Genomic DNA, 72089 nt, shown 5'->3' with positions numbered 1-72089 from the left:
ATCCGTGATCGCTGTCGAGCTTTGCAACACCTTAAGGGGCACCCATCCGTAGCCAGACTTACTACCTTTAAACGCCTCTGCGCTAAAGCACGTTATTGAATGAAACAGAGCAAGTGGATATGTTGGGAACGATTCGTTTCTTTCCTTGGTAGTACTGTCCCTCTGTCACGAGTATGGGCTACACTTCGCTCTCTCCAAGGTTGCCATTGGCAGTCCACCCTCACAGGCCTTCACCTCCCAGATGGCCTTTGTACGGACCCATTAGCTTGTGCAGACTACCTTGCGACCCATTTTGCACTGGCATCAGCCCACTATCCAGCTGCTTTCCTTCACCAGAAACTGGTGGCTGAAGCTTTCATCTTATGTTTTACCCCTTGTGAGTCAGAATCTTAAAACAAACCTTTTACTGAATGGGAATTTCTTTCTGTTCTATCTTCTTCTCATGATACGGCCCCTGGCCCAGATTCCATTCATAACGAACTGCTTCAACATCTCAGTGCTCCACAATGACAACATCTTCTCCAGCTGTTTAACTGTATCCGCTCCAGGGCGACTTCCCTTCTCTGTGGAGGGATAGCATCGTGGTTCCTGTCCTTAAGCCTGTTAAGAACCCCCTATTTGTAGACAGCTATTGGCCAATTAGTCTGACCAATGTTGTTTGTAAGTTACTTTAATGGATGGTAGCCCGTCGGCTCAATTCGGTCCTCCAGTCTCGAGATCTATTGTCCCCTTACCAGTGTGGCTTCCAAGAGGGACGGTCTCCAATCATCCAATCATTTACTTCACTTGGAATCTGCAGTTCGGCAGGCTTTTTCCCAGCGCCACCATTTAGTTGCAGTGTTTTTTGACCTTCTAAAGGCCTATTACATGGCCTGGTGCCATCACATTTTGCTTACCCTTCATCAGAAGGGTCTTGGGGCCCACTACTGATTTTCATCCGCCAGTTCCTGTTCCATCGGTCATTCAGAGTTTGAGTTGGTACTGTTTTTAGTTCTCCACGGACCCAGGAGACAGGTATCCCACAGGGTTCTGTCTTGAGTGTCCTTCTTTTCCTCATTGCTATCGATGGACGTGTGGCCTCAGTCAGTCCTTTGGTTGCCCCTGCCCTGTATATGGATGGTTTCTGCATTTGGGTTAGTTCCTCCTCGATGGCATCTGCAGAACGGCAGCTCCAGGGAGCTACATGGAGTGCCTCTGCATGGACCCTCTCCCACGGGTTTCAATTTACTCCTCTACAATCGCAGGTGGTCCACTTCTGCCGCCGTACTATGATCCACCCCGATCCAGAGCCCTATCTTTATGCACAACGATTGCCAATGGTCCCACAGTTTCGTTTCCTTGGTTATCTTTTCCACAAAAAGCTCATTTGGCTGCCCCATATCAGACATCTGAGGGTAGGATGTTTCTGTAAACTCAATGTCCTTCACTTCCTTACCCACTCCTCTTCGGGTGCAGACCGTTCCCCCATCCTCCATTTTTATCATGCTCTAGTTCTGTCTCGCTTGGACTATTGCTGTCAAGTTTATGGTTCAGTTGCTCCTTCCACACTGCACGTGCTGGATCCAGTCCACTATTGTGGTATCCATTTGGCCACCGGTGCCTTCCCTACTACCTCTGTTGATAGTCTCCTGGTTGAATCTGGGATTCCCCTCCCCCCTTTTCTGTTCGGCGGTCCCAGCTTCTGGTGTCTTAAGCACTCGCTGTCCCTCCCTCTCATCCTTCCTATTCTGTCCTGTTACGAGACCATGGACGTCGCCCACCCCATTCCATCCCTCGGGCGGGTTTACCGGTTGGGCTCTGCCTTGCGTCTCTTTGCTGTGATTTTCAGCTTTCTTCTTTGTCCTGTCTTCCTCGCTCTCTCCCCTCCACCCCCCCCCCCCCCCCCTTGGCTAGTTCCTCAGCCTCTAATTTGGATTGATCTCCTCCAACGTCCAAAAGATTCCATCCCCCCAATGGTGATCCATTCCTTTTTCCGCCTAACTTAATGGGAGTTTCGGGATGCTGTCGTTTTTACACTGATGACTCAAAATCTGCTGATCATGTGGGGTATGCTTTCACGTCCCCTGTTGGAACGAAAAATCACCTGCTGCCACCTACATGTGGGGTTTTTACTGTGTAATTGATGGCAATTTCCCAGGCCCTTTACTTTTATTAAACAGTCCCAACACAACTGTGTTTTGTTCATGTAACGACTCAATGAGTGGCCTTCTTGCTATTGACTGATATTTTTTGCGTCGTCCCTTGGTCTCTGTCATCCATGACCATCTCGTTGATATTCACTGTGCTGCTTGTTCCATTGACTTCCTTTATGTCCCTGGCCATGTGGGTATCCTGAGTAATGAGCTCGCTTATCATTTGGCTGGAGAAGCAGTCACTTACCCCCGTTTTCTTTAACCCCTCCTGCAGCGGATTTACGGCTTCACATCAAATCCCACTTCACACAGGCACGGGCCAACTTTTGGGACGCTTCTCCGCTGTCTAATAAACCTCGTGCAATCAAGGTGATACAAGGATCATGGTGTTCTTCCTTCCACCTCTCGCGAAAGACTCGACCACACTGTGTCGTCTCCGCATTGGCCATACCAGTCTTTTGCGGGATGGGTCACCCCCACTTTGTGGTTGTGGAGCCTTCCAGTCAGTAGCCCACATTTTTCTTGAATGCCTCCTTCTTTTGGCTCTGCGTGCTAAGTACAGACTCACCCACACTTTACCTCTGATGTTGGCTGACGATTCCCACATGGTCTCTCTGGTTCTGTTTCCTCCAGGAAAGTGGTTTTTATTCTCAGTTTTAAGGTGTTGGGGCAGGGCGGTGAGTGCTTGGGTGTCTCCCACTGTAAGCCATGTTTGGAGATTCCAGACTCACCGCCCTGACAGAGATAATATTTTCTTCCCCTCTTACTCTGTTTTACCCTTTTTTAAAGGATTGGTTAGTCTCCTTTTCTCATAGGTACTTCTACATTCTAGCAGTTGCACGTCTTAAGTCATAGGTGGTATTGCCTATGCTGCTTCATCATAGTGTTGGGTTCGTTGTCTTGCTGACTTCCCTCATATTGTTTTTTACCATTTACAACATGACTGCCCTTTTACGTTTTCACCTTCTTCCCTTTTATTGTTCTGACTTTCCTGAGATGTCAAACAAGTGGAATGGACCACATTTGCAACAAGGGGCTGATGACCTTGCTGTTTGGTCCTATAAACCCCACACAACCAACCAACTAACCAAGCTTTCTTGCCTTTGACAGTGTTCAGCTGCCGTCGCGCATCAAAGTGGGCTATGAAGTTATTTCTGTTCGCCCTTACGTCCCGACACCTACTCGCTGCTACCAGTGTCGTCGTTTTAATCACACCCGCCAGTCTAGTTGTAATGCCGATAAATGCGTCACTTGTGGCAGGGACGCCCATGGGGGTGACTGTCTGTCTGTCACCTTGTTGTGTGAACTGTCAGGGTGACCATGCAGCATCCTCCCGCGAGTGTCCCATCTACAAGGATTAATGCTGTTTACAGGAAATTCGGGTCAAAGAGAAAGTGTCCACCTTGGCTGCTCGCAAGCTATTTGTTAGTAGGAAGCCCACGCTGCTCCCAACAAGGAAATACAGTACTGTCCCCTCCCCTCCTTCGCCTACTAGGTAGGTGTCGACACAGACATGCTATCTGACCTTTAGCATTACGGTCGTCCGTTCGGCCAGTGCTAAGATCGCCCGGTCAACGTCTCCTCTTCCTCCCGTCACCCCTAAGACACAAGAACCTTCATCAGCTTCTGCCTAGTCGAAGACCCAGAAGTCAGCTGCACGGGCCTTCAAGAAGGAACCGTCCCGTGAAGACTTCCTATGTACCTCGAACTCCCAGCCATCGACCAGTACTTCGACTAAACAACCTTCCAAGAAGGCTCATAGGAAGCACAGTTCTCCTTCTCGGCCACGGCGCGTTTCTTCTCCTGCGCCACCCAGCAGTTGCCCCCCCAGGCCGTCATCCGTTTCGCCTGGCCGCACCGCTGGTAGCCGAACATCTGGCCGTTCACCGCCGGAGGAAGCTCCACCTCCCGGCCGTCTTAACAAGATGGCTGACGAACCTATTGAACAAATGGACAAGAACTCTCCGCCTATTGATAGCGACCATCTCGCTTACCATCTATGTCTGTAAGGTGATGGAACGAATGGTTAACTTTAGGCGTCGAGATTCGAGCAGCCAAACCAAACTACTTACCGATGTACAATGTGGATTTCGTAGGTGCCTCTCTGCTGACGACCATTTGGTTACCTTGTCGACCTTCATTATGAATAACTTCTTGCGGAAGTGCCAGACAGTAGCTGTGTTCATTGATTTGGAGAAGTCTTAAGACACCTTTTGGAGGGCGGGCGTTACCCACACCATGCTTACATGGGGATTTCACGGTCGCCTCCCTCTTTTTTTTTCGTGAATTTTTAATCGATCGACACATAAGGGTACTTGTGGGTTCTATGCTGTCCGACGCCTTTCGCTAGGAGAATGGGGTGCCACATTGCTCATTTTTGAGCGTCACTCTCTTCGCCATAGCGATCAATCCAATAATGGATTGCCTCCCAGCTGATGTATTAGTCTCCCTTTTCTTGGACGATTTTACCATCTACTGCAGCGCACAGCGTACATGATTCCTGGAGCGCTGTCTTCAGCGTTGTTTTGACCAGCTTTACTCCTGGAGTGTCGCCAATGGCTTCCGTTTTTCTGCCGAGAAGACGGTCTGTATTATCTTCTGGCGCTACAAAGAGTTTCTCCCACCGTCCTTAAATCTGGGCTCCGTTGCTCTCCCATTCGTGGAGACAGGATAATTTTTAGGTCTTACATTTGACAGGAAACTTATCTCCACATGTCTTTTTTGGCTGCCAGTTGTACCCGTTCTCTAAATGCCCTCCATATTCTCAGCGGTACGTTGTGGGGAGCGGATCGAACCGTCCTACTTCGCTTATATCGGTCGATCGTCCGCTCGAAGCTGGATTGTGGGAGCTTTGTACACTCCTCTTTACGGCCGTACATCTTACGCCGTCTCAACTCCATACAACATCGGGGTTTACGTCTTGCGATCGGAGCGTTTTATACTAGTCCCTTCGAGAGTCTTCATGCTGAAGCCGGTGAATTGCCACTAACCTCCCAGCGCGATGTACTGCTATGTTGGTATGCCTGTCGGCTATTATCAGTGGCCAACTAGCCGTCTTATAGTTCCTTTATTGATAACTCTCTCGACTGTCAATACGGGTTCTATGTATCTGCCCTGCTACACCCTGGAGTTCGCTTTCGTTGCCTCCTTCAGCAACTTAATTATTCACTCCCTGCAACCTTTAGAGTGGGCGAGAGCCAAACGCCACCTTGACCCTACGCTCAGGTTCGCGTTCACCTTGACCTCAGCTCGTTCCCGAAGGAGGTAACCTCAGCTTCAGTATATCTCTCGCGGTTTGTCGAACTTCGTTCGAAGTTCATTAATACGAACTTCATTTATACAGATGGCTCTAAGACCAATGACAGTGTCAGGTGTTCTTTTATTGTCGGGGCACACAGTTTCAAATACCGGCGCCATGGCCATTGTTCGGTTTCAGAACTGAGCTCTTTGCCCTCTACCAGGCTGTTCTATACATCCGCCGCCACCGACATTCTGCTTATGTCATCTGCTCTGATTCCCTGAGCGCCATCCAGAGCCTCAGTGATCCGTATCCGGTTGACCCTTTCGTGCGCCGGATCCAACGCTCTCTTCAGCAGCTGGCTGACGATGGTTCTCCGGTTACCTTTATGTGGGTTCCTGGCCATGTCGGTATCCCTGGGAATGAAGTTGCAGATGCCGCCGCCAAGGCTGCGGTCCTCCAGCCTCGGACAGGTTCTTGTTGTGTGCCTTCATCTGATTTCAGCAGGGTCATTTGTCAGCGCATTTTATCGCTGTGACATGCCAATTGGTCTACACTTATTGAAAACAAGCTTCGGACCTTGAAACCTCTCCCCACGGCTTGGACAACCTCTTCACGCCCTTCTCGGCGGGAGGAGGTCGTTTTGTCCCGGTTACGTATTGGACACTGCCGGTTCAGCCGCCGCCATCTGCTGACGGCTGCGTCGGCGCCGTTCTGCCAATGTAGGCAATCGCTAACTGTACGCCACATTTTAATGTCCTGTCCAAATTTTAGTGCACTGCGCTTTGATCATAGCCCCCCATGTACTCTGGAAGAAATTTTAGCGGATGACCCAAAAGCAGCTGCTCGCGTTCATCGTTTATCCACTCGACAAACCTGTCTGACATTTGATTATGCTGTTTTTTATTATTCCTTGCCTGTTAATGTGCCTTTTATTAGTGTTGTCCTTTTTAGTTGCTGCTTTAACATTGTGCCTCACAGTGCATTCATAATTTAGTCTGGGCGCTAATGACCACTGTAGTTTGCGCCCGAAAACTACAAAAAACCACACATTGACAGAAAACCACAATTTCAAGGTGCACGCCGACAATTTCTTTATGAGTGACACTCTTTAGTACTCTCTTGAGTATTAGGAGTAAATATACTGAAAGATTGACCTCCCCAACGAAAAGACATGAAGGCTGGAGAACGAGGAGCAATAGCATGTCCAATAGAAGATACAGGAGATCCATTGTAGTAATACGTACGATAACAAACGTCTTACTCTGCATTCATCTTTCGTTGGTATTGAGACTCAGGGTGAGACACAGGTGGAACATTCCACAAAGACAATACGTGCAAGTCCCAAGGTGGGTCATTGCACCTTACAACACCTGTATTGGTGGTATTTGATTGACAAATTATCATAACTATAGAAATACTACATAGCATCGATGATTTAGTATTTATACAGCTTCCAGGACGCAATTAAAATTGCAGTGATCACCAGGTGACTCGAATGGACTGCAGATTACTTCAAGAACAACACATTCCACTGCGCAAATTAAAAGCGGAAATTGCGGGTGGACTATTAGCCGTTAAGAGAAATCAAAGCGAGGACGCCCAAGTAAAGAGAACTTGTCAAAAAAGAATAGAGCTACGAAAACAGTTCCGCCAGTTTTTGACTGCCAAAAGAAAAAGTAAGATGATTGGCTTGTAAGGGAGGAAACAAGAGGACGATGCAGATGAGTTTCAAGGTGGTAGCGTCTAAGTCTGCATCTGCATCTATACTCCGCAATCCATCATGAGGTCCATGGCAGAAGTTACGTCCCATTGTACCAGTTACTAGAGCTTCTTCCTCTTGTATTCACGTATACAGCACGGAAAGAACGATCATTCGTATGCCTCTGTGCGTGCAGTACTTACTCTAATCATATACTCACGATCCCAATGTGAGCAATTGGGATGGTAGTATATCCTAGAGTAATCATTTAAAACCGGTTCTTGAAACTTTAACACTTTCTCGGGATAGCTTCTGTATTCGAGAATTAGTTCTTTCATTCTCTCTCCCACGAATTAACCCTGTGACCATTCGTGCTGCCCATCTCTATATACGTTAAATGTCCTCATCGAAACGTCGCGGGTTTTCGACGCAGATACCCGGATGGAAGCCCGAGAAGATTTCATCAGCAGTACACGCCGGGAAAGCCTACATTCACATATTTGGCTACGGTAGTCACTGCCTGTCAACAGAGCGTGATCCCTTCAAACATTTCATTCAGCACCTATCTATAGCCCTAAGCTTTCAGACCTATTTTGCACTAATGTTCCTTTAAAAGTTCCGTTACAGCGTTTCTATACCATGGAGGTTATCTCCCATTATGAACTGTTCTGTGGGACACACATCTATCCAGCATGTGGTCAATTACCCTTTCAAATTTGAGCCATATTTCTTCTACATGCTCCTGCCTTGTGTTGCCAGTTCGTCATTCACATATGACAACATCCATTTTCATCTAGTTTACAGAACATACTTATCTTTCTGCTCTAGTTGACCTCTGTACTTCAATAATCACTGTTGCCAGAACCCCACCATGGTCACTGATCCCAGTTTCGATGTGGGTATCCTCAGAATTCAGGTATGTTCGTTGCATTAAATCCAATATATTTCCATCATAACTAGGGTTCTTAACTGTCAGTTAACAGTAATTGTTAGTGAACTTTCACAGGACGCCCTACCATACCCACCACTAGACGAAACCTCAGTTCACTTCTCAACAAGTTCCCCAATCATATTGTAATCAGTGGTGGAGACTTTAATCATCCAACAATTAACTGGGAAAATTAGTTTTGTTCAAGTGTTCGGTTACATCAGTAGAGGAGTCTGTTGGGCGATAGGATCCTTTTATACCCACTCGTGGTACTCAGTCTTGTGCAGTCACCCACATGCAGCTTCAATTTCTCTCTGTGGATTTGAGTTACTGTACTGCGACAAATACACGACCTGTATTTGTCATTTATCTATACTTTCGATGTACACCTAAATTTTCCCTAAAAATCTACCATTTCGGATTTGAACCAGCTTTCTGTACCTACCACAATGTGAGCATCACTGCTTTTGATGAGCACCTCAAACTCTGGCACTTAGTTGAAGTTTACCTTTAGGATTTTAATACTCTCACCGGTGGGACGTATTTTTCGAACTTCCACTGATATTTCTGGTTTTTCTGCAGCGAGTGTTATCTGGATGGATGAAGACCATCAGGTAATGAAACAGGTTGACAAAACCATAGTGCCTACACACACTGTTCCATGTCCGATGTAGTAGTGCTTCTGTCAGATCACGGCAAGCTAAGTAGTTCATCACGTGCCACATGACAAGCCCAGTCAGCTGTTGCTGGTGTCTACATTACAACCATACTCAAATATCTTGACGAAGCACAGCCGAATGTAGTACTTGTGGTAGGGATGCTCATGAGTGCAATTGCCCACCACCTTCTCCCTGCTGCATAAATTACAATATCAACTATGCTGCCTCATCTCGTTAATTTCCTCTGTATCTCCGTGAGCAAGCTGTCAAGGCGATCAGAGTGAAGGAAAAAGAGCCTTAACCTATCGTTAACAAGCTGTTGGATAGTGAAAGCTGTGTTTTCCACCATCTGCTACTAAAAGTATAAATCTCGATACTCCTCGCTCCTCAAAGGAAATCGCCACACGGACATGCGTTCTCAAATGCAGCATCGCAGTTGTAAAATAGCCTAGTGTCACGGTAGTATCCGCTTCTCCTTCTCCGAAGCTGCAACTCGCAACATCTTCACCTCTGGCGGCGAAATCACCTGCTACACAACCAGCAGGCTAGAAATCAGGGACTAAAGTGCCCTGTGAAGATTTTAAACATCCTTCAAGCCAACAGACATCTGAAACTTCATCTGCCGACAGCAAAGGCTCAGATATCCAAGGAAAACTGTCTTTCCTTTCGCTGACTCGCTGGTCCTCATAAGCAGCGTCGTCACATGACACCCTCACCTGCCCAAGCTCCGTTCTGCCAGTGCCAACCTTTTTCGTGCCATGGAACCTGCACACTTACTCAGTGAGGATGCCGACACTTTCGTAGGTTGCATGGAACAGGATCCTCCAGCCACTACGCCCTATAGCATTGATTCTTTGAAGGCTGACACTCAGCAGCCCATGAGGTGACAACCCACCATTATTCCTCCTCCCATATCCGTCATGACTTCCCTCCAGTGGAATGTTTGTCACTACATCCAACAATGAAGATTTAAACTGCTCTTGGAATCCCTGCCCTGAGGAAACAAAATTGCCCTTGTGATGGCTTCGACGTCTTCCGTTTCTTTCCAGTCCACTTTAATCTCCCCCCTCTCTCCCAATGATTACATTCCATCTCGTGAAGGATTCATGCTGCTCCTATTGGTTGACGTTCATATTCAATCACTCTCACTGAACACTTGGCTGCAAGCTGTTACAGTCTGAATTTCCTTTCATCACTTGTTCCCTTTCTATTATTGACATCACTCCAGCATTTGATGTTAGCAGTGGCCAACACCCTCACCTCTTTTTGCTACTTCGTGACTTTAATGTACACAATACCCTTCAGGGCCCTCCCCCCATGAACCACGGACCTTGCCGTTGGTGGGGACGCTTGCGTGCCTCAACGGTACAGATATCCGTACCGTAGGTGCTGTGGTGTCACCGCCAGACACCACACTTGCTAGGTGGTAGCCTTTAAATCGGCCGCGGTCCGGTAGTATACGTCGGACCCGCGTGTCGCCACTATCAATGATTGCAGACCGAGCGCCGCCACACGGCAGGTCTAGAGAGACTTCCTAGCACTCGCTCCAGATGTACAGCCGACTTTGCTAGCGATGGTTCACTGACTTCTACGCTCTCATTTGCCGAGACGATAGTTAGCATAGCCTTCAGCTACGTTATTTGTTACGACCCAGCAAGGCGCCATTATCCGTATTATTGATATTGTGAATCATGTACTTTAAAGAGCGACGTTCTCCATTAATGGATTAAAGTTAAGTATTCCACCAGCTACGTCCGTTTTTCTCAATTCTAATTCCCTTGTCATGTTCCAGACCTCACGCGAGCCTGCGTGAGCTAAAACGCGAGCATTTCGGCCTCCTTTACTATCACGGTTGGCTCTCCTGCCAACCACAACAGGTGCAACTACAACGGAGGGATATCTGTTGAGAGGCCAGACAAACGTGTGGTTCCTGAAGAGTAGTTGCAGGGGCAACAGTCTGGATGATTGACTGATCTGGCCTTGTAACATTAACCAAAACGGCGTTGGTGTGCTGGTACTGCGAACGGCTGAAAGCAAGGGGAAATTGCAGCCGCAATTTTTCCCGAGGGCATGCAACTTTACTGTATGGTTAAATGATGATGGCGTCCTCTTGGGAAAATATTCCGGAGGTAAAATAGTCCTCCATTCGGATCTCCGGGCGGGGACTACTCAAAAGGACGTCGTTATCAGGAGAAAGAAAACAGGCATTCTATGGATCGGAGCGTGGAATGTCAGATCCCTTAATCGAGCGGGTAGGTTAGAAAATTTAAAAAGGGAAATGGATATGTTAAAGTTAGATATAGTGGGATTTAGTGAAGTTCGGTGGCAGGAGGAACAAGACTTCTGGTCAGGTGAATACAGGGTTATAAATACGAAATCAAATAGGGGTAATGCAGGAGTAGGTTTAATAATGACTAAAAAAATATGAGTGCGGGTAAGCTGCTACAAACAGCATAGTGAACGCATTATAGTGGCCAAGATAGACACGAAGCCCATGCCTACTACAGTAGTACAAGTTTATATGCCAACTACCTCAGCAGATGGCGAAGAAATTCAAGAACTCCATGATCAGATAAAAGAAATTATTCAGGTAGTGAAGGGAGACGAAAATGTAATAGTCATGGGTGACTGGAAGTCGAAAGTAGGAAAAGGGAGAGAAGGAACCATAGCAGGTGAATATGAATTGGGGCTAAGAAATGAAAGAGGAAGACGTCTGGTGAAATTTTGCACAGAGCACAACTTAATCATAGCTAACACTTGGTTCAAGAATCATAAAAGAAGGCTGTAAACATGGAAGAAGCCTGGAGATACTGGCAGGTTTCAGATAGATTATATAATGGTACGACAGAGATTCAGGAACCAGGTTTTAAATTGTAAGACATTTGCAGAAGCAGATGAGGAGTCTGACCACAATCTATTGGTTATGAACTGTAGATTAAAACTGAAGAAATTGCAAAAAGGTGGCAATTTAAGGAGATGGGACCTGGACAAATTGACTAAACCAGAGCTTGTACAGAGTTTCAGGGACAGCATATGGGAACAACTGAAAGGAATGGGGGAAAGAAATACGGTTGAAGACGAATGGGTGGCTCTGAGGGATAAAGTAGTGAAGGCAGCAGAGGATCAAGTAGGTAATAAGACGAGGGCTAGTAGAAATCCTTGGGTAACAAAAGGAATATGGAATTTAATTGATGAAAGGAGAAAATATAAAAATGCTGTAAATGAAGCAGGCAAAAAGGAATACAAACGTCTCAAAAATGAGATCGACAGGAAGTGCAAAATGGCTAAGCAGGCATGGCTAGAGGAGAAGTGTAAGGGTGTAGAGGCTTACCGCACTAGGGGTAAGATAGATACTGCGTATAGGAAAATTAAAGAGACCATTGGAGAAAAGAAAACGACTTGTATGAATATCAAGAGCTCAGATGGAAACACAGTTCTAAGCAAACAGGGAAAACAGAAACGTGGAAGGAGTATATAGAGGGTCTATACAAGGGCGATGTACATGAGTACAATATTTTGGAAATTTAAGAGGATGTAGATGAAGATGAAATGGGAGATAAGATACTGTGTGAAGAGTTTGACAGAGCACTGAAAGACCTGAGTTGAAACAAGGCCCCCGGAGTAGACAACATTCCATTGGAACTACTGATGGCCTTGGTAGAGTTTTGTCAGGACTGGCTCTCCCATCTGGTGAGCAAGATGTATGAAACAGGCGAAATACCCTCAGACTTCGAGAAGAATATAAAAATTGCAATCCTAAAAAAAGAAGGTGTTGACAGATGTGAAAATTACCGAACTATCAGTTTAATAAGTGACAGCTGCAAAATACCAACGCGAATTCCTTACAGACGAATGGAAAAACTAGTAGAAGCCGACCTCGAGGAAGATCAGTGTGGTTTCCGTAGAAATATTGGAACAAGTGAGGCAATACTGACCCTACGACTTATCTGAGAAGCTAGATTAAAGAAGGGCAAACCTACGTTTCCAGCATTTGTAGACTTAGAGAAAGCCTTTGATAATGTTGACTGGAATACTCTCCTTCAAATTCTGAAGGTGGCAGGGGTAAAATACAGGGAGCGAAAGAGTATTTACAATTTGTACAGAAACCAGATGGCAGTTGTAAGACTCGAGGGACATGAAATGAAATGGAAGCCCCTTCAGGGCTCTTCAAGAACCTGACAGAGACGTGACGTCATTGGTGACATTCACAATTAACTCAACCTCATCCGCCTTAACATTGGAGCACCCACTCCACACACACCTATCACTATTTGGACTCCTCGTTCTGCACTGCACAGCTTGTAGAGTGGCCCGTTCTGTGACGTGTACTCCAGCAACTGTTTCCTTTGTGCTTTCTGTTTGCTGACACATACCCCTACATATGTGCAAAATTGATTGGTAGCTTTCTAAGGCTGAATGGAGGCTTCACTCCTCGCTGGCGACCTTCGATGAACAAACTTCCGCACTAGCGATGAGCAGGTTACCCTTAGTGCAGCCGAAAATTTCATTCCTCGAACTTCCTCTCTACTGCTCTGTGTCCTGGTCCCTTGGTGGACTGAGGCGTACTGCGAGGCACTTCGTGCGCGGAACCGTGCTCTCCGCGTTTATAACTGTCCTCCTACGATGACAAACTACATCTGTTGTAAACAGTTGCGTGCACAGTGCCACTGCATTCTTAGAGACAAAATTAGTAAATGAAATCCATCTACGTTTTTGCTAAGTTCCTCTCGCTCTTCTGTCATTTGCGCCAAACTCGTAGGGATATCTGGGAGAAAGGGCCTTTCTCAGATCTCTGGATGACAGTACCAGATGTCATAGTGGACTCTATCGCTATCTTAAACTTCGTGGAGCTTTGTTTTGTGGAGATTTCGAGCTCTACGCATTATTACCCGGCCTTCCTCCATCGGAAAAAAGTGGAGGCGGCTTGGACAATAACCTTGCTTTTTCAGAATCTTGAGGCTACAATGCCGGATTTACTATGAGAGAGTTGTACTATAATCTCACTTAATCCCGATTCTGTTCCCCAGGGCTGGAAGATGTTAACATTCAGATGTTGCAGCACCTTCTCTTGCAGGCAAGTATTTTATCCTCCATACGGACAATCCCCTCTAGGTGGAGGGAAGGTTTCCGAGATGCTGGACTGAAGCCACCGTCACACCCAAGCATAAGCAGGGTAAGGAGAAGCACTCTTCCAGCTACTGCCCCATTTCTCTCAGCAGCTGTTTGCAAGGTTATTGAACATATGATTCATCCCACCTGGCGTGGTGGTTAGTCCTGCAATTTACTACCCAGTGCCCAATGTGGATTTAGAGTGCGCCATTCTCCAGTTGACCATTTCTTCACTTTGTCCACCTATACCATGAAGGGCTTTCTGTGGAAATCCCTGGCAAGCAATATTTTTCGATTCTGTGGAAGACACCTGCTGGAGGACTGGTATGTCTGTATTCTACACATAGCTTCCCTGTTCACCTCAGCAATTTTTAGAAGATGGAGTTTTCAAGGTGTATGTGGGTTGTGCCTCGTCAGACAACTTTATCCAGGAAAACGGTGTACCTCAATTTCCATCCTCAGCGTTGTCCTCTTTGCTATCGCCATTAACGCTATAATGGCCTGCCTCCTGCTGAGCACCTCTGCCTCCCTTTTTGTTGACGATTCTGCCATCCATTGCAGTCCTCCAGGAACCTCTCACATTGAGCGACGTCTCTAACTTCTTCACTCATGGAGCATCGAGAATGGTATTGTTTTTTCCACTGACAAAACCGTTTGTGTTGGTTCCTGTCAGTGCAGTTGATTTCTCCCCCCATATTCTCAACTTTGGCCTGCTGCTCTTCTGTTAGTTGAAACTACGAAATTCCTGTGGCTCATGCTCAATAGGAAACTGTTCGTTCTCACTCGTGTCCCACCTGGGAGCCCACTGTACGTAGTTCCTCAATGTAGGACATGTCCTCAATGATACTTCCTGGGGGCAGATTGAACCCCCCTTATCGGTTTGTACTGGTCCCTTGTCCAATAAAAACTAGAATATTGGTGCTTTGTTTACGCATCTGTGCGTCTGTCCTTCGTATGCCATCTCAACACTACCCACCATCGTCGCATCTGTTTGGCCACTGGCGCCTTTTATGCTAGCCAAGTTCAGCGCGTATGCCGAAGCTGTTGAATTACCAGTCATACTAAAGTTATCCTCAAGAGATAAACATGGAGTTTTTCCGCCATGCCAGGCCACCCATCCTATGCCTCCTTCGATGACTACTTTGATAGCCAGTATCGGGCCCACTCCTCTTCAGTTACCTCCTGGAGCCCATTTTCAGTTCTTGCTCCAGCAGCCGAACTTTACACTACCTGCAACTATCCTAGTGGGAGTGAACCCTTCTCCACCTTGGCTTTCTGTGGCAGCCTGTGTTCACCTTAGCCTTCATTTGCTCCCCAAGGACACAACTGCAGCCTCGTTCTATTGCCTTGACTTCCACTACCTACACACGCGACTTTTTAATAGTACCTTTCTGTATGCTGATGGCTCTGACTGTGGAATCAGGTGTGCCGTTGTCATCTGCACCAACGTTTTTCCGTATCTGCCTTTGCAACACTACTCAGTATTTCCAGCAGAGCTCTTCGCCCTCAGAGGCCAGAATAGATCTGGTGACACAGGCTTTTCCATTGTCCTGTGCACGAAGACTAAAGGGCACAGAGTCTGACCACTGTACACTGCCCATCCCTTGGTGCAACGGGTCCAGGAAAACTCAGTTTCTCACTCCTGAGGGATCCACTGTGATGTCCATGTGGTTTCCTGCTCAGGTCAGTCTGCCAGGAAATGAGGCTGCTGACGCTGCTGCCTAGACTGCAGTCCTCGTACCTCAGCCGGCTGGTTCTTATATTCTCCCAGATGATCTCTGTTCCTGTCTGCCAGCAGGTGGTGTCACTTTGGCATCACCAGTTGTCCTCCATTCTAGGAATAATCCCTGGGTTTTTAAGGCTCTCCCAGTGGCTTGGACAGCCTCCTCCTCTGCCCTCTTGACGTCAGATCATCTTAGCTGGGTTGCGTATTGGGCACTCTCTTCTTAGCCATCGTCCTTAGTTTAGAGGTGATCACTTACCACTTTGTACTCATTATCCTGAGTCTCTGACGGTTCACAATGCACTTTTCTTAACCACTTATGTTCTCATTTACGTTTGCCGTCTACGTTATCAGGCGTGCCGCGGGCTATCGACCGTGTTTTACTCTCGATCTGTTGTAGCGATATGGCGAAGGACATTTAATCTTCAGTGTAGCACCTCCATTGTCTCTATGGTGTATTTTATAGACTTTTATCAGTCTTTGTTTTTAAGCTGTCTTTTCCTCCATCAATTGAGTTTACCGTTTAGTCGTTTTAACCCCTTTTTCATCTTCGTGTTCTACAGTTCTGACGTTGGCACGAAAGAACAAAATCTTTGCGCCTTACAACAAAAAACAGCAAACCACCTGGAATGACAGAAGCCATTTGTTCAGAGCCCCGGTGTTCCTAGGACTGGCACCTGCTCCTTGGCGTGGACGGCGTCAACAAATTGCGTATATGTTGTGCTCCCTGCGTCGTCAGAGGTGGCGTTTCACTAATGTTAGCTGCAAGCCTCCGTTTTCAGAAGTACTGTCAGTGCAGACAAATTATATGTGAGGACGTCTTCCGTATTTTAACAAATTTTACTCGTTCTTATTATCCAATCAGCAACGTAACCAAATTTCTTAGATATTATTTCTGGCACATCCACGATGTGAAGTGTAAGTACCATTGGGACTAATATTGCACCTTCATGTGAGCCATTGAGGAGGAATTCCTAGCTACTGATTGTATTTACTACAGTGACCTGGTATCATGTCACAAAACTTGCTTTCAAGATTCTTTAACCTTTTGAATTGGGATTTCATTACCACTTCATACATTAGGCCCAGTCTCCCGATGATACCCTAGGCTTCAAACAAATTAATAAAAAACAAAGATGTAGGCATCATCTTCTGAAAGTTTGCATCAGTATGAGATGTCCAAAACTTAGCATGCACTGTTTCGTCTGGGGGCAAAAGCTGGCTGGCTGTCCATTTGTTTGACCAATCCCTATTACCAGTTCGCGTTCCAGAAGTCTATAGAAAGGGGCGATAAAGTTAGAGAGCGTTGCTGCTGCGTGCCTGGAACACTCGGTAGAGCGTTTGAACAATAAAACTGTGTACTGAAAATAAAATCCTTGGCAGATTAAAGGCTAAGGTCCTGAGTAGTTGTAACTTCTAGAGTTTCTAATATTTCTTGTCTCAGCTTCGAATATATTCTTTGAATATTCTCAGGGTACATGCATCTTCGCTGTTACAGTAACCGCCCTCAAAAAGCTGTTGCCGTTATCGGCAGAAATAACTGAATGGTATGATTTCGTGTAAAACGATGAATGCCTGTATTCAATTCCTGTTTGTAGGTACCCTTTGCAACATAGGAATTAACATCATCAATGGGATTGTTCCTCCGATTCCTGCTGGAGCGAGACAGTATTGAAAATGAGGGAAATCTGACAAAATTTTGAGTTGTGACAAAGCTATGGTTCCCATCAGCAGTGCCAAACGTGAGTTTGTGCCGTTCTCCAATTCCAAGCTACTTAACTGAATGCAACCGTCTTCAGCATTGCAAACAAAATGTATGTCGTTTTTCTACCGCCTACTTAACGAATGTTTGAATAACATGTCGACCAAGGAAAGAGATTAGTTCGTCAGTTTAGGTGGTAACGTAATAGTGTCGTGAGTTGTTTAGCAGGTAACCATTTCTATTTTAGTACAGACGTGTTGCCTGCCTACTCGGTGAGCATCGTGTATGTCGCACCAACAGTATCGTGTCACACCATTTTCTCTTGTATAGCGTAGTTGATTTCCATTATCTGAACGACTTCCCTGTGGGACATATCATTGCTTTTGAACAGCATGTTCTGTAGAATTTCTGCTAACGTTCTCGACGTTCATTTGACATAAACACCTACTCCCATTCTCCTAGAGATGTGTCCCTACAAAAGGAGCTTTTTATGTACTGATTCGTTCCCTCTCTGTCCAGTAAGGTCTTGGAATACATTAAGAAGACGTACAGCCATTGTCTGGCAGACAGTTGTTGCTCTACTAGCACCACGCGGTGGTCACATGTGGGACACGTTCAGGGAACACCTACGGATGTGAAGCTAAATAGACCCCTGAAACAGCTGTCAATTGTAAAACTAGAAAGCTTCTTACCTTACATAAGGAGTCTGTTCACATGATGCGCAAGAGGGGTAGCATAAGGGGTGAGAGACAATGAATGCCAGTTATGCAACCTGCTGTGAGGAGGTGGTAAGTATGCTGCTCTGTAACTTTTTAATCTCCCTCCCACTGAGCTGAAAAGCTCATGGAATATTACTTCAGAAGTGGACTACAGCATTCATTTATTTGGAGTTACACATGTGAAATGCTGAGTTGTTCAGACAATGGAGTCCTTGATAGCAACACATTAGAGAACTAAATGTATCGAGAAGCAAATCAGTTTAGCCAACTGAGAATACGCGAAACAGATTCTTGAACTTAGTTTACACACAAGTTTACTCACTTCACTAAGCAGTGAAGATAGTATGAGGAAGAGAAAAGGTGGCCCAGAAGATAATTAGGTTTCTTTTCATAGAGTGCACAGAAACAACGTAAGCGGTTTTTGTGACCGTTTCGTCTCCAATATGAGAGACGTTTTGATGTAAAGGCTGCTGATCTCACTTTTGCTCAGTTGAATGAACGCCATGTTCCCAGCGTAGTTGGAAGCTGGCGCAAATGCCCAGGAACGTGGTGCTACCAACTCACCTGCTGGCTGTTGACTGTCTTTGTGTTAATCTGGCTTCTCGTGACTTCATATAAATTGTGTAATAGCTGTCAACTACTCCTTAGCCAGCCCAAGCAAAGGAATTCAGCATACCAAGTGGTATATGGAGCCTGCACTGGGTCTTAAAACGCAGAGTAACACTCAAAAACGCTTAGTTTTAATAACCATTACTTTCCAAATTTTTTACGTCAAAGTAGACTAATGAAGAGCATGAAGTTGAAAGGATTCGCAAGAACCATACATTTAATTAACATAGATCCTTCAAATATTGCAAATTCTTGGAACACTGAGACAACTTTTTTTTAAATCAGAAAATAATCGTGCAAACAGTCAGTGAGTGAAACAGACATGCAGGCCACTTAACAATGGGGAATGAATTAAAATCTCAACACTATTTACACACCTTGGACCTAAGGGAATATTGAAATGTATGATGCAGCAAATGCAATAATAAAGATTTGAAAGACAGGAAAAAACTAGGTTTAACAGAATGCAACGTAGCTTCCCCTGACGAAACCTTGGCCAACCCAAGCTGCCACAGTCCACTGTGCTACTAACAGCCGTTAACCTCCGGTTGGTAGCAACTGACGTCACATTTCAGACGCCAACATTTACTGGACATCAAATGCCCATCCAAGCACACGTCACACACATTTTACACAGTCTCAAATCAACCATAATTAGTTTCTGGAAGCCAGCATCGTAAAATTGATAGCCATAGCAAGGACACTCACAAGATAACTATGACAGCATAACGGTGGTATCCTCAATTTCAAATTCATTCCGAATTACTAATCACATGGCTATCTCCATCAGTTAATCACATTCTGCTACGATCTTTACGTAAATCCACATCTCTGTACAGGTACGTCAAACCCATCAAAGGTTGGCAGCAGTGCTTCAGTAACCTTCCATTGAATATAACTAGTGAGAACCTATGTTTAACGTACTGTCGTGTTTTCTGTCCATGTGTTAATGAAATAATAATAGGTTTCATTACAACACTTGTCACACACAATGCCATGTGCTGCATATGACAGATGAGGAGTGTTCCGTAAAACTTGGGAAGGTTCTTGTGAGATGACAAACGTCTTAGGTTAAGTCACAGTCAGTATCTTAATACTGCCACGATCAGCGGAAGTAAATTGACCCACGGAAGTGCTGCTCCTTCTCCTACCCAAGTTTTGAGCCACCAAAATGCAAGACGTCTTCAATCACGATGGAAGTATAGAAATATATAGGGATGTGTAAGCTGATGTAAAGAATTAATCGTTAGCCACCAACAAGTAACATATTACTTCTGTAGGGAAGTCCATTCTCCTCTGCCTAAGTCCACTATTGTAAGAAGTCTTACCATGCAAGTAAGGACATCACTCCAGTTAAGCACTGCCATATCAGCAGAATCAAGGCAGCGCCATTCATCAGACAATTACTTTAAATGTGCTATCACTGCCCGTATATTGCAGATATCATTGTCTTGCCCCACCAGCCTCCACCCTCCCAGGGGGTCAATAAGTCTTTTGTGAATACATGCGTGGCGAGCATGGGGCCCCGAGCCATTGCAGCCTTCTTTCTCTCCAGGGCTGCATTTCCTTTCCCTTCCCCTCCTTTCCCCTCCTAGCTCCTTTCCCCTCGCCCTCTCCTCTCCCTCTGTTGGTGTCCTTGCTTATGTTGGCCCCTGCTATCATCCTGGTTCTGTTGGTTGTACAATTCGGCTTTGTTCCATAATCATTTCCTTCTTTTGGCATTCCTTGGTCCCCCTCTGGGGTTTGACCTCCGTTACAAAATTTCTCCTCCATAGTGTGAACCATTTGGGGAAAAGCACCTTACCTAGTGTCTCCGACGTGCGCCCTCCTAGTACGTTCTACCTTCTCTTTCATGTCGTTGTCTGACACTAGGGTGCATAGCGAGCACGGTAGCCAGCCCATGTTGTGGGGTCGCTATATACCCTTTTTGTTGAGCCCCCTGAACACACAGCTCAGGTATCAGAAGTGTGATCCCTGTGACATCCTCATGCATGCCTTGGAGTGGTTGCTCGTCATCCTGGAGCATCGGAACTCCTGGCAATGGACGCGGTGCCAGACGGCCCTTGCTGTGGCTAGGTGGCGTCCGTGAGGAGAGCCCCTGATCGGAGGGGATGGTATCAGGGCGGACGCTATGCAAATGAAACGCATACGGGTCCTGAACTCTGGCCGTTCTTCTGCGGCCATGTCTCCGTGTGGAACTGATTCCTCAAGTGCTGCTTCTCTTGTCCCTTCGGCCTTCCCTTCCGTGGCTACCCCTGGGAAGAGGGTCAGGCCCGTCAGCTAGGGGCAAAACCTTTCCCCCATTATCTAGTTTGCACTAGGACTGATGGAGATACTTTCACCAATACCAAACCTTTATTCTTTGTGGAACACACTGAAGACAAGTTTGGCGAAGTGGACTCCCTGAGCAAGATGCGGTCGGGTTTGGTGGGGGGTAATGGACACAGCAATTGTGCCAAGCTGGATACAGGCACGTAGGGCTGCAGACTGGGCAGCTAAAGCAGTTTTTATCAGCAACAGTCTCTAAATATGGTACAAGGTGTGGTTTTAACAGGGACCTCATACTTCAAACTGATGAGGAACTTCAGGACAATCTCGGATGGCGTGGTGTTTACTTGGTTCAGCGTGCTCAGAAGGGTCCTAAAGACAATCGTATTGATACTGGTGCCTTTATTCTGGCCTCTGAAAGAGATACCCTCCCTGAGAAAGTTAAGATTATGGTGTATCGATGTGATGGGAAGCCGTACATCCCACCTCCTATGAGGTGTTTTAAGTGCTTGCGTTTTGGACACGTCTTCCCGCTGCTCACAGGCACCTCTCTATTGCGACTGTGGACGTCCACTCCATGAGAGGAGTGCCTGTGTTCCCCCTCCTGTGTGTGTAAATTGTCACAGCAGTCATTCTCCACATTCACCAGATTGCCCAGTATATAAGAAGAAAGTCACTCGATCGTTTAACCTACACAGAGGGCACCTAAGAAATATACATGATTTCACCCTGTGTCTGTGACATCTAGTTACGGCTTGGTTACATTTTCACCCCTTCCTCACCCTTCCTTACCCTCATCCTGGATCCCTCTTCCCCCCCCCCCCCCCCTCCCCTGCGGCTCCCACATCTTCTCCCCTGGGGCCTGCCCTCCCTCCCCAGCCAGAGAAGTGTTCCACTCCTTCGGCGTCTGCCGGTCAAGGGCGCCTCCCCAGGATGCCTCTTCCAGGCACCTTCCAGGCCAAAGGTTTGCTGCCCTGCAACGACCGAGAGAGCCGCGATCTTTTGGCCCCCAAGTCGCCCGGTCTCTTTCTGTTCCTGATCTTGCTGCAGCTGGCTCCTTTTTGCCACACAGCCCTCCTCGAGCGCAGCCTGAAAAGAAGAAGAAATATAAGTCCCGGGACAAAGAGCCTCTGTTGTCACCGGAGGTCCCTTCTCCGACTTCACAACCGGATTCTGACCTGTAGTTCATGGGTGTCGCCCCCTCGTTGTCGGTGATGGGTGGGGACCCTGCGGTATGACAGGATCCATTACAATTCCGTTGGAGAATCACAGAACGATGGTTTAAAGGGAGGCTGAACACGCTAAATCCAATCGTCGACTTCCAGAATTGAAATCCCTTCTTTTGTCCTACTATGCAGCTTGCGTGGTTCTCCAGGAATCTCATTTTACTGGTGCTCACTCACCGACCCTCCTTGTGTTCCGTGTTTTCTGTCGAAATCGGGTCGAACCCCTGCGGGCTTCTGGTGGCATTTGTATGTTGGTCCGTACACACATTACTAGCACGTGGATTCCTCTTCAAACTACATTGGAAGCGGTTGCTGTTAGGGTCCACTTACTCTGCGCTCACAGTTTGCAATCTTTATCTCCCTCCTGAGAGGAGTCTTACACGTGCTACCTTAACTGCCCTTCCTCAGCAACTTCCTCCTCCTTTCCTCCTTTTTGGGGATTTTAATGCTCATCATCTATTGTGGGGCAGTGGTCTATAAGAAGACCTCGTCTAGATGGAAAGGCAGTTTATAGCAGACCACGACTTGTGCTTTCTTAATGATGGCTCTCCTACTCATTTCAGTGCCGGTCATGGTACGCTTTCTGCCATTGATCTTTCTCTTTCTTTTCCCTCTCTCCTGCCTTCATTACACTGGTCGCCACCTTTGTGATAGTGAACATTTCCCATTCATTATCTCGCTCCCTTCCCGCTCTCCGATGGACACATTACCTCGTTGGTATTTCCAACGTGCCGATTGGCCTCTATACACAGCACAGATCGTGTTTTCTCCCTCTTTGTCCGGTTGTATTGATGACATCCTACGTGACGCGCCTGACGCTATCGTTCATGTTGCTAGCCTTCCTGTCCACCGCTCATCTGGGCCATTTCGTCGCCGGCAAGTCCCATGGTGGAGTACAGCCATTGCCATTGCCATCCGTGATCGACGTTGAGCTTTGCAACACCTTAAGAGGCACCCATCCATAGCCAGCCTTGCTACTTTTAAACGCCTCCGCGCGAAAGCCCGGTATTTAATCAAACTGAGCAAGCGGATATGTTGGGAACGATTCGTTTCTTCCCATGGTTCTTCTGTCCCTCTGTCACGGGTATGGGCTACACTTCGCTCTCTCCAAAGATGCCATCGGCAGTCCAGCCTCCCAGGCCTTCACCTCCCAGATGGCCTTTGTACGGACCCATTAGCTTGTGCAGACTACCTTGCGACCCATTTTGCAGTGGCATCAGCATAAGCCTCCTATCCAGCGGCTTTCCTTCACCAAAAGCAGCAGCCTGATGCTTCCACCTTATGTTTCTCCCCTTGTGAGTCAGAAACTTAAAACAAACCTTTCACTGAATGGGAATTTATTTCTGCTCTATCTTCTTCTTATGATACGTCCTCTGGTCCAGATTTCATTCATAATCAAGTGCTTCACCATCTCAGTGCTCCACAACAGCAACATCTTCTTTGGGTGTTTAACCGTATCTGGCTCCAGGGTGACTTCCCTTCTCAGTGGAGGGATAGCATCATGGTTCCTGTCCTTAAGCCTGGTAAGAACCCGCTATCTGTTGACAGCTATCGGCCAATTAGTTTCACCAATGTTGTTTGTAAGTTATTTGAATGGATGGTAGCCCGTTGGCTCAATTGGGTCCTCGAATCTTGGGATCTATTGTCTCCTTACCAGTGTAACTTCCGAGAGGGACAATCTCCAATCGATCATTTTCTTCACTTGGAATCCACAGTTCGGCAGGCTTTTTCGGAGCGCCGACATTTGGTTGCAGTGTTTTTTGACCTTCGAATGGCCTATGACACGGCCTGGCGCCATCACATCTTACTTACCCTTCATCAGTGGGGTCTTTGGGGCCCACTACCGATTTTTATCGGTCATTCAGAGCTTGAGTTGGTACTGTTTTTAGTTCTCCACAGACCTAGACGACCAGTGTCCCACAGGGTTCTGTCTGGAGTGTCCTTCTTTTTCTCATTGTTGTCGATGGACCTGTGGCCTCTGCCAGTCCTTTGGTTGCCCCTGCCCTGTATGTGGATGATTTCTGCATTTGGGTTAGTTCCTCCTCGATGGCATCGTCAGAGCGGCAGCTCCAGGGAGCTATACAGCGTGCATCTGCATGGACCCTCTCACACGGGTTTCAATTCTCTCCTTCAAAATCGCGGGTGATCCACTTCTGTCGCCGTACTACGATCCACCCTGATCCAGAGCTCTATCTCGCTGCACAACGATTGCCTTTTGGTCCCACAGTTTCGTTTCCTGGGTCTTCTTTTCGACAACAAGCTCACTTGACTGCCACATATCAGACTCCTGAAGGTAGAATGTTTCTGTAAACTCAATGTCCTTCGCTTCCTTGCCCACTCCTATTGGGGTATGGACCGTTGCCTCCTTCTCCGTCTTTATCATGCTCTAGTTCTGTCTCGCTTGGACTATGGTTGACAAGTTTATGGTTGTTGCTCCTTCCATACTGCACATGCTGGATCCAGTCTACCATTGTGGTATCCGTTTATCAACAGGGCTAGTAGGGAAGGCACTGGTGACCAGTCTCCTGGTTGAAGCTGGGATCCACCCCCCCCTCTGTTCGGCGGTCCCAGCTTCTGGTGTCTTATGCACTCGTTATCCGTTCCTCTCCTACGCATCCTTCCTATTCTATCCTGTTCCCAGACCATGGACGTCGCCCACCCGACTCCCGACCACAGGCGGGTTTATCGGTTGGGCTCCGCCTTGCATCTCTTTGTCGTGTTTTCAGCTTCCTTCTTTGTCCTGTCTTCCTCGCTCCGTTCCCTCCACCCCCCCCACCCCCCTCTTGGTTAGTTCCTCGGCCTCGAATTCGGATGGATCTCTGCCGTGGTCCGAAAGATTCCATCCCCCGTGGTGGTGTTCCTTTCCTTTTTCCGCCGAATTTTGTGGGAGTTTTGGGATGCTGTCGTTTTTTAGACTGATGGCTCTAAATCTACTGATCATGTTGGGTATGCCTTCACGTCCTCTATTGGAACGGAAAATCATCTGCTGCCATCTACATGTGGGGTGTTTACTGAGGAATTGATGGCAATTTCCCAGACTCTTACCTTCATTAAAGAGTCCCAACACAACCGCATTTTGTTATGTACGGACTCGATGAGTGGCCTTCTTGCTATTGACCGGTGTTTTTCGCGCCATCCCTTGGTCTCTGCCATTCATGACCATCTCGCTGATATTCACCGTGCTGCTTGTTCCATTGACTTTCTTTGGGTCCCTGGCCATGTTGTCATCTCGGGTACTGAGCTCGCTGTTCGTTTGGCTGGAGGTGCAGTCACTTACCACCCATTTTCTGTAACCCCTCCTGCAGACGATTTACGGCTCCACATCAAATCCCACTTCGCACAATCATGGGCCCATACTTAGTTCGCTACTCCTCTCTCTAATAAACTTCACGTGATTAAGGTGACCACAGGCCTGTGGCGTTCTTCCTTTCGCGTCTCCCGAAAGACTTCACCACACTGTGTCATCTCCGCATTCGCCATACCATGCTGACCCATGGTTTTCTTTTGCGTCATGAGCCACCCCCACTTTGTGGTTGTGGAGCCTTCCAGTAAGTTGCCCATATTTTGTTTGAATGCCCCCTTCTTTTGGCTCTGCGTGCTAAGTACAGACTGCCCCACACTTTACCTTTGATGTTGGCTGACGATTCCCGGATGGTCTCTCTGGTTTTCGGTTTTCTTCAGGAAAGTGGATTTTATTCTCAGTTTTAAGGTATTGGGGCAGGGCGGTGAGTGTTTGTGTGTCTCCCACTGTAAGCCATGTTTGGAGATTCCAGACTCATCTCCCTGACAGAGATAATCATTTCTTGCCCTTTTACTCAAACCAATCCTTTAAAAAAAAGGTAAAACAGTCTCCTTTTACCATAGGTTGCACATCTTAAGTCACAGGTGGTCTTGCCTATGCTGCTTCAGCATAGCGTTGGGTTTGTTCTCTTGCCAACTTGCCTCATTTTGTTTTTTACGATTTACAACATGACTGCCCTTTTACGTTTTTGCCTTCTTCCCTTTTATTGTTCTGACTTTCCTCAGATGTCCCATTAGCGGAATGGACCCTATTTGAAATAATTGACTGATGACCTTGCTGTTTGGTCCCTTAAACCTCAAACAACCAACTAACCAGTCTCCTCCACACGGCTCTCCTCTGATTCCCTTGGCGCCACCAGTGGAGATCAAGGAGGCTGTAATTTGCAGATTTGCCACTCAGTCGTAAAAGATGTGTCAGTATTCTGGTGCCATATGAAAACATGGTAAGTTTATTCTACTCCATTCACAACTGCATTAGATCATTGAAATAAATCAGAAAAGCATGGACCCAGGACTGAAGGCACTTTTTTCCCAAACACTATTCCACTGATCTTACTAAAAGTTGAATCTAGTGCTGCATGTCATGAATTTGGTTAATCATTCCTATCTGATAGCTTCCTGGTTCAACAGAAATGAATCTTGGATGTAAGATCATACCTATTTCTGAGTAAATCCAGACAATTTTATTTTCAGTGTTACATATATTTTCCTGCATCTTAAAAGATTACAACACACAAAGAAAAGGATTTGTCAGAAACGGTGAGAGGTCATCAGGCAGTGCAGATAAGGATGCACAACATACACTCACTTTCATAATGAGCACTTTGTTGCTTCCAACAAACATTAGACACAATTTCAAACCTCTAAATGCTGAACAACAGATATGTAAAATATTATCATTTGCAAAATACCAGAGATTCAAAGAAACCGCAGTGTATAAAACAGCTTTAAATAATTGTAATTGTAACTGATAACAATTAGAAACACAATAGTAAACTTTTCCTCCTAGTTTGTATTTGGCCATCTCCCATAGCATTTTCAAAGTTTGCTTGAGGTCCAATACATCCTGGCCTATGGAAACCACATTTCCAGTCAGAGAATTCAAACAAAAGTTTTCTAAAATCCATCATATTCATTTAAAATAAAGGCTTAAAACAACAAATGTATTAAATTTCTGCTTTGTGTCCTTTAGCTTTATCATTTTTCATGGGTTTTATTGCATGCTGTTGAAACTTTAAGAACACACAATCATAATATGGTACAACACTTGTTCCTGTCGTTATATGTAATAGGCCATAGTCAAGTACGAGGGTTGAGTGAAAAGTAATGCTCCACCTTCGTTAATTGGGTTTGGATGGCAATATCTTAATAAATCACATGTAGACATAGTCTGCAGAACGTGATCCTTAACTAAAAGTATTCACTTTTCCACATAATCAACACGAGCCAATTGGATAAATTTCTGCCAACAATGAACAAGTATTCTGAATCCATCACAGAAGAAGTCGACACTGTTCCTGAAACCAGTCTCACAGTTCTCTCAACGTATTCATCAGAAGCATAATGTTCCAGCAGATCGCCTTTCATTATCAAGAACAGATGGAAGTCAAATGGTGCTAAATCTGGACTGTATGGAGGATTCTGTATGGTTGTAACGTGCTGGGTTGTTTCCTCACCTGGGACACCACATGTAACGTGCCGGGACATGTCCTTATTTAGTAGTGTCATTTAAAGTTCACGTCACAATCGGATGTACCGGTACTGAAATATTTCCTCGCCCAGTGTTCTCGATCTAACTTGCTTTGCTTATTCAATTTTGTCTTCCCGGTAGCTACGTCTGTCTCACCTAAATCACACTGAAATTAAGAAGCCAGGATCCTAGGTTAAGTTTTCCAAAATCAAAAGTCAAGATTGTATTGATTGTTGAACATTTATGTCAACCACATGGCGATTTCTTTGTTCTCACTAGCACACAGAATATTCATGTGACCAGACCTCTTACACTTAATCGTCACATTAGGAAGGTTAAAAACTTCCAGTCTTTAACAAAGTTCACAGTCACAATTACCGAAAAAATTGACCAACTTGCTGCACTTTTGCTCCAAGTGAATCTGACCGAGAACTAACTAGAGCTGCACTAGCTCCGACCTTAAATAGACGAGCGCTTGAATGTTTGACTATTCTGTTAATATATTATAGTTTATAATTTCCCAGGGTTAAAATGATCCTTTCTAACTGGTTTTTAAGTTAACTATTGGGTTTATTATTTAACTAACATTAGTAAGCTGTATCAATTTAAATACGCGAAACTAACTTATGCATCCGCCGTGGGAATTCCCGACTTGTAACCACGGTAGCACTTTAGAACAATAATTTTTACATATTCAAATTTACTTAATTCTTAATTAATGCACTTACAAAGTTGAGACTGGAGTCACTTTACGTAGGAAAATAAAGATATCAAAAATATCAAAACAGATGTCGGAATTATTTAGTAGTTTGGTCACAATTGGCACTGAAAGTCATACAGGCAACAGATTTTAAGTCTTAATATCTATTGAACTAACAGACTTTGGGTAAATTTAAACACTTTGCTGGAATCAGTAAAATTTAGGCTTTCTTTTGGATGCAGTCTTATAGCTGAATTTGATCTATTAGCTCACTCGAATGTTACTTAATATATATTGCACAATATGTCATCGTCCATAACTGTTAATAGTATGCATTTCCAATAAAACTGATTACCTCATTGCTTTTAGAATATATACTAGAATGTACTGAAATAATAGGTTTTACTAGGGGAATTTTATTTAAACTATTTCTGAATTCTGTGCTATGAGGCTGAAGGCCACAGAATCTGTAGTCGGGATCTGAGTAGTGAAAATGAAAAAAAAAAATTAAACGTTCATTGCTTAATTAGGTTACTGAAGTAGCGTAAGACCAAAGCAGGATAGCAGTGGGCAACCCTGCTTCGATACATGGTGGTGAGATTGTCCCTGAAATTCTTCTGTGGTTACACGTGAAGCAATAATGTGACCCACACATTCTTGTGAAATGCTGATTGTGCTTGAAATTTCTCTCTGACTGATAAGACGATCGTTCTGAATCAGTCATCGGTTTGCTTGTGAAACTCAGTGGTTGCTGTTCCAGGACATCCAACTCTGTCACGCCAGTCAGATGTTCTCGCATCAACACCTTTAAACTTACACGCCCAATGACGGACAGTACTCACATCAACACATTCACCATAAAATGCTTACATTCTCTGATGAATCTCCTTTGGAGTGACACATTCTGCTGTCAAGAATCAAATGACTACACGTTGCTTAAATGCATTGCCCTACCGTCTGTAGGGTTCCATACTTTACACTGTAACACTACAACAGTTCAATGCTTAGGCTTCCTGCCACCTGGAGCTGTAGAGGAGAGGCTACAGAACAAGCCAGTACCTGCCACATACCAATGCTGTCAACAGTTGAAATGTTACGGAGGTGAAGGCATTACCTTTCAGTCAACCCTCGTACACAACATGTTAGTTTGAGCTTGGTTTCCTATTAATAACTGTAATATCTAGAGTGTTACCTGGAAAGTGTGTGCAGCTACAAAGTAATTCATTGTTACTCTAGCGCTTATGAGCCTCTCTCTGTAAGAGTGCTTGCATCACAAATGTGTGCTCTTAGTATAATATTTCCTTGTAGATATTTGTACACACTACTGTGATTCAGTTGCGAATAGTTTCCTTTATAATTAGTAATTGTGGAAAGAGAAATGTCACAAGCGCACTCAGTATGATCGGTAATACTGGTTGCCTGTTGTTGACTCCCCACACCTTGTCTCAAGTACGACTAATATGAACGATGTATGGTTACATTATTAAGGATTTATTGTTGTTGTGTGTTTTTTGTTAGTTTAATGTGATTATGCAGAAGCTTATAGAGAGATAGTTTTTGATACGATAGTTTGATATACACATTGCCATCTCTTCATATTATTATACTGTTTATGTTTAGAGAGTCAGCTGCTTATGACATGGGTGTTTTCTGCTTTCTACACGTTATGGTTTGTACACTGTTTTTATTTCGTTTGTATGGCATGTATACATCATGTGCCCCTGTACGTATGTTTGCCATTTGGTTGATTTTTTAAAATGCCTTTGTTGAACACAGCTTTGTTACTGTTATACATTCGTACAAACTTGACATAGAAGTGTTTTTACCTAATGTTATGTATTATGCACATTCACGCTCTTTGTTTGCATGATCTTCGAACTGTTAACTTCGACACTTCATATCTTAGCTGTGTACCTCACAGACAGTTTTTTACTTTAGAATTCCAACACTACGTTCACTGTTTCATATATTTTCATTATGATAATCGTTTTTCGTGTACGATGAAAGGTATGAATTCTGATCATATGATGGTAATTTTCTCGAAAAGAAACTCTATTTAGTAATCTTACTGGGTCCTCTGTTCAGTTTCGATGTCAGATTGCTGGCCAGATTGGCCAAGCGGTTCTAGGCGCTACAGTTTGGAACCGCGCGACTGCTACTGTCGCAGTTCTAATTCTGCCTTGGGCCTGGATGTCCTTAGGTTAGTTAGGTTTAAGTAGCTCTAGGTCTAGGGGACTGATGATCTCAGAAGTTAAGTCCCATATTGCTCAGAGCCATTTGAACCATTTTGATGTTAGATTCCATTTCCTTCTGTTTGGTCTTTTACATAAATGGTAAATGACCAAAACCAGTCATAATAAAAAGTAACCTCTCACTACACTTACCTCTCTGTGAAAGGAATTATTAGTTGAAGCCATAGTGTTCGCAGTTAAATTTTTCTGTTACCATAATCATACGACCTTAAAGCTTTTTAAAAAACTGGCTCAGAGCACTATGGGACTTAACATCTGACGTCATCAGTTCCCTAGACATAGAACTATTTAAACCTAACTAACGTAAGGGCAGCACACACATCCATGCCCGAGGCAGGATTCGAACCTGTGACTGTAGCAGCAGCATGGTTCCAGACTAAAGCGCCTAGAACTGCTCGGCCACAACGGCCGGCCACTGTTATTCACATATGTATTCAACAATTCGTGTAAAATTACTTTTTGGATTAATTTACAGTCTTAAAACTGCAGGTGTAGACTCCAAATTCCAGTTTCAAAGTAATTAATGAAATTGGTGTTTGTGTGCTTGGAGATGGTTTCGTTATCCATACTCTCTCCCCAAAATAGTTGTATTCCACAAATATATCATAGTTTAAGTTTGTACTATTAGTCTTTGAAATTAGTTCGCTTTGAAAGGAAACATAGTTTCGGTAATGGCAATCGGAAGTCCCTATTAGTGTTGGTTCTTGCGAGCACTGTAAAAAAAGTCTGGTACAAACATTTGCAACGATCAGAACTACATGTGGTTCAGTTAGATGATGCAGTGTCATGTTTAGTACTTCCAATGTGGATGGAACAATATTTTCAGATTAATACTACACGAGATTGTAGATGGCTGATGTAGAAATGTTAATTACTCTTCATGTAACATACAGCTATTACTTACTTTGCATGCTCCACAATTTTAAAATGTTATTGCTCACTTAACCGGCATCCTTAACAAAGGATGTGTTACATCTAGCTGATTATCCTGAAGGATGTATATTATACCTTCTCTTACAGGTGCTTACAATGTCGATTGACTTGTATATTGTGTTAAGTGTATCTTAGGCAGAAGTTTGAACAGCTAACTATATCTTGACTCTCTGTTGTTACTAGATCAGTTATGGTTTTCACACTACAGAGTGTGGTTCTGAAGTAAAAGGACAGAATTTAAATCATAACATTTTATTGTCTACTGTTCTTCACATTGTTAAATGCTCTTCTGTTGCTGTTTGATATAATGCGTACTATTATGCATTTATTGTTATACAGGGTGTTACAAAAAGGTACGGCCAAATTTTCAGGAAACATTCCTCACACACAAATAAAGGGAAGATGATGTTATGTCGACATGTGTCCAGAAACGCTTAATTTCCATGTAAGAGCTCATTTTAGTTTCGCCATTATGTATTGATTCACCGCCATGATTTCATACGGGATACTACATGTGCTGCTAGAACATGTGCCTTTACAAGTACGACACAACATGTGGTTCATGCACGATGGAGCTCCTGCAGATTTCAGTAGAAGTGTTCGTATGCTTCTCAACAACAGATTCAGTTACCGATGGATTGGTAGAGGCGGACCAATTCCATGGCCTCCACGCTCTCCTGACCTCAACCCTCTTGACTCTCATTTATGGGGGCATTTGAAAGCTCTGGTCTACGCAACTCCGCCAAATGTAGAGACTCTTCGTGCTCGCATTGTGGACGTCTGTGATACAATACGCCATTCTCCAGAGCTGCATCAGAGCATCAGGGATTCCATGCGATGGAGGGTGGATGCATGTTTCCTAGCTAACGGAAGATATTTTGAACATTTCCTGTAACAAAGTGTTTGAAGTCACGCTGGTACGTGCTGTTGCTGTGTTTCCATTCCATGAGTAATGTGATTTGAAGAGAAGTAATAAAATGAGCTATAACATGGAAAGTAAGCGTTTCCAGACACAAAGAAAGTAAATATGTTACGTGGACATGTGTGTGAGGAATGTTTCCTGAAAGTTTGGCCATACCTTTTTGTTAACACCCTGTATATGTGGACTGATAATGTGTGCTCTACATTTTGGGGGACATCATACATACTGTTAACATATTTTTAAATAATAGCCAATAATGCTAACTGAAATTAAGCTTGTAAATTGGATTTTTTAAACATTTTAATTAGTAAAACCCATTACTTCCTCTATAAGTCTTATAGAAATACATGGGGACTTTCGAAAAAGAAATTTATTCTGTTCTATAATCTACATATTAAAAAGTCTATATATTTTGTCTTGGTTGAAGTCAGTCGTTATCTGAACATGCATGGGCTATCATCATGACAATAAATTCCACTGCAAAGTATTTCAACTGACAGACATATCAGCTCTCTTAAAGATTAGCTTTGTGCTGAACATGTAGTGTGTTATTGCTGTATGATGCTTTCCTATAGATACACAATAACTATCTAAGTTAGTATTTTAGACAAAGATTGTAACATTTCAGTGGAACAATTTCAATTTAATTATGAGGAATTTTAACTTCTGTACCAGATCAAACAATATGTGTAATTATTTCCACTATTATTAAAATGAGGAAAATACTTTCATGCCAAGCAGCTTTAATTATTAGCTAAGGAGTGACCTGTGTGTACCAGTTAAACAGTTTTCAATGTCTAATTGAATGGTACATGTAACAAATCTCTATGAAGTGTCCACATGTAAAAATTATATTTATTCAGTAAGTGCTGTTCCTGTTAAAAGCACTTTCCTGTCAGTGCATAGAAAATAATGTTTATTACTTACGGTTTGCTTGCATGTATTGAGTGTACTATGCATTAAGTAACAATTCACAAATCTTCCTTCTCTTTGTGTCAAATAGCCTTAGATGACCTAGCGCTCTGACACCACTTCCACTAACTTTGACTTTTGGTTTCCTTTCCTGTCGGCCTCTCTTGGTCAACTCTTGATTTTTCGACCCCAACGGTATTAGGTTGCGAGCCCGAGGGTGTCCCTCATTCTCTTTCTCTAATCTTACATTCCATATGGAGGAGAGCCTCCATAGATGTGAAGTCAGCCCTGCTAGGAATGCCAACCTGTAAGACAAAATGTCGCCCTCCAAACTGAGGGTAATATGACAATACTGGTAATCTGTGCTAGAATCGTAGTACTCACAAGCTTCAGAACAAGCCCCAGATATGAAGGTTGATGAAAAGATGGCGAGATCATACCATAATGGGTGTGTAGACATCATGCACCCTCTACTACTATCATTTGGGAACAATGTGGCCTGTGGTTGATGACGTCCCTCTGTATCAAAACTGAAGGAGTTGAGACATAAACCACATAAAATGGTAACAGTTGCTGCATTTGTATCATCGCCAAAAGAAGTAAATGAGAATAATGGTAACCCCCTCCAGGAGCCATTACTAGAGGGACAATCCTAGAGAGAAGCTTAGCACTTCAACACTGCACCGAGAGAAATGAACAAATGAGACAGATGAGGTTGGTGTTCCAAAATTACTGAGACGTTATGCACTGGGTTGGTCATTACTGAAGGATAGAACTAAAGTTATGTTGCTGGTGCGAAATGTGAAGACTGAAGTGAAAGTGCTTCCTCAATTTCAGCAACAGTGCCCCACAATGTTTCGACAGTTACTTCAACCTAAAACAGTTCATTGCACAGCATCTCAAAAAATGTAATGTTCCCGATTGTCAGTCACCCCAGATCTAACGGATGTCTGCACTAATAGTCTTCATTTGGAACCTGGTGACCACTACTAGGAGAAATACGACAGTTACTGAAGAAGACGGTTCTGCATCTTTAACAGGAAGATGACATGATGTACAGTCAGCTTGATAAGGGGCCTGAAGAATCTTCACCTGCTGTTTTCTATTTGGAAGAGGGACATAAGATACCTGTAGGCCAACATCATTCCACAAAACTTAAAATTCTGACAAATAAGCTCTACCTGCCAACCAGCCAGCACGTTTCTTCCTGTTGTGTACTTGTCTCACCTTTGCTGGAAAGTCCAGCATAAGAGCCAAGAAACCAATATACACAGAGCAGTTGACGACGACTGCCTGTGGCTACATGTTGTGAGATTCTGACATGCTTGTACCTCAGTCACTCGGAACACATCGTTGCATCTCAGAATCTTCAGCTGAATGCAATTTTAAATACCAGTGCACTGCTACTTTCATCTGGCGTGGAAGTGGACAGCTTAGAATGAATAAAGTGCGAGATGCCAATCTTAGTAGATGTACCATCCCGATGTTTCACGGACCAATTTGTGAGATGTGGTAGTACTGTGGGTGCTCTATAAAATGCCAAAGGACAGTGGTAACTCTATGGGTCGCTGTTCCTAAGTTGGCCTGTCTCTGGCTTTACATCAGAACATTTCTTGAGGGAGATAGGATAACCGGAAGAGTGCAATGTGCTACGTGGCACAAGAAACTGCCACCTGTTCTCCAATATCTGTGTTGACTTCGCACTGAACTACAGCAACAAAGAAGACCATCCAGAACTTGGGATATAAGGTAACAAGGTACGAAGAAACATGTTATTGTGAGGAGAAAATTGTGTCCCAGTCACTTCTGTTAACCTGGCTTCAGTGTAACATCAGCCACAGTTCCCACAGGTGTGATGCGCTGTTGCAACATTAGTTCTGACGAGGAGTAGTATTGGAAAAAAGAGCCTGTTGGTTGTTTCACTTCATGTATTCTTCACAAGCTGTTTATGTATGTGCCTCGCCTGCAGCGTTGCTATTACCTTTTTTCTTATTCATTGTATTTAATCATACAATACAGTGTAAATAAATGTTAGCTGAGCATTATTCTCTACATCTGTTCTGCACCACGTAGGAAATGGTTAACATTTCAAGAAAGATGACTTCGTTGTGTGTAATGTGCATATTGAAATGAATGCACTGGATAAGTGAGGTAAATTGGCATCTATAAGATAACAAAACCCATGAATATTTTGCAAATAATAAGTGGCAGAATTCCATGATTTATGAATTAAATGTACAGAAAGTAATTTAGCACCATTTTGGCTATTTACTTATGAGCAATAAACTGTTCAGCGTTTTTGACTATATAACATGTTCAGTGCTGATAAATACATTAATAGAACAACGTTTAACAGCTTGGTATCGTCCTTTTACTACAAAATACATCTATATTTACTGTGCAGCTACCTTGGTGTGTTTATTTCGCACCGAAAGGGGTTTTATGCAGTCTGTGCAGCAGAACTTTGGTTTTTGTGTGTGTGTGTACTTTCTGTTACAGTGTCTTTCATTGTCATATTTGGGTGGCCAATGATAAACTTAACAGACGACAGCGCTAGTGGAATAATGACGTTTCTTTAATACAGTAATTTATATGAATTTAGAGCTCCTGTGTAATACTTCATTGTAACGTGATAATTAAGAGACTTGGATAAAATTCGTTATTGCAGTTATCTGCTCATTTTTTAGTTACAAAAATTGTATCCTGGAATGTGAACATCCACCGTAATGCACTCGTTAGTTTTATCACTACAGTCAAGAGACTTGTTATAATGCCAAGCTATACAAGAACTGAAGACTTGCAGTTTTGAGTGTATACATCAGTTACATTGAAGTAAACTATGAACAGCTTCTCATAAATTGAGACTGCCAATTTAGATGTTGCATCTGTTCAGTAAGGATGTCTTACTGTTCATTGTTTTATGCACTGCAGGTGATGTGAATTAACTTTGTCTCCTCGCCACCACAAACAAGATACAAAATCTGCAGTTTGCTCTCGCTGTTGTCCGTGTCCAGTGTGTTTCACAATTCCTAACACAGGCCTTCATGGTTTGTAGAGGAGACTTTGTACATTTCTGGACATGAGCTCATTACCAAAACTTCGTCTACTAAGCTTTCTATCAAAAAGTGTAACAGGAAACGTGAAATGCCCTGCATTTATTAGTGATCAGATTGATGGCAGATGCTTTGCACAGTTTATTGAGCGTCAGTATGAAAGTGTCTTATATATCTAGTTTTGCAGCATCTGCTACTATGTAGCAAGTGGAATTACGTCCAATTATTACACACAAAATTATGAAGTTAACGTCTAATTGCTATGTTTCTTCCAGTGTTACCAGTTGGGGTCTTTGGAAGTTCATTGTTCATTGGAAAGTTAACATAGCTAACGTAATGAACTAAGTTTGGAGAGTTGTAAATGATGGGGTTTTTGTTGGAGAGAAATTTTGCGTGAATAAACTTCCTTCCACTTCACAAGCTTTCCTTCAATCTTCCTTAATGAACATCAGTGTGCAGTAATAGAAATACCTTGTTATTCTATGATGCCCATAAAATTCTCTGGTAATATTTCTACAATGAAACCTGGACAAAGTCTGTAAAATTAATAGCAAAGTTCCCCATGCGAATTAAACCAATGACTTTACGGCTTATGGATGTGAACAATACAATTAGTTTCTTCACAGTAGTATGAACACTCTGATAATATTTAAGAACGAAGTGATGAATTATGCAAATACTGGTTTGCAAGACACTTTAATTCTCTCATAAAGAACAAAGAAGTTTGTTAAAAGTTACTATGTGGGGCTATGTAATTTTGAATGTAAAAGACACAGGTCTTAAAAATGTACCAGTGTAACTTGAATTTCTAAAGATTCCCACGCATGAGAGTAGAGGACTCATCACTCTGTAAATTGTGTTAATTGACTTGAAACATGTAAAAACGAAAAGTTCTGGACAGTTTTGAAGTTGAGTGTCAAGTTTGGAAGTTGGTAAGCGCTCTTTCGCAACAATGAATGGATAAAGTCCATGTATACGCACACAATCTACGGGGAGTCGAAAAGCACTTGGTTCGTCAAGTTCCTAACTATTTGTGTTATTCCGTTGAACTTCCACTATATTACACATCTAAATGAGTAAATTATGGCTTTATGAATGTCTGAATTTGGTCAATTATGTGAGATAATAATTATAAAATTTCTGTTGTCCTTGGAAGCTGTAATGTAGGCAACCTGAAATTGATAACCATCCCAGAGCCCGGTACCAGTGTCGCCATCTTAGTGACAACCAGGGACATGGAAGACATGATTGAATACCAGTTACAGGAACAATTGTTATAATCGTTGTAACCAAAGTGCTCACATAACAAGAAGGCAAAGTCAGATTTACAGTATGCTCTGACTGCCTGCATAGTGACTTTAACATATTGAACCTTGAGTTACTGGCACTGCGTTTTCACTTGTTACTTCAATTTTTTATTAGACCAGCTACTGGCTACAGATGTCACCCCCCCCCCCCTCCCCAGTCAAATGTATGTATTCATTCATGTAATAGGTTGTCACCCCTACACTGACATTTTTGTAGTATACCAGCAGTTTAAAAATGCTCCCCTGAGAACAAACAGGTGAAAATGTTTCTCTGTAAAACAATGACAGAAAAGTGGGGAACCAGCTGCACAGTCTCATTTTCGTTTCTTCATCAAACATTTTGGCGCATGAACGTACGCTGTTGTAACATGGAACATTGCACATCTTTTATCCCATCTCTCTGAGTTAAGTATTCATACTCCACTAAAATGGGGAACAAAAAGATGGCTATAGGGGTGTGGAAAACATGAAAATAATTCCCCCTACCACCACCCCCCTACCCCCCACCGTGACGATGCCTGGAAAAATCTAGGCTCCACTCACTCTCAGCAGCGGTCTCCACCAGTTATCTCTACCACTGCCACTGTCGCCTCTGTTCCACAGTGTCTCTCTGCTACTCTCTCAATGCAAAAACGCGAATATGTTCTTCCTTAATTCAGTTCCATGCAGTCAGACCCAAAGGACAGCATGTGGCTAAAAGTTACCTTCCCCACTATGTCCAGTCGATACTCGACTCGTCTCAGGAATATAGCACTATTTCTAGGATCAATATTTTTTATAGCTGAATCCTTAATGGTCTCGACATTCACCTCGACCAAAACAGATTCATTGGGCTGTAGGACAGGTTCCCTGCATAGATCACGGAGCTGATCTCTATTCGATATGAAGGGTTCCCATTGAGAAACTCAGTTGCAGGACTGGTCTTCCACCCACAGTAACAACTTGACCAGTATATTGACCCTGTCGACGAGTGCTAATGAACAGGCTTCTGTGGTGTTTGCAATCATAGAACTTCGTGAAATCAACAGATTAAATCTAGTTCCTTACTGTGTCATCTGTTTTTCAGTGAATTACCAAAGAACGAAGATCTGATCTACTGTTCAGAACCTTGGCTGCAAACCTCTCTGAATTCATCAATTACTAATTTTCAAGAGTTGAGTTCTCTATACGAGCAGCTGGACAAGATGACGTATCTTAGACAAATGTGTGTTATTGTTGAGTGGCCCTCCTTAGTCAATCATCCTCGTTTATGGACTGCATAGATTAGCAGCGTTTTCCTTTCTGGTATTTCTTCTTTGGTCCTTACAATTATCTGCTGGTGTAGTCTGCTGCAAGTAAGTTTCTCACCTCCAGTCTGGATCAATTTGGCTTGTATTCTGTTTTCACCTGGGCTTCCCTTCTTAAGCTATTTGATTCGTTTCGAAATCATGCTGTGTGCATTGGGAAAGGGGGGGAGGGAGGAGGGACGACAGTGGTGTGGGTCAGCCGTAGTTAGAATGGAAATAGAATCCTACTTTGGTTTCATTACAATTGGAGATGGTAGAAGTACTCCTTCCATCTTCTGGCGATTTCAGTCGTTTGCAACTATTTTACATCTTCGACAATATCCTTTGTAGCCTGTGAACGTTATAAGCATTACTGTGACACTGTCTGCTCTCGCCTGTTTCTGCCTCCACGATGATGTCCTTGATATACTTCCTCTTCGCTCTTCTCAGTGTTGTCAGGGTAGCTCTTGAAGCCACCTCAAATTGTTCTTAATTCTGCACAAGATTTGTCTCCAGCAAACCCCTTCTCATGGTTTTCGGTCTCTGTTCAGAAGGAATTAAAGCTTGTAAATCATTACACACATAGAACTGGTCACGTTATTGTAAAACTCCAACAACAGCGAAAACTACTCCACCAACAACACCAACTCCATCAAACAACTCAAAAAAAGCACTTCGAACTTTATCTCAACGAGCAATGCAGGAAGAATGATTCACAGCTCTTCCTTTCGTCTGTCGCAGCCGTCAGCCTGATCACGTGACTCGCCAGCAGCGCCTCTCGTGGCGCCTCAACCACTGTCCGTCTGACAAATTGGTTGTGTGTCGGTGTTTCGACCGACCGACCGACCAACTTTCACTGTCGGGCGCGACGCACCACTGGACAGCCGACCCAACAGATTGTGTCGAGTGTGCGTGATCGTGCCAACCGCCCGACTAAAATTCATGTTTTGTCACAGCCGACGGAATTAAATAGTATTCTAATATACATGTCGACGTCCGAGGAGAAGATACTTTAAGGACTGAGTTTTTAAAGAAATTTAAAGACTGCTGATGTATTTGCGGCACATCGTGCGAGGAGTATTAACAATAGAGATGCAAGAAATGAGGCACCTGTTTCATTTTTTAACGAATACATATTGGTTTCTCTTTATGCAACACGAGGTTAAGTCTGTCGACCTTCTTTCTCTTTTTAGGTTTTATTTCCGATACTTATCGGAAATGAAATCTAAAACTGAAGTATCGACATTCCATGGACGTTAATTCATAAAATGTACTTGCCTCACTGTTGTAAGTACTGAAAAATTCCAGCCTATATCCATGCCATCTGCCATGTAGTTTTTTTCAGTTCTAACAGTCGCTAAATGCTTCATTTCTTATTCATCTGTTGTATTTATTAGATGATGCGCGCCTCCACCATGTGTAATCTTTCTTCTTCGAATATGGGTCTCTGAAATTTACAGGTAATCTTGTTGTGCTACATCCACAAATAAATCAATAATGTTTTCACGAATGACTTTTGTTTTATTTATTTTGCTGTACCACGATGTATTTTCTCAGTCAACTATAAATCACGTTGCACATTTCAGGAACAACTTTAGTTAATAATTGTGGCAGCAGAAGAACACTGAATCTTACGTCTCCTGCCATTGGCGACAAATCGTAATATACGTAGCTAACAGTCTCTCCTCGAAGTTTACAACCTCTGTCAGCACTGCAGTATTTTCGCTTAAGAATGGTTTTATGATGTTCAGCTGTTTCGTAATGCACGATTCACCTGTTTTTGCTTTTGTGAAAAACCGAGCGGGATCCCATAGGGCAAACACAATGAACTAAACATAAAATAAAGAAACTACGACAGCAGGCCCGCATAGTAATCACAGAGTTTAGTCGGTCGGGACGTGTGTAGGCTGTCATGGAATTGGTCGTCTGTCAGCCAGTAAATTGGTGGGTGTGCAGGGGTGTTATATACGCCCTAATTAACGCAAATAAAGTTCATTTATACTCAAACTAATGATAAATGCGACTTCCCTGCTTTCCGACGCTGAGCTGCCTCTGCTTCCTTTGCCTCGTCTGACGATAGCCAACACAGCCGGATAAATGTTTTCGCTATGGCACCAATTTTAATTACTTGCTGATGAACAAAAGAATCGTTCGCAAAGTATGGCACACAGGTTTTTAGTGACGCCACATTCCGTGTGCAAATTGTGGTATCCATAGATATAGGCAAATATTAACTCCTATTTCGTAGCTGGAGGAGTAGCAGGTTAAAGTTTAACGTCCTGTTGACAACGAGGAGGAGCATATTCATGGAAGGATGGAGTAGGAAATCGGCCATGCCCTTTCAAGAGAACCAACATGGCATTCGCAGTAAATAGTTAGGGGAAATTACAGAAAACCTATACTTAACTGGCCGGACGCAGGTTTGCACTGTCAACCTCCCGAATACGAGTACATTTTGCTAACTACTGCGTTACCTTGCTCGATAATTTCATAGTAGTTTCGAGGAACGATCCTGAGCTTACAAACAAACCTCAACGAGAAATCGTGGTCAGCCGCTCAAGCGAACTTCCCTCAAGCATTGCCAGTAACTTCCCATTGGGTGTCGCCAGTGATCTGTCGTAATTTTCGCATCGATATACTACATAATTGGTAAGGTATAGTATTGAAACACTTAAGTAAGAAACTTGTTACGAGATGTCGGAATCTGCTGCTTCGAAATCTAGTTTTTCGAGCTCTTTCTATCATTCAGTTACGAGGCCAGGTATCACTGTCTCTCCATCCTGATAGTAGTAACTTTCAGAGAATTCTGTGGTGAGAATTAACGTGTGAGCTGATACAAGAATATGGATTGTCCACAGCCACTTATGGAACTGCTCCTGCTGCCTTTATTGCGACTACATGTCTCCAACAGTTAGGCTTCGAAAATCAAGACAAGTTTTCAGTGGCAGCCTAAACTTCGTTGATTAGTTTCTATGTGGGCGACTTCATAGGCGAGTTAGATATGGAATCTGAAACTCAGAAACCCAGGTGACTAAGCTATCAGCTTCTGGATGGTTTCTACTGAGGAAATGGAACTTCAGTAGCCACAAGGTTGTGGAACAAATTCCAGTGCAGCACACAGAAACGTTTGTACCTTGTATTCTCATTGATGGAGAAGTAATAAAAACATTAGGAATCTTACGGTACCACAGCTCTTATCCTTTCCAGTGCCACTCGAAGCTGAAGAATCATCGGTGCTCAAAGATCGCCTGTCTACAACAGCATTCATTTTTGACCAACTAGGCCTTTTTGACCCATTAGTCACAAGATGGAACTGTTCTTGCAGCGCTTGTGTCAACTAAGCCTTGACTTGTATTAAGTCCTTCTATCCAACCTAGCTGATGAATGGAATGTCCTTTATATGTAACTACCTTAACGAACTGATATTTTTATTAGCAGGCATGTCATTCCCTGTCCTCAATACGTTAAATTCGAAATTCCATGTTTCTGTGATGTTTCACAGTTGGCATATGATGCCTGTGTATACATCATATGTGTTCTTCCCAACAACAAGATTGTAGTTTCATTGGCTGTGGCCGAATCTCGTTTAGCCCCTGTCACAGAACTATCTGTTCTGTGACTGGAATTATGAGATGCTTTTCGTCTTGCTCGGCTCATTCATAATTTGGCCAGTGACTTAGACATTGTAAACAGTAGTGATATCCATATTTGGACGGATTCTCCAATAGTTCTCAGCTGGCTGCAACGTAGTCTCACGGGAAAACCTTTGTTGTCAACAGAGTCTCTGAAATTCAGGAAATGAGTTGTTTCCAACTGGAGACACATCAAATCAGAAGACACTCCCACTGATTGCTTATCACGTGGCATCAGCGCAGCACATATGGATTCACTTTTGCAGTGGTGCTCTGCCCCATCATGGCTATTCAGTAGTGACCTGGACTACAGCACTTGTCCTTCACTTGTGATAGGAGATGCGCAAGAAAGGGGTGTAGGTGTCTTTGATGTCTGTTATTGAGCTTAATGCTGAATCGTAGTGTAAGTATTCCCCTTGAAAGGAAACTCAAAGGATTTTGGCTTATGCACTGAGGTTTGTTAACAATATAAGGCGGCAACAAACAGAGGATAACTGGGCCACTCACCCCACAGGAATACCAAAACGCTATCAAAAGAGCTTTTGGTATAGTTGGTGATTGCGCTCGTGAGATCGCATTGTTGAAGGCCATTTACGCGGTTATAAGGCATATGACAGGAACCGTAGCGTCTATATCAGTGTCAGGTGGTGTTCATGTTTGTCCTAAACTCTCTAGTGAACCTGTGCCCTTTCAAATTCCTCTTCCCCCTGTGGGTCCAGGGCAAGAATAGGCCAATGGTATTCCTGCCCGTCCTAAGTGGCGACTAAAAAGAGTCCCTCTCCCTCAAGAGGGTAGATTGAGCCTGCATCCAGAAACGGTTCCACTACTTATATTTGTGGTCATTTGGTTTTTCACTTATTATGGTTTCTTCCTTCCTTTGTTTGGTTCCTTTCATTATCCTCCTCCCTCTTACTGTCTTCCCTCCTTTTCCTTCCCCCTCTTCCTCCTCCGTCCCCCTCTTCCTCCCCCCTCTTCCTTCCTCCTCTGCCTTCTCCCCCGCCCCTTCCTCCTCAGCCTTCTCCCCCGACATTCCTTCCTCCTCCACCTTACCCCATCCTTCCGCCCTACTTTTCCCTCCTTCCACCCCTGCACCCTTCCCCCATCCTTCCCCCCTCAGCCCCCTCCTCTGTTCCCCCCTCCCCTCCTCCTTTCCCCCCTCCCCCTCCTTTCCCCCTCATTTCCCCACTCCTTCCCCACTCCTCCTCGTGCTCATCCTCCTTCCCCCTCCACCTCCTCCTCCTCCTCCTCCTCCACTTCCTCCTTCCCCCTCCCCCTCCTCCTCTTCCTACTGATCCTCTTCCTTCCCCTCTCCCCCTCCACCTCTTCCTACTGATCCTCTCCTTCCCCCCTCCTTCTCCGCTCCTTCTCCTGCTCCTCCTTCCCTGGCCTCCGCCTTGGCGTTTGAGACAGTCTGCCCTCTCTCTCCCTCTCTCCCTACATTTTCCTCTCCTTCTTTCCTCCCTGTGTGCCTGAAGGCCGACCCACACGTTCACACGCGTATTCGGTGACGGGGTAACGCGTAATTCACCGCGCTGGGTAGACAAGTAAGGCACGCACATACCCCCTGGTATAGGCCGGGCCCAGGGAAACCTTCCGACCATGCCTATTGTTCCCTCTGTCCGTTTCTTGGGAGGTGTGACATGAGGTGGGAGTGCCCTTTGAGAGGGTCCCCACAAGGAAGGAACGCGCCATTGGAGACGTTGGCAATCATAAGGGGATTACTCCGCAATGGATATCTCTTCTTCTCTCTCGACTTCTGCCAAAAAACGGAAACTTGACCAGCCACCAGTTACAAAAGTACTACCGCCTGCCACAAAGTTCCTCGTAGTTTCTAGATCTGTGGATGGACAAGATTTTTCATCTTTCAACCCTTTAGTTGTCCAGAAGAGCGTAGATGCCAAAGCTGGATGTGTAAAATCTTGTACCAGGATGCGTAACGGTACCCTGTTACTAGAAACTGAGAGCACCTTCCAGGCACAAAAACTGCTTCGGGCCACACTCCTAAACGTTCCCTGTCTGGGTGGAGGCTCACCGCACTTTAAATTCGTCTCATGGTGTGGTATACACTAGATCGACGGACTGACTGACGAGATTCAGTATTTCCTCGCTGAGCAGGGCATGACGGCTGTCCATAGGGTCATGGAAAAGGTCAACAATGACCTTGTACCAACCCGAACACTTTTCTTGACCATTGATAGTGTTCAACAGCTGCTGTGCATCAGAGCGGGCTACGAGGTTATTTCTTTTCGCCCCAAAGTCCCGACACCTACGCGCTGCTACCAGTGTAAGCGTTTTAATCACACTCGCCAGTCTTGTTTTAACGCGGCTAAATGTCACTTGTGGCAGGGATGTCCATGAGGGTGACCGTCCACCTCCATCTCATCATTCTGTGAACTGTCAAGAGTGACCATGCAGCATCCTCCCACGACTGTCCCATCTACAAGGAAGAACGCTGTATACAGGAAATTCGGGTCAAAGAGAAACTATCCACCTCAGCTCCTCGCAAGCTATTTGCTATTAGGAAGCCCACGCTGCTGCCAGCGGGGAAATATAGTACCGTCCTCGCCGCTCCTCGGACTACCAGGGAGTTATCGATGCACACACGCGATCTGATCTTCAGCACTACGGTCGTCCGTTCGGCCAGTGCTAAGACCGCCCGGTCGACGTCTCCTCTTCCTCCCGTCACCCCTCAGACACAAGCACCTTCATCAGCTTCTGCCAAGACGAAAACCCAGAAGTCAGATGCACGGGCCTTCAAGAAGGAACCGTCCAGTGCAGACTTCCTACGAACCTCGAACTCCCAGCTATCGACCAGTACTACCACTAAACGACCTTCCAAGAAGGCTCATAGGAAGCAATGTTCTCCTTCTCCGCCACGGCGCATTTCTTTTCCTGCTGCACCCAGCGGTTGCCGCTCCAAGCCGTCATCCGTTTCCCCTGGCCGCACCGCTGGTAGCCCAACATCTGGCCGTTCACCGTTGGAGGAAGCTCCCCCTCCCAGCCATCTTAACAAGATGGCCGATGAACCTATTGAACCAATGGACAATGACAATCCGCCTATTGATAGCGGCGGCAGTGCTCGCTCAAAGCCAGGCCCTCAGCGGCCTTTGAGGTGACCCCCTTCTTGCATCTTCTTTTTCTTCTCATGATTGCACTTATTCACTGGAATATTCGCGGCATTCGCTCCTACCGAGAGGACTTAAAGGTGCTGCTCCACTTGCACTGTCCGCTCGTCATAGCTCTCCAGGAAATGAATCGATCAAATTGCCTTGGCACACTATATCCTGTGCGTTTTGACCTACCCACTGCTGCAGGTATTTCAGCTAATGGAGTGGTTATGTTGCTGGTCCAGGATGATATTTACTACGATCCCATCACATTGAACACGGGCCTGCAGGCAGTTGCCGTCTGAATTACTCTCCCCACTTTCACTTTTTCCGTTTGTACCGTTTACACTCCTTCGTCATCTGCTGCTACTGGGGCAGACATGATGCAAATTATTGCTCAGCTACCTGCACCATTTTTGTTAACTGGAGACTTCTATGCTCACCATCCTCTTTGGGGCTCTCCAGCATCCTGTCCGAGGGGCTCTATTTTAGCAGACGTTTTGAACCAGCTCAATCTTGTCAGCCTCAATACTGCCGCCCCTACTTTTCTTTTGGACACAACTCACACCTATCCCCATTTATTCCTCTATATGTACTACCCAACTTGCACGCTGTTTTGAGTGGTATGCACTTTCTGCTACATATTAGAGTGACCACTTCCCTTGTGTTATCCATCTCCTGCATCATACCCCATCTACATGCTCAACTAGTTGGCACATCTCCAAAGCAGACTGGGGGCTCTTCTCTTCCAGGGCGACCTTCCTGGATCAAACCTTCGCAAGCTGCGATAGTCAGGTCGCACACCTCACGGAAGTCATTCTCACTGCTGCTGTATATTCCATTCCTCACACTGCTTCTTCTCCACGTCGAGCACCGGTCCATTGGTGGACCACAGCAGGTAGATACGCTATACGTGCTCGTCGACATGCTTTACGCACCTTTAAACGCCACCATACTATGGCGAATTGTATTAATTATAAACGATTACGTGCACAGTGCCGTCGTGTTATTAAGGAATGCAAGAAAGACAGCTGGGCTGCTTTCACAAGCTCTTTACAGTTTTACTTCTTCTGTTGTCTGGGGTAGCCTGCGCCGGGTATCTAGCACTAAGGTCCACTCACCAGCATCTCGCTTGACGGTCGCGAATGACGTCCTTGTGGCCCCTAAGGATGTCGGCAATGCCTTTGGCCGATTTATTGCTGAGGTTTCGAGAACTGCTCATTACCACCCTGCCTTCCTCCCCCGAAAACAGGCAGAGGAGCCTAGGCCACCTAACTTCCGCTCCTCGAATCGTGAAAGTTACAATGCCACATTCACCATGCGGGAACTCGAAAATGCACTTGCCCGGTCACGGTCCTCCGCTCCAAGACCTGATTCTATTCATATTCCAATGCTGAAGAACCTTTCTCTTGTGGGTAAAGGTTTCCTTCTTCGTACTTATAATCCCATCTGGATTGAGGGTGGTGTTCCCACATGCTGGCGCGAATCTATTGCCACGATTCCTACGCCTGGAACGGACAAGCACTTGCCTTCCAGTTATCGACCCATCTCGCTTACCAGCTGTGTCTGTAAGGTGATGAAGCGAATGGATAACTCTCGTTTGGTTTGGCTGCTCGAATCTCGACACCTACTTACCAATGTATAATGTGTATTTCGTAGGCGCCGCTCTGCTGTTGACCATCTGGTTACCTTGTCGAACTTCGTTATGAATAACCTCTTGCGCAAGCGCCTGACCGCGGATGAGTTCTTTGATTTGGAGAAAGCTTACGACACCTGTTGGAGGGCGGGCATTCTCCGCACCATATTTTATTCATGCATTTTTAATCGATGGACAGTTCAGGGTACGTGTGGGTTCTGTCATGTCCGTCGCCTTTCGCTAGGAGAATGGGGTGCCACAGGGCTCAGTTTTGAGCGTCGGTCTCTTCGCCATAGCGATCAATCCAATAATGGATTGCCTCCCAGCTGATGTATCAGGCTCCCTTTTCGTGGACGATTTTACCATTTACTGCAGCTCGCAGCTTACATGTTTCATGGACCGCTGTCTTTAGCGTTCTCTTGACCGTCTTTACTCCTGGAGTGTCGCCGAGAAGACGGTCTGTATTAACTTCTGGCGCTACAAAGAGTTTCTCCCACCATCCTTACGAGTCGGTAGCATTGCTCTCCCATTTGTGGAGACAACAAAATTTTTAGGTGTTACATTTGACAGGAAACTCCTCCGTGTTCTCAGTGCTATGTCGTAGGGAGCGGATCGAACCGTCCAACTTCGCATATATCGGTCGATCGTCCGCTCCAAGCTGGATTATTGGGAGCTTCGGATACTCCTCTGCACGGCCGTCTATCTTACGCCGCCTCAATTCCATACAACATCGGTGTTGACGTCTTGCGATAGGAACGTTTTATACTAGTCCCATCGAGAGTCTCATGCTGAAGCCGGTGAATTGTCACTAACCTACCTGCGCGATTTGTCGTTATGCCTGTCGGCTACTGTCAATGCTGGACCGCCCGTCTTATAGGTCCTTATTTTGACGACACTCTCGACCGTCTATACGGGTTGTATGTCTCTGCCCTGATACCCCCTGGAGTACGCTTTCGTTGCCTCCTTCAGCAACTTAAATATACACTCCCTGCAACCTTTAGAGTGGGCGAGAGCCAAACGCCACCTTGGCTCCAGACTCAGGTTCGCGTTCACCTTGGCCTCAGCTCGTTCCCAAAGGAGATATCCCCAGCTTCGGTATACCGCTCCCGTTTTGTCGAACTTCGTTCGAAGTTCTTTAATATGACCTTCATTTATACAGATGGCTCTAAGACCAATGACGGTATCGGGTGTTCTTTTATTGTCAGGGCACACAGTTTCAAATACCGGCTCCATAGCCATTGTTCGCTCTTAGCAACTGAGCTATTTCCTCTCTACCAGGCTGTTCTTTACATCTGCCGCCACCGACAATCTGCTTATGTCATCTGCTCCGATTCCCTGAGCGCTATCCACAGCCTCAGTGATCCATATCCGGTTTACCTTTTTGTGCACCGGGTCCAACGCTCTCTTCAGTAGCTGGTGGACGACGGTTCTCCGGTTAGCTTTGTGGGTTCCTGGCCATGTCGGTATCCCTGGGAACGAAGCTGCAGATGCCGTGGCCAAGGCTGTGGTCCTCCAGCCTCAGACAGCTTCTTGTTGTGTCCCTTCATCAGATTGTAGCAGGGTCATTTGACAGCGCATTTTGTCACTGTGTCATGCCGATTGGGCTGTACTTAGGGACAACAAGCTTCCGCCCTTGAAACCTCTTGCCGCGGCTTGGACGTCCTCTTCATGCCCTTCTCGGTGGGAAGAGGTCGTTTTGGCCCGGTTACGAATTGGACACTGCCTCTTCAGCCATCGCCATCTGCTGACGGTCCGCCACGTATTAAAGTTCCGTCCAAATTTTAATACACTGCGTGTTGATCTTCGCCTGCCATGTACTCTGGATGCCATTTTAGCGGATGACCCAGGAGAAGGTGCACACGTTCTTCGTTTTGTCAACTTGACAAACCTGTCTGACATTTGATTATGCAGTTTTTTTTAATCCTCTGCCTGTCCGTCTTGTATAGTATTGTCCCTTTTAGTTGCTGTATTAACCTTGTGCCTCGCGGAGCATTCCTAAATTAGTCTGGGCGCTAATTACAATTACAATTGCAGTTGTGCCCCCTAAAACCCCCCAAAAAAATCCCTCTTGAAGGTGTGGCTGTCAGAATATGGGCGACGCAGGAAATAACTGTGTGCAATGTATATCTTCCTCCAGATGGTGCAGTACACCTGATTGTATTAGGTGCACTGATTGATCAACTCCCTAAGCCTTTCCTACTTCTGGGAGATTTGAACGCCCATAACCCCTTGAGGTGGCAGTGTGCTTACTGGCAGAGTCAGAGACATCGAAACATTACTGTCTCAGTTCGACCTCTACCTCTTAAACACTGGGGCCGCTACACAATTCAATGTGGCTCGATGTAGTTACTCGGCCATTGATTTATCAATTTGCAGCCCAGGACCTCTCCCATCTATCCACTGGTGATCACTTAACGACAGAGTGAGGTGGCGCAGTGGCTAGCACACTGGACTGGCATTCGGGAGGACGAAGTCTCAATCCCGCGTCAGTCCATCCTGATTTAGGTTTTCCGTGATTTCCCTAAATCGCTCTAGGCAAATGCCGGGATGGATTCTTTGAAAGGCACTGCCGACTTCCTTCCCCGTCCTTCTGTAATCCGATGCTGAGAGAACATAACGGCCTGTATAGTAGTGACCACATCCCCAACTTCCTGTCACTGCCCCAGCATCAGGCATACAGACGCCTGCCCACATGGGCTTTAAACAAGGCAGACTGGGAAATTTTAACCTCTGATGTTACCGTTGACTCTCCCCCACATGGTAACACCGATCTTATGGTTGAGCAGGTGACAAAATTGTTTCTCTGCAGAAAAACGCGGTCCCTCGCTCTTCAGGGTGCCAGAGTTGTGAGGCAGTCCCTTGGTGGTCGCCAGAACTCTGTAAAGCAGTTAAGGAGCGTCGGCGAGCTCTACAGTGGCATAAGCAGCATCCTTCCTGGAGCACCTCATTGCCTTTACAACAGCTCTGTGCCCTTGTTCAGCAACTTACCAAGTGATGGAAGCAGGAGTGTTTGGAGAGAGAAATCTCGACCACTGGGTGCCATGTGTCACCTTCGCAAGTCTGGGCAAATATCAAGCGTCTTTTCGGGTACCAGACCCTAACAGGTGTTCAGTGTTAGGATAAATGGCGTATTATTTACCGACGCAAACGCGATTGCCGAGCATTTTGCTCAAGTCTCTGTGTCGGAGGCCCACTCTTCCAGCAAAGCAAATCGCTGCGGCAGATTTAGAGATGGGCAGAGCTTCTTCTCTGAAATCGGATCACAACTGGTCAACCACCGGGAAGAACACTTTCTTTTTCATGACTCACCACTCTCACACAATAAGTGAAAGGAAGTCACATCGCCTTTTTAATTCAGGTCACTAACCCTGAATTTTTATCTGGTTTGATCCTAGTTCTAAAGAACTTAAAAATAGTAAAAATTGTTACTGCCCTATTAATGGTGAGATATTAAAGTTTTAAACATCGTCTGCTGTAAAAGTTACAAATGTTGAAAATAATACTAAATGTTTATCAAGTGATACTTCTTATATCTTGCTACCTCAATTGGAAAAGTACAGTATACAAATTACAACTGTAAAATAGTGTGTCTGCTTTCATTTAGTCAGTATTACCATATGTGTATTCAAAAAGGAATTTATAAATAAAATCTGACCCTCTTCAGTCGATGTCTCTCCTCAGTGGATATTTGTCGTGCTTTTAAAAATATTCGTTAACAGGGCACTGATGTTGCTCCGATGCATAACGCTTTTGGAACAAATTGATACAGCGTCGTCCATTGTAATTTTCTTGTTTCTCACCAGTTTACGGGATCGCTGTTTCTAGGCAAATATCCCTCCGCTAAATATTTATCCGAGTCTACAATTGCCGCATTTTGCACGTGGTGCCTTTCTTGGTTTCACCAAACTCATTCCAGGTTGCTCTGGCATTACAGTGGTAAATAGTTCAGAAATGAGCTGTGTTCTTGTTGAACAACCAACGCTTACTTCTCTGCAATAGCCTTCATGCTGAAAATCCTTGTTTGAATCGGAGGTCCAGTAACGTAACTTTGCCTGACCAGTTCGTTCCTGGAGATAACGCCAAAGCACTCAGATAACCCTTTAAGGAAATTATAAACCAGTGACTCGTTCTTGAGGACATTCTTTCTGTCCTTCAGATTCCAATTGTCGTTCCATTAATCTTGGCAAGATTCTCGTTTTTGAATGTGACAGTTTTGAAGACATCTCTTTGGTCACCTGACTGAAACTTTCAAAATCAGTAAAGGCTGTTGCATTATCTCCCAGGATGTATGTTATAAGTTTAAGATGATAGATTTTTGACCGAAAACAGCGAGGCAAGAAACTGAATCGCAAATTGCCAATTTTCGTTTTTTTCACTGAATAGTCATTTAAGAGTGTCGCGTATCGTTTGGTGTTGAAATGAAACTAGTCATACTTCTACAAATGGCAGAACAAGTAGTGCATTTAACGCTGTATGTTGGTGAAACCAAATAAGTCACTGACTTGTTTCGTTTCAACAGATATTGCTCGCTCCTGCGGACAGCCTGTTTTCCTTCAATAGTTGACATCCAATTCCTTTGTTGTGGCACTAATAGTCGCTGTTAATGCTCATTGCGCGACAGTTGGTTGTACTACCATGGCTCCAAAAGAAGAATAGTACTGCAAATTATGGAGGAAATAAGGTAAAGGCAATCTCTGTAATTGCTTTTGTACGAGCTATGTTCGAGGGAAAACAGTTAGAGAATCTTGCAGGTAAATATCACTCGTCCTTGTAACAACCGTAGGAAACTATAGATGTAAATGTCAATATTACCAGAAATATCATTCTTGTATTATTAATTTCATTCCAGCTGCAGAATTCAATGTAATGCCTCAATTGACGTAATTCAACGTAATATTTTGACGAAATTCCTTGATCTTTCTCTTTCACAAGTAATTGTTGTAAACCACTGACAACTCTTAATATCTATTAGAGTTGTTCACAGTCAACAAAGAGATGTAAATTAGAATAATGTTACTACGTAGCCAGTGTTTCATGCACCGGATCTGAGGACGGCCACGTTTGCTCGTTCTAATGCCATTAGCTTGCTGTGTCGCCTGGACGAAAACACTGTCATTTGCTATAAGACAAAAGCACATTCTGCGTAATGGTACTTTTTAGTACTGTACTGTTACTTAGTAATGAGTTTATTTATGATAAAAATAAAAAATGTAAATTATTTCAGATACATAACAAACATCAAACACACATGTTAATGTGGCAGGGGGGATGTTAAGGAGTGGTAATCTAATGGAAGTAAAGGAAACCAAGGAGAGATTTAGGTGACAGATATCGTCCAGTAGAGTGTTTCTTTACAATTGTGATTCTAAGATGTTGTACACATTCAAATTGTCCACAAGATGCACCAGGCACCCATTTTAATCTGAAGTTTAGTTGTCATTATGGCTGGAATGAAATATGAGCTACCAGATCCATTTGGAGGTTACAAACTGCCGTCGGTCCTGCCTGGTGAATGGAAGAGGAGAACAAAAAACAAGTTACTTTTTGTGGCCAGACATGAATAGTCAAGGTGAGACTACCTTCAGAAAGTATCAGACTTGGTTGTGAAGTTCTTATGTCGGATAATTTTGTTTGACAAGTAGTTCCTCAGGTGTGTTCCATACAATATGACCTTTTTTTCATGGTTCATTTGACTCTCTACTTGTGTATAGTATGAAATGTATTATGATACAGGAGTATACCAGATACAGGAAGTATGCATACAAGTAAAGCTGGAATTGCAGACCTAGTTATGTAGAATTGGGACAGACAAGGAAGCATGGTCTGTTGCCCAGTCTACATTAATGTACATTAAAATACGTATCACTTAATGAATCATGAATCAGGTCGTAAGTATGACATCCATGTAAATGTATAATCTAACCTGCAGCCCAGTAATTCCATCAATTCTAAAAATTTAGAGCAGCCAACTAAAAGTCGGACACCAGAGAAACTGCATAACACAAAAAGAAAAAAAACATCCATTTGCAAAGTGAAGGTACGTAAAAATGCGGTAGGTTCACTACTTAGAAAACAAGAATCGGTGACATTCATCTGTAGGTTAAATTTTCTGTATCAGCCTAGTTACACACCAGGTTAATTACAGAAATAGGGAAAAGACGTGATGAATACTTTAAACACACAGGGGCATATACTGTAAAATGTTGGCCAGACAGAGCACCTTTAGAATATGATAAAAGTAATATGTGGAGAGTACCGAAGTCAGTCTAGTTTAAGGAACCTATCTTGAAGGCCTTCACCACATTAATGGAGGCATGCAGAACATTTTACAGAGCTCTAGGAGGTAGGGAGAGGTCCAATTTTAAATATATATAGTTACTGACAAACATGACTCGCTACTTAGAGAATAGGACAAATATACTGCAGTGAAGAAAAATAAGTAGGCATTAAAGAGCTATTTCGAAAACTAGCCCCATAAAGAATGACATATACGTAACACACAAGATGGTCATATTTTGCTCCATGTGTTTTATTGAGCTCAAATGACCCATCTTCTCACAGATGGTTGTCGGACCTTGGCTTTTCTGTACAGACTATTTTATACGGACAATTGAGCAGTCGGCAGGTGATGTTTAAAGTGAGCGTCGTATCAAAAATCTAGATGCCAGTCATTGAATACTGGCCCCTATTGTGACTGGGCCAGAGGTGGGAAAACTTCAAACACATTGGGCGTGGGGCCTGAAGACAGCATAATATATCACCAAAACTGTTTCCTCAATAACAAAGCAATTTGGAAATGTAGATGGTTAAAAGGTGTTTGGTTTGACTTTTGTACATGGAGAGAAAAGTTGTTCATAAATTGTATGGATGCCACACAGCAGTTAAGTGCTGAAAGACGCATAAGGGGAATAGTGTTAAGGTAGGGAGAGAGGGCTGGAGCTTACCAACAATGCTATTCAGTCGGTACATTGAACAAAGAAGTTAAAAAAGATGAAAGGAAAACCTTGGCTATGAAATTGTCAGATGACACATGACTTGGAAGAGCAGTTGAACACAGTGGATAGTGTCTTTGAGAGATCATAAGATGAGCAAGAAAAGTGTAATGGAATGTAGTCTAATTAAATGAAGTGACTATGAGAGAATTACACATAAGGCAATATATTGTATAATAGGATGCCATATAAATGTGGTATTCTCCCATGATCGTATTTTAGACAGCTGAATAAGATTTTAGGTATTCAACCTAAAAATTTACAGTAAAAGTTTTCTCTTATAAGATTTGTTGTACATGATCCAGAACAGTTCATGAGAAATACTGATGTTTTAGCAGTCTCCTGACTGGTTTGATTTGGCGTACTGTGAACTCCTCTACCCCAACTACATAACCTCACAGTATAACACCCAGTTATTTTCTGGACATATTCCAATCTCTGCCATCTCCTGAAATTATTACCTCTGTAGCTCCCCAAAGTATGATGAAAGTTAATTGTTAGTGTCTTAACGCATGCCCTTTCATTTTGTCCCTTCTTGCCACTGTTCCTGTGGTGAAACTCTTCATTTCTTACCACAGCAGTTCACTGAATTTTAGTCATTCCTCTGTAGAACCAGAGGCCAAATACTTAGAATTATATGAAAGTCAATTACACATTGTGATAAACCAGAAAAATAAATTTGTGTTCCAAAAGTAAAATTCCCCTCCCCAACTGCTTCACTCCCTCCTCCACTAGGAGTTTTAGGACCTCGTGTGCCTCCAGCATTATTGGATTGCAGGTCTCCCAATAATTTATTCAACTCCTAATTTTCATTGCATCACCTATGTGTTCAAACTCTTCTTCTGTCATGTCATCAAACAGATCCTACCACACATAGAAGCCTTAATGCACTCTTACCACATGCCACCTTAGTCCTCCGAGTTCAACACTGGAATTACTTTCGCGTCATTTAACTTTGCCTCCTTTGCTTTCCTGTTTCAAACAAGTGACTTACTTCGCTGTATTTCTGTGATATATTGCACATTTTTGTAGTTCCTTACTTTACGAATCAATTTCAGTATTTATTCTGTAACAAGAGTTCTTTTACAGTTACCTCGTGCATACATAAATTTGTCTGTCCAACATCTGTGACTGCCGTTTTCAGATAAATCCTTCCCTCTTCAACTGATCTGCGTGTTGCAGTATTCATTACCACACTATTTATTGCTTCAGATAACTTTAAACACACACCATTCTTCTCAGTACCCCACTTACTTCACCACTAACAGTTATGGACTATTCTCTTACGCCTCGGTCTGCTCTTGGTCATTACTAACTTGTGACATGAATGTATATCTGTTCCTGAGTATACCCTGCTATCCAATATCAGATTTTACAAAATGTCTCAGTGATGTAATCCAGATAGAATCTCCTCATGTCCCTCAGACTTTTTCCAAATATACCTCTTCCTCCAGTAACTTTAAAATAGCATATTCATAATTAATAACAGACTTATAGAGAAATGGAACTTTTTTACTCATCACTTCTATTATCAAGCTCATTCTCCTAAACTCTGCCATGTATTACATTGCCTTTTACAGCATTCCAGTCACTCATGATTATTAGATTTACATCCTCATTACATACACATTTTGCATATACTTCTCCCTCTTCGTCAGATTGTGACATTGGCAGATATACCTGAAACATAACCATTAGCTTTTTGGTGCAAATTTGGATGAGAATATTCTTATTACTGAACTGGCCACTGTACTGACCCACACATACACTCCCAAAATCTTTGTAAGCAGTTTGCAGTGTGTACCGTGCAAGTCAGATGGAGATGGTGCTTGTGGATGTACACAGCCTCTCATCCATGCACTCTGCTTTCCAGCTGACATCTTTTGGGTATAGGATGAGCAACCTCTAGCTCAGTCATGTTTACCTTGACATGCATGTTACCTCATTGTTATTGTGCACGTCTCTGTACCTGGTATAATTTATGTTTTAGATTTAGTTTGTTGTGTCCATCATTATATTGTGTTCTCTTGCAGGATTAGAACATTCAATGACTCAAACTCTACCCTACATTTCTGCTCGTGAGAAATCCATCTTACCAGAAATGATATTATTCCTATATCGTTTCACTGACTGCCACTACATCCAGAGTGAACATTAAAATTTCCTCTTCAGATTTTCTAGCGTCTTTACCATATTGAACTTCTACAGATTTGTGAGTCAAAGCATGGAATGTCAGTAGTCACTGGACATTCATGTTTTGCAAGTTCATTTTATCAGGGGGATCTTCAGAGCCGAGATATATCTTTAATGAAGAAATGTATCCCGTACTCGAATCACACAGCATCCGTATGAGTATGCCTTATTTGGTAATTTTTGATGGATTGTAAAATTTAACTGTCCACACCATGGTTTCATTCCTTCATCAGTTGAGATATTTTGACTTAGATTAAACATTTCTTTATACTTTTTGGAAAAATAATCAACTGCAAATTTCACTTCAAAAAGCCGGTCGGCATTATCTGGTTTATTGTTGTCAGAAAAATGTAAAAATGATAATATTTGTCTGAATATCTTGTGGACATCGCTTTGCGAAATATGTGTCTATCAATGGATTTGTTGATCAGTAATCATGGATCCTTGCGTTTCGAAAATTCCCATAAGGATACTAAGCCCAAACTATTTTATAAAAACGGATCCCATAATGCTGACAAATATGACATTTTTAATCCAGTTTCCTTCTATTGCAATGTTGACTGTAATACTCATGGGTTTCATTGCTAATGTACTCAAACAGATCTTTCCCAATATATAATTCTGAAATATCCATGACGCTCTGTGAATCTTTGGGAAATGTGTGTGGACCCGGAGATTCTTCAAATTTGTTATTGGTCCTCAGTAAATCATAGTCTGTCTTTGTCTGATTCATCTGAGAGCTGGTATCTGATAAAGCTGTTTTCACAGTTTTCACTTGTAGCCTTTCCTCTAATAGGTTGGCATAATCCTGTGTCAGACCTAGAAACATGGTTTTGGTGAATTGGACAGGCTATGCACCTTGTTCTCGAATGGAGATAATACCCCTATGGAGAGGTGATGGGGGATAGGAGTGTCAAAGGGGTGATTAGAATCCTTCGGAGGTTGTGCAGGCGTGGAAGACTACTTCAGGAGAGGTGGGAAGGATATGTTAGGATATCTCTTATTTCAGGTTACATGCTGCTATGTCAACTATTTCAACACTGTGCCTGACCAGCTCACCTCACAAACACAACTGCTGTTATGTAAGGCATAACGTAAGTGTTCACCAGTGGCAGGCTCAGTTGTGATCTACTTCTTACTTCGCGTGTTTTGGAAGACAGTATATGATTACTGTGCTACAGTGCCCTCCTCCTAGACAAGACCTGGCCCTCTGGATCATGACTTAGAACATCATTGCACTAAAATGACTGATCCTGTTGGCTGCCACAAATGGCTCCAGTCAGCTTTTTAAGGATTTCTTTCACCATCATGTTACCTTACTCACAACTCATATCAAGTCTTGTTTCCTGATTGTTTATTGCTACAGCTCTCCCTCTGCTGCTTCCTAGTCTCTCGGAATCGAGTCCACAAGAGATCGAACATTGGCTGGATCCAAGCTTTGTCTAGGGATCCACTTCCAGCATGTGTAAACAAGAACTATAGTTGGTAGTGTCACAGCATTAACTATTATTACATTGGTCAATGCTATTTCCCTCTGGTTCTGACTCTCCCTGTGCTGACTTTCATGATGCACCCATGTCTCTCTCCATGGAGATGGGCCCAGCCTTACAGAGAATGAATTTGTCTGTGGACTATATAATCTCAGGCCCCAAAGTTCTATTTAACATAGTCAAATTAGTGGCTGGTAGCACTTCCATGTGTTCCCCTGCCCAATATAATCTGTGGGTTGTGCCTGAAACTGTGGCAGGTGGAGCAAAAATAAATATTGTTTTACATGGTGTCCTGTTCATTTATAATTTCCCCCGTCTTCCTTCAATATTAACTGCGTGGGATTTCTGACCCTCTCCACCTAGTCTGTTTGGACAAACCATAATGGCACTACTGTAATACTACGGTAACTTCTAGTTCCATATAGACAATCTGTGTTTGTCTTCCATAACCAATGATTTATTCCTTTACTCCAAGAAAGTTCTTCAGCATCTCACACTTATGAGGATACATGTGAACTGCATGATGTAGGTATTATGCATACTTGCTGCTTCTGGAAAGGAAATTGAAATCCATACTTTCCCCTGCTACTCATTTCCTCTGCTGTGGCTTGGTTAAAATGAAAAGGTTAGGTGCTACGATGATGCTAAAGGACAAACACTCTCTGGTATAGCTCCTTTTGCACTTGACATTGCACCTCCAGGCATTGTCTGGTGATCGGAATTCCGCTTCTAGCTGGCTTCTCACTTGTTCCATAGATTCATGTAATTCTCTCTCTCTGTCTCTCTCTCTGTCTCTGTATCTCTCTCTCTCTCTCTCTCTCTCTCTCTCCCTCTCTCTCTCTCTCCCCCTCTCCCCCTCCCTCTCCTCTCCCTCTCCCCCTCTCTAACCCCCACTCTCTCCCCCTCTCTAACCCCTACTCTCTCCCCCCTCTCCCCCCCGCTCTCCCCTCTCCCCTCTCTACCCCCTCTCTCTCCCTCTCTCTCTCTCTCTCTCTCTCTCTCTCTCTCTCTCTCTCCCTCTCCCCCTCTCCCCCTCCCTCTCCTCTCCCTCTCCCCCTCTCTAACCCCCACTCTCTCCCCCTCTCTAACCCCTACTCTCTCCCCCTCTCTCCCCCCCGCTCTCCCCTCTCTACCCCCTCTCTCTCCCCCTCTCTCTCCCCCTCTCTCTCACCCCCTCTCTCTTTCTCCACCCTCTCTCTCTCTCTCTCACACCCCCCTCTCTCTCTCACCCCCCCCTCTCTCTCACACCCCCCTCTCTCTCTCACCCCCCTCTCTCTCACACCCCCTCTATCTCTCTCACCCCCTCTATCTCATCCCCCCTCAGTCCCCCCTCTCTCTCCCCCCTCTCCCCATGCTGTCTTCCAAAGACAGTAGCAACTAAATTATTAGTTCTTTATCCAACTTTCTGCTTCATTTAGCAGCATCTCAGTTAAGATTCACCATTTCTTCTGCTGTTTTGTGTAATAAACACTTCCAATTCAGCTGGTGCAGTAAGAGCATACCCTTCTGCAAACACGAGTTTTTGTGCTGTAGCACTCACTTATTGCCTTCCTTATTCTACCCGTTGTTTTATTACTTCTACTATATCATTCACTCTTTCAACCTCATCAGCTGTCCCACTGTTTCCACATGTCATCCTAACACAGTGATCCAACCTCTACTTCTGGTATGTGGTATATTCCCCAAAGCCTAAGTCACCTCATCCCCCAAATCCTCCCATGTTTCCTCCTACACACCCTGGAAACTCCTTCAAACATTCTGTGATCACATACCATCAGTTTAAAATTACCGAGGGCTTCTTCTAACCATGTTACCTCATTCTATGTCTACCATTCATTAAATAACACCTGTATCCCCCATTGATAAGCACATTTGTTGATGTGCTTGGTGAACAGTTCTCACTGTCAACGTGGTCGTTCTGCAATGCTGCCACTGCAATGACAAGCCATAGTCCTCTTAAGACTGGGTTTATCTTCTCTCCTGGCATAGCTCATCTGAGGACAGTGCATGTGTCTCTAATGCAAAAATCCACTGCTCCTGCACAGCAGGTAATCTTCCTTGTACCAAACATACAAAGAAAACTCCCTTACATCCTTGGTCTTCCCGTGTAGACCTACTATAGCTGTTTCACTTAAAACTTCTTGTTTGCTACTCATCACTTGTTTCCCACTTTCTTTCTGGCTCAGCCCTCCAATTCTTTGGTTAATCTAAGGACTTGTCACATGTTTCATATTTCCACATGCAGAATTCTCGTAGACAACTGCATTTTGAAAGTCACTGGTGACAGTTTCACAATCTGATATTGGCCATGACACTGCATAAAAAGTAGTGTCTTACTATTTGTAGTATGTGAATTCGATAGATTTCACATTGGCCATTTTTGTCTTGGTGTGATCTTTCCCTGTGAGTCACTGCTCCCTCTTGTTTATACAGTGCCAGTCTATTTACCTTAACCAACCTTTTCAATTCTTCTCTTGCCACCCTCACAAATGCGTTAACATGCATTCAATTATTGAAATAGGAAAACAAAAAGAGAAAGACAATAGGTTTTGACCATATTCCACCTCATATGGCTAAAATTCTGTAGTTTTTGCTGTTTTGATTTGTACACAGACAAAGATAACTTGAACAGACATCACAATTGGTATGTGTGTGCTATATGGTATTATAGCATGCTCTCTATTGCTTCATGCACACTTAACATGGTCCTACTAGCCTGACGATGTAGATGACTTGTCCTCAATTTCTTCCCACATTACAGCTTAAATTCCTTCTATAAATCCAAGATACGGATGACCTCCTTGATTTGTTATTTCTGGTACAATTAAGTTCCCTATTGTTAATTACTGCTTGTACCAATGTTGCTGCCTGTTCATTTGGCACTGCGACCATTTAGACAGGTTATGAAAAATGATTCATAATAACAAAACATCAATCCCAAAAAATTCAACCTCCTAAATCGCTTGTCACTTTTCAATGAGTTTGGGCTTGGCTACCATCGGACCTCTGCCATTGTAGCACCTTTGCACTTCCGTGCTGCATGTCTATCCTCCCTTTGGAACATGTCATGGACACGTTTTGTGAATGACGTTGAGGTGCTAGAGCTTCAGCACACAGACTACAGTTTCTTCTTTCGTAATCTATCGTTCTCCATTTTGGCGTTTGAGGTTTGGCTTTGTTTCCTCTTCATCCCTGTGCAGTTCTGAAGGCCAGCCCAAGTGTACCATGTGACGGGGTAACACGTAATGACCATCCCCAGGTCTGCAGGTATGGTTTCCACATACATGGTACAGGCCAGGTCCAGGGAGGGGTGGTAGTTTGAGCTGTAGCCCTCCCAAATTGCCATTTAGTCCCTCTGTCAGAAGTTTGGGAGGTTTGATCCATCGCCTAATTAGTGTGAGATCCCCTCTGAGAAAGGGTCCCACAGCAGGAAGGAACATGCTATGCCTTTGGAGATAATGGCGGTCTTGGGGATTCTGTCACAATGAGCCAATTCCAATCTGTGTCTACTAAACGTAGTCCCTCTGTCAGAAGTTTGGGAGGTTTGATCCATTGCCTAATTAGTGTGAGATCCCCTCTGAGAAAGGGTCCCACAGCAGGAAGGAACATGCTATGCCTTTGGAGATGATGGCGGTCTTGGGGATTCTGTCACAATGAGCCAATTCCAATCTGTGTCTACTAAACGTAATGGGAATGAGGTGAAACATTCAGACTCTTCCAGCTTTCACATTGGTTCCTCATACAACATACTGGACATTGTCATTTCTTTGCTACAGGTAATCCACATATTATTCAGAAAGGTGTTGACAAAATTGCAGGCCCTGTGAAATCCTGCTCTCATTTATGTAATTGCACTTTGCTTTTGGAGACCAAGTGTGGTCCTCAAGCCCAACAACTGCTTGCAGCTTCACTCCTCCAAAGCTATCATGTTAGTGGTAAGGCCCATCGAATCCTGAATTCATGTGGTGGTATTTACACCAGGCTGCTCAATGCTCAGAATGAAGGACAAATCGAAATATACCTTTCTGATGAGTGTGTCACTGCAGTCTATTGGTTAATGAAACAGGTTGATGCAACCTTAGTCCGTACATACTCGCACTTTTGGTAGAGTAGTGCCTCTGTCAAACATAGACCAAGTTATGAAGTCATCAAAGTCCAACCACACATTTGAAGCCAGACGAGCTGTTACCACTGCTACTGTAACAACAACACTTCTGTCGCAACACAGCAAAATGTACTTGTGGTAGGGATGCTCATGAGTGATTGCCTGCCTTGTCCTCCCTCCTGCATAAATTTCACTGACGACCATGCAGTCTCATCCTGAGATGAGAAAGTCATGCATCAGATCTGAGTGAAGGCTTGCAAGTTGTTGGCTAGTTGAAAGCCTTGCATTTTACCATCCGGCACTTGCAGTACTGTTCTTGCTACACCTTGCTGCACAAAGGACATATCCAAGCAGACGTGACCTCAAATTCATCACTACAGCTGTAAAATTGCCCAGTGTAACAATAGTGTCACCTTCTCCTCTACCTGTGCAAGCCGCCAAATCTTTGCCTCTGGCAGCGAAATCACGTGCTACATAATAAGCAGGATGGAAAGGACAGAGGAAATGCTTCTGTGGAGGCTTCCTACTTCCTTCAAGCTAACAAACTTCTCAGCTTTCATCTACTGAATGCAAAGCTTGCAAGACACCAAAGGCAAACAGTCTTCTTCTTCACTGACTCACTGGTCCTCCTCAGTAGTCTCACTGAATAATACCCTCACCCACCAAACCTCAGTTTTGCCAGTGCACGCTGCTAACCATTTGGATACTCCGGAATCTCCACACTGACTCTGATAGAATGCTGACACACACGTAGCTCACATAGAGCAGGACTCTACAGTGACTGTAGCTGCCAAGTGCCAGCCTTTGAAGATTCATTACTACAGGTGACAGAGGTGACGACCCGTCACTTCTTTACCTCTTCCCATTTCCCCACCGTTACTTCCCTTCAGTGGAACAGTCGCAGCACTAGATCCAACAAGGAGGGATTATGGCTACTCTTGCAATTGCAGTGTCCACTTGTTTTCTCCCTCCAGGAAACAAAATTGCCCTCACAACTGCTTCAAACCTCTTGGTATTCTTTCCAGTCCTCTTTCACCTTCCAACTGGGGATAGCATTCCATTTGAGGAGTCACACTGCTCATCTGCAATCACATTCATTGTCACTCTGTCTCACTGAACACCAGACTGAAGCTGTTGCAGTCATCACTTCATCTTTCCTGTTTCCATTGTCCACGTCTCTCCATCATTGTGTGTTACCAGTGCAGACATCCTTCAGCTTATTGGGCAACTTCCTCACTTTTTGCACTTCAATGTGCACCATCCCCTTTTGGGCTCTTCTGAATAAGATATTTGTAAAAATAGCAAAACCATCGTGAAGAGATAATAAACTTTTATCCACACCTTGTATTTGCGACTTACTGGCTGATTTTTTAACCTCTTTCTCGACCTTCATGCAGAAATTAGCAGTAGTACCTTCGTCAAAATGGATGGCTCTCACTGGTGTTGGGTCTCTCTTCTTTATTGGTACAGACTTTCCAGCATCAGCTGTCAAAACATTGCTCAGTATTTAGAGCGGTTTTCTTTGTTGTGTATCAGGCCACATAGCGACACAGGCTTTTCAGTCGTATCATCTGCTCTGCCTACACCCTTCAGAGCCTGTGCTGTATGTTGTCCATCCCTTAGTGAAACAGATCCAAGAAATCTTTCACTTGCTGAACCTTTATGGAGCCACTGTGATGCATTTGTGGGTCCCTGGTCACGGCAACCTGAGAGGAAATGAGGGAGCTGATACTGCTGCTGAGGCAGCTGTCCTCTTACCTTGGCCTGCTAGTTCTTCCATTCCCTCCGATCTTTGTGTTGTTGTCTGTCAGCAAATGGTGTCTCTTTGTGATTAATACAGGTCTTCCCTTCATGGAACAAGCTCCAGGGAATTAAACCTCTTAGTGGCTTGGCCAACTTCTTCCTCTTACCTTAAAGAAATGTCTTGGAATGCACACGCTGAGCTACAGAATTAGTCCTTTGCCAGCCACAAATGACACCATATTACTCCATAAGGAAGTTTAATAATCCCAAGCAATCTTGCCCTCAATTCCAATTGTAACAAGTCTTGCCATGCAACTAAGAACATCATTCCGGATAAGCACTGGTATATCAGCAAAATGAAGGCTGTGCCATTCACTCAAAACAAGGAAGCACTACTCATACACTGCAGACATTGTCCTGCTGAACTGGCCTCCATCACTTGATTCCACATTTCTCTCCTTTGATTCCCATGACGCCAGCAGTACAGCTCAAGTTGGCAATAATTCACAGATGTGCCACTTGTCCTCATAACAGATATTCCATTGGAATACTGCTACCATCTGCAAACATGGTAAATTTGGTAAATTTGTACTAAACACCATTCACAATAGCTGGCAGATAATTATCAGAAATCAGAGGACAGACACAGGACAGAAGGCCTTTTTCCCCCCAAACCCTATCCCATTGCTATTACTAAAAGACTAACTTCATGGCCTGCAGTACCAGTTTCATATTGCTTATCTGACAGTGTCCAGGGTCAACAGAAATATTCCTTTTTAAAATGCAGGTAGTAATTACAAAAATACTGAAAATGGAACTGTTGTCAGAATGTAGTCAGTAAGAAGTATGATATTGAATCAGCGGTTAAACATAAGAAGAACAGTATTCAGAAATGGCGTGCATGTCTTCAGCCAGTAGAGATAAAGATGTACAAAAAACACACACTATACTAATCCAGTGTTTCTTAATGAGAGCACTTAGCTGCTTCCAACAAAAACATTGATTATGAATTCAAACCTTCTCAAAATTCCTAATAGCAGACATTTAAAACACCATTTGCAAAGTAACAAAAGTTCAAAGAAACTGCAGTGTGTAAAACAACTCCAGATAATTTGAAGCTCAGTTATTAGAAGCAATAATAGCAATTAGAAACCCAATAGCAAACGATTTCCCTTAGTTTTTTTGTGGCCTTCCATAACATTTTCAAGGTTTGGCTGAGCTACAATAAATCCAGGTTTATGAAAACTATATTATCAGTGTCAGTTTGCTACACTTCACTTTCCTTTGAATTCTGTCACATGCTTTTGAAATTAAGACTTAAAGCAACATGTGTATTACATTCCTGCTTTGTGTCCTTTAGCCTTTTCACTATCCAAGGTTTTTATTGCATACTGTGCGCATTGAGAACATAGAAATAACTGTAATCCGATATGACTCTCGTTCCTGTCATGCTATTAAATAGGTTATATTAAGTACATGAAGATCAGAGCATATTTTTCTACTACGTATGTATGTCTACAAACTACTATTCCATGTGCAGCTACACAAGAATGTATTGTTTCTCCTGTGCTTTTTAATCTCTCTCTAGGAGAGCTTACATCACAAAGTTATAGGCTTTTTATGATACATTTTCCTGAAAATATATATTTGTGCACACTACTGCCATTCAGTTGTAAATTGTTTTCTTTGAAGCGAACAACTGTGCATATAGAAATATTACACGCTTGTAATATGATCTGAAATGCTGAGTGCCTGTTACTGTTGACATCCCACCTCTTGTCCTAAGCAGACTAATAAAAAGGTTGATGTATTGTTACATTACAAAGCAGTTAATTGTATGTGTTGTCTGGCAGTTTATTGTGATCGTGTATAAGCTTAGGGGTGGCCACTTGTTTAAGATTGATCGACCCACAGATTGCCACCTCTTCATAATATTAGACGTCATAAATAAGACATAGTAATACATTTATGTTCCTTGACATGATGTAATTATAATGGAACTAGCTATAGTGAGTGAGCTGCTTATGACATTGCAGTTTTGTGTGTTTACACAAGTCAGGGTTCGTACACTGCGTTTCTCGTTATGGCATATATATACGTCAAGAATATGTGCACCCTTTTTATTCAGTTTTCTTCAGTCTTTTTTTTTTACACAATACTGGTACTGTGAGGATGGGAAATGACTGAAAACAGTTGTAATAAAGTAACCTCTCACTACTCTCACCTGTCTGAGGAAAGAATTATTAGCTCAAGAAGCCATAGTTTCCTCATTTAAACATTTCTATTGACATTTTCACTGTTTTGATATGACTTGTTCACACTCGATTACAGTTGTATGAGATTTATTCAAAAGTTTGCGTAAAATACAATAGATTTCATGTAAGTTTACATTCTGATAACTAGAATTAGTAGTATAAATTTGCATTTGTCAAAGTAGTTACTGAAATCAGAATTTCTGTGCTTGGAGTCTCTTATCCAGAAGCACTCATCAAAATATTTTGTGTTCCAAAAATGTATCATTATTCACATTTGTAACTGTTAGTTGTTTAAATTTGGTCCCTTTGAAAGGAAGCATAAGTATTTCATATTGCAATTACTGAAGCTTCTACATTACTGTCGTTTCTTGCAATCATTGTAAAATGTCTGTGTCATTTAATTGAACTTCATGAAGCTCCCATTATTGCTAATATTTGCACCAATGTCATATTTTGTACTTCCAACATAGACATTACAGTATTTGGAGATTTACGAACTACAGGAAATAGTAAAGCACTGATGTGGAAACTGTATTCTATCCCTAATGTAACATCCAGTATTTAGGTTGCATGTTCCATAATATGAAAATTATTAAAATGATATTCCTCAGTCATTAGAAACTCTTACCCAGCTAGATGACATTCTTTGTTTGCATTTAGGATGTATATTATACCGTCAGCCACAGGGTCATATATTATAGATAGTCTTGTATGTTGTCTTTGTATCTTTGGCAGAAGTTAAAACAGCTAACTGGATCTTGACAAAATAATCTACTAGTAACATCAACATACAGAGTCATTTGTTGTTCGTCTGTCTGTCCGTTCTCAAGAATAGCTATACTATGGTAAACGATCCCTTTGCGATGTAAATAATTTAAGGTTCTAAGTCAATGTAGTCAAAAGATACGGCCACATATGTCACATATTTCGTTACTTGCAAACTCACTCGTCAAATCCTATTGATGAAATCAGAGCTCGACCCTGGGGCCTGGCGCTGTGCACGTATAGCGCAGAAACCGAGAGGTCGTTATCGTTTCTCGATCGGACCACCAATTTCTCATTCATCGTTTTAACCTAGTCTTCACATCTCAACGATGTGAGGAATCGTGAGGAACAACACGTGGTTCAGATTCCGCGTAAAAATATAGGTTGCCTTTACCCGGTTCGATAACGTAAGCAGGTTAGGGACACGGTAGTCGCTCTGGTGGCGTTGAATACGAAGACTTGTTTCACGCCTCTGAGCCACACTAAATTATTATTATTATTATTATTATTATTATTATTATTATTATTATCTATAAAAATAAGTAATTTGTACAGAAACCTCAGAGCGCCGTCATCCTCCTAGTTGTACTGTCGTTTTTGGCAAATTTTGCCCAGGTGGATTACATAGGTCAGTCCTCCTCAAATAATGTGTTGCATTACAAAAGGTCACAACGCCCTTACCTACTCAGTTATATGACACGAAATTTGGTTTAAAAACATAGGGTGAGAGTGTACTTGAGATCTGGTTTTTGCGTTTACACTCTGTCATTTTTGAATAGACCATGAACACATACATCAACACAGAATCACAGACGGAAAGTAACACTTCCAGCAAAAATTTCCGCATACTACCGTGTTGACAGAATGTGCAACTGATAGTTATGTGATTTCATTTCAAAGATTATAGAATCAAGTCAAATGCAAGTTTTGGTTGTCAATGCAAATAAAATGGGCTCTAAGCACTATGGGAGTTAACATCTGAGGTCATCAGTCCCCTAGAACTTAGAACTACTTTAACCTAACTAACGTAAAGACATGACACACCTCCATGCCCGAGACAGGATTCGAACCTGCGACCGTAGCAGCAGCGCGGTTCCGGACTGAAGCGCCTAGAACCGCTCGGCCACAATGCCGGTGGTTGTCAATGTAGATAATGAATATCGATGTGGACGAACAAGGTAATGAATGTGTCGAACAAGTAGCAATAAACCTACAGGGAATCAGAATTCTCTTTCAACGTGGAGCACACTTACTTACGACGCAAACTGGAACAAATGCTTGGTGTTTTGTATGAACATTCTCTGTGTGCTTAAGGTCTGGGTGGGATTCACACATCAGGCAACCATTTTTAACAAGTAAAAGACCCACTTCACCTGTGGTAAGGCCGGCTGAGCTGTGCCGTGTTGCACCGTGTTTCCATATCCACGTTAAACGCGACGACCGGTCGCTACATACTGGTGGAGTTGGATTGGGTTGTTTCGGGGAGAAGACCAGACAGCAAGGTCACCGATCTCATCGGATTAGGGAAGGATGGGGAAGGAAGTCGGCCGTGTCTTTTGACAGGAACCGTCCCAGCATTTGCCTGGAGCGATTTTGGAAAATCAAGAAAAATTAAATCAGGGTGGTCGGACGCAGGACTGAACCGTCGACCTCCCGAAAGCGAGTCCACTTTGCTGACCACTGCGCCATCTCGCTCCGTCTACTGGTGGAGAGTCGCTAATTGTTGGAGACGTAATAGAGGCTGATGTCACGCTACATAGCGATTCTGTTATCAGTAAGTTTCCTTATACGAGAGTTATTATAATTAATGAACGAATCGTCATGTAAGGTCGCAGGACGCTTATTTCTTACGGTGTTTGAACCTGAGATGTTGAAAATATTTGTCTGGGACTGAGATTCGAACTCTCATCCTTCCCTTCGCCAGGCTTCACCCCTTTCAGATGATTTAGTTCCAACGATTCAATGTTTCCCCTGGATTTCTGAGTTCTCAAAGTCTCTCCGAAAGGCGAATATCTGGGTTCGACAACTGGTCTGGCAAAAAGTTTCCATCACGACGTTTCAAGCTGCAGTACGCGCACACCAGCCTGCAGGTGACAATTATAGTTTTCAACGTCTCTCCGTGCCTTTCAACATTATTGATTGGTGCCGGTTTCGACTCGCAATCAGAACGATTCGTCATATTAATTTCATATACAATCATCGTCGCTTAGTTTGGTGAAAAAGTATTTCATAGTCAATGCCTCTTCGTGTGTAGTCGAAACGAAGACATTTGCAGGGCTCGACTTCCAATCAGCACACAGCTTTACGTCATGTTATTTCCAGTTCAAATACCTGTACATCTCACAACTGGTGAAATAAAATGTTTTTTAACATGTGTTCATGACTGTATAACACTAAAAGGTGTACTGGTTTCGAATCCCGGTAAATCAAAAGTTTTTCACCTCGGTATTTCAGTTTTAGTCGTCTTGCTAGTGTTGAAAAGATTTCAGATCTAATATTTGATTGTGCTCGATTAACAATTCAGTATCAACTGGGTTCGAATCCCAATCCCCCACAAACTTTATGCCATGTCATTTCAAATTCAATCCTGCACACACTTGTTACTTTTGACCTGAACCATGTTTAAAATTTTTCGTTGTTACTTAACATGAAGAAGAATTGCTGGATTGGAGACTTCAGTCCCATTCCAGTACAAAAATGTCCGTAATATAATTTCAAGTTGAATTTTGCTTTTTGAAATGTTATTTACTGTAATAAATTTGAGTTTGCAAGCGTAATGGCCGTGTCATGTCTAATAACGTGTTTTCTGTATTAATTTGTATGTGGATTGATACCCATTAAGGGCAGTTATTTTTTGAGGCCTCTTGTAATAACCATTTTAGTTAGTCAAACAACTGTATCCAAAAGACCACAGAGGGTATGCAAGACAGTTGCGTTATGGGGATTGCATATAAATCAGGCGAAACGCGATTTATGTCGTTCGGGTACTTTTGAGCATGACAGTACCACAATCCTTAATAAAGCACTTGTGTTTAAAAAGGTATATAATGTTTCTGATATTTATGTCTTGATATAGTCAGATGTTAAGCTCTTTAAACTATTTTGGACTTCTTCTGGCATAATGTCTACTGCGTTTCATACGTGGCATGTCTAATTTTCGTGCATGCACATTCGCAGAGTCGCTTCGCGTTAGAATAACTTACTATACAAACTGATTGTTTAGGTCACGATATTTATTTCGCCGTTAATCTGAAAATTCTGTTGTGATTATTTCCCTCGCAAAAAAATGTAGCACGTTCTTTTACGAACAAAGTTCACCTACACGGTTTCCCATCGTTAGCGAACTATGAAATAGTTCAAGGTAGAGTTACTTGTTACATGGCACAAATCTGAAATACGTATGTTTCTAAATCTTGCAGTGAGAAAAATTTGGGAATGTAGAGCATCAATTTCTCAGTTCAGATAAGTTTTGACTTCCAATTCTCTTACTGAGTTTCTACTGCACAAAGGGAAAATCTAATCTCATTACATAATTACTTGTTTACTATATATAGATCCTCCATTGGGATATTTCGAATCGATTATGAGGAATTTCGAATCCTTATTATGCTGTCTGCCAGACAGCAGAAAGCCGTTAACGGTCTGCGGTGACTTCAACATGGACTTACTAAAGGGTTCTGATAAAACATACACTCCTGGAAATTGAAATAAGAACACCGTGAATTCATTGTCCCAGGAAGGGGAAACTTTATTGACACATTCCTGGGGTCAGATACATCACATGATCACACTGACAGAACCACAGGCACATAGACACAAGCAACAGAGCATGCACAATGTCGGCACTAGTACAGTGTATATCCACCTTTCGCAGCAATGCAGGCTGCTATTCTCCCATGGAGACGATCGTAGAGATGCCGGATGTGGTCATGTGGAACGGCTTGCCATGCCATTTCCACCTGGCGCCTCAGTTGGACCAGCGTTCGTGCTGGACGTGCAACCACGTGAGACGACGCTTCATCCAGTCCCAAACATGCTCAATGGGGGACAGATCCGGAGATCTTGCTGGCCAGGATAGTTGACTTACACCTTCTAGAGCACGTTGGGTGGCACGGGATACATGCGGACGTGCATTGTCCAGTTGGAACAGCAAGTTCCCTTGCCGGTCTAGGAATGGTAGAACGATGGGTTCGATGATGGTTTGGATGTACCGTCTACTATTCAGTGTCCCCTCGACGATCACCAGAGGTGTACGACCAGTGTAGGAGATCGCTCCCCTCACCATGATGCAGGGTGTTGGCCCTGTGTGCCTCGGTCGTATGCAGTCCTGATTGTGGCGCTCACCTGCACGGCGCCAAACACGCATACGACCATCATTGGCACGAAGGCAGAAGCGACTCTCATCGCTGAAGACGACACGTCTCCATTCGTCCCTCCATTCACGCCTGTCGCGACACCACTGGAGGCGGGCTGCACGATGTTGGGGCGTGAGCGGAAGACGGACTAACGGTGTGCGGGACCGTAGCCCAGCTTCATGGAGACGGTTGCGAATGGTCCTCGCCGATACCCCAGGAGCAACAGTGTCCCTAATTTGCTGTGAAGTGGCGGTGCGGTCACCTACGGCACTGCGTAGGATCCAACGGTCTTTGCGTGCATCCGTGCTTCGCTGCGGTCTGGTCCCAGGTCGACGGGCACGTGCACCTTCCGCCGACCACTGGCGACAACATCGATGTACTGTGGAGACGTCACGCCTCACGTGTTGAACAATTCGGCGGTACGTCCACCCGGCCTCCCGCATGCCCACTATACGCCTTCGCTCAAAGTCCGTCAACTGCACATACGGTTCACGTCCACGCTGTCGCGGCATGCTACCAGTGTTAAAGACTGCGATGGAGCTCCGTATGCCACGGAAAACTGGCTGACACTGACGGGGGCGGTGCACAAATGCTGCGCAGCTAGCGCCATTCGACGGCCAACACCGCGGTTCCTGGTGTGTCCACTGTGCCGTGCGTGTGATCATTGCTTGTACAGCCCTCTCGCAGTGTGCGGAGCAAGTATGGTGGGTCTGACACACCGGTGTCAATGTGTTCTTTTTTTCCATTTCCAGGAATGTATGATGTGGAAACCATATTTGGTCTTACAGTGTGATCTCAGTGACTAATCTTCCAACATGGGTGGATAAAAGTAGCACCCCAACTAATGATATTTCCTTTGATGAAGCTGAATGCAAGAAAATAACTGTGCACTCACTAACAATGCTGTCTCTGATCATGGTGCACAGTCAGTTAGAATAAAAACGACAGTGCCTCTGCTCAGTGAAA

This window comes from Schistocerca gregaria, unplaced genomic scaffold (genome assembly GCF_023897955.1).
Source record: "Schistocerca gregaria isolate iqSchGreg1 unplaced genomic scaffold, iqSchGreg1.2 ptg000308l, whole genome shotgun sequence".
NCBI classification, from domain to species: Eukaryota; Metazoa; Arthropoda; class Insecta; order Orthoptera; family Acrididae; genus Schistocerca; species Schistocerca gregaria.
Note: the sequence above shows the minus strand (reverse complement) of the source record.